Below are 59,148 nucleotides of genomic sequence, written 5' to 3'. Positions count from 1 at the left end.
ATACATACATACATAGCCATTCACACAAACATTTCACCTTTATCAAACCTTCTATTGAATTCGCTGTTTTTGTGACACCACACCCCATGGCTTCTCCTAAAAGTAGAAAATGTAAAAGTCAGATTTTTAGCAGCACTTTTATTGAATTTAAATGCACAATTTTATATTACAATCACGTTACAATAATGTTTTTAAATGGTTAAAAAACATTGTACAACTGTAAAAAAATTAGTAATACCCAATTTACACAATACATTATTTATATTATACATTAAGTACTAAAATTTTCAAGCTTTTGACATGAAAACAGGCTACAGCAAATGTTGTTGGAAACGTTAATAAGATCCAGAGAGCGAGTTAATCTGGGTTCATTGCTCTCTTGCACTGGCCTCAATCCTTCTTATAGAGCAGACGATGTCAACAAGCACCTGTGTCTCTGAAAGCCCACAAGCGTCAAACCCTCAATGATGGCCCTGCTTCACTCTAAATCATCTTATTCAATAAAATTGTCTAAATTTAAGAACATATGAGTAACTTTTTCACAATTAATAAAAACATCAGAGATAAAAAAAAAAAAAAGAGTCAAGAGATGAATGTAGGGTATTTTAAGGTACTTAATTCTTTTCAGGAAATCCTGAATGCCTGGGGATTATGGACTATGGGTTTATAGACTTGTTTGTGAGGAAAGGTTATTCATTAGCTCACCAGACATCACAATAATTCAGTGTAGAGTAACAGACATGCTCATTTTGAGGTTAAACCTCTTAAGAGAGCTGTTGACAAGCTCATGTGATGTGTGCTTTGAATCTTGCTCACAGTAAAGTGAAATAAGATACTATGCTGCTACTATAAAAAGTATTCTGCGAATCCAACAAAATGAATTTTTCTTTGTAGACATGATTTAACCTAATTTAATCCATACAAAATCTTCCCTGTTTAAAGGTTAAAGATTTCATGCCATAGATCACTATTAGTTTTAGTATTCAGTACCTTTTCTGTGAATTAAATGATGTGTAAATCATGTCAGCAAAATAGTGTCTTTAAAACTCCAAGCACAGCAAGAGATGACAAATCAAGGGGTTAAAACTCACCTGGAGGGTGTCTCTGCAAATCAAGGAAATCCCAGAAGCTTTATTTCCACATGTCACCCAAAGGAATGTATCCGCCTGGTGTATCCCATCAGTGCTTGAGTAAGTCAATGCAAATAGTAGAAACGCAAATACTCAAATTGTGAAGACACCAAGAAGGCATATTCACACGCTTCCCCATGCCCCCTGAAAATGTCCTGAACAAAAATCCACTATTTTCATTTAAAAACAAGAGAAGTCCTTGTGTCAAACTTCTGACGCCTTCAGTAGGTGTGTTTGTTTCTCTGCGTCTTAACAGTGTTCATCTGTGTAGTTGAATTAAGTGAACAAGCCCAGAAGGGATTAGGGTAATAGCTTGATGCAACTTGACTGGACTGGACTTTGTATAGAAAATGGCACTTTCCTAAAGGAGGCAGTAAAGTATAGCATATGTAATAAAAACAAATAATGTAAGACACAAAAAGAAATAATTTGAGGCGAGAGCATTTCTTGTATTGATTGTTTTGAGATTAATAACAGTGAATTTTAATATACTGTATTTAGTTCAGATCAATACAGTTCAATTAGTATAAGTGGGAGAATCCATCATACATGCTTTTAATGTATAAACTTTGTTTTATAAACGTTCAATAATGCATGAAATAATACATTACAGAAGTATACATTTGTGTGTTGACAAAATAGAGCATAGAAATGTTATTTCTAAAACTGTAAGTCACTAAATATTAACTTTTTGTTTATTGAACAGTTATTCAAGTCAATGACAATGATAATCAGTAGTAGATCTATTAAAATATTTTGTTTTTCCTATTTTTTTTAATACGTATGAGCTGTTTTGCATGGCTAAAAACAGATGGAAGCAGATGAGACCAGAAGCCAGACCTTAACTTTTCAAATGTGACCCTGGACCACAAAACCAGTCGCAATCGACAAAAATACATTGTATGGGTCAGAATGATTGATTTTTCTTTTAAAAATCATTAGGATATTAAGCATTGCTAAGGACTTCATCTGGACAACTTTAAAGCCGATTTTCTCAATTATTTAGATTTGTTTGCACCCTCAGATTTCAGATTTTCAAATAGATGTATTTCAGACAAATATTGTCTTATCCTAACAAATCATACATTAATGAAAAGCTTGATATATAAATCTCAATTTTAGAAAATTATGACTGGTTTTGTGGTCCAGGGTCACAAATGGCTGTGTCCAAAATTACGGGACAAATAAGGTGGATGGGCTATTTCTTTAAAACAAATGATTTTGCAGATTTTCTGATTTTCCAATATTCTACAATCCTACTTTTCAGATATTTAAATATGACTAATTTCTATTGTTATAAGCAGAAGAGATGTGGAATTTGTTGGGTATTTCAGAACTAAGCTGGGTGAAAATTCTGTCTGAGCTGGTTTAAGAGAACGGCTCACTCCATCACATGCACATCTGTGAACAGAAAAGAAAGACCATTAACTGTATTTCTAAATAATAATAAAAAACCTAGTATCTATCTAGTATCTGCCATCAATAAGACAGAACAGTCACAGTTCCTTTACTAATGATTGCAAGAGACAAAATTTTCCAAAGCAGAGAAAGACTTGTGACCTAGTTATTCACACCAATTCTTGTGATTGCTTCTTGCAAAAGCTGGCAAACTGATGTCAACTGAGTGTTGCAAAATTCCTTAAATGTCACAATGATATCAGAGATGCTAGCCACCTCTTATATGACAAAATTGTGGTTTAATTTAATAAAAACACTTACGTTACCAAATCATCCAACTAGACTTCATTAAAAGGATAGCATATACAGTCAAACCAAAAATTATTCAGACACCAAATATAATTTTTATATTTTTTACTAGTGGGTGCAGTTTGTTAATGTAAGTGAGGATAGCAAAATAAAATAAACTGTGACATTTCATACCAAAAAATCTTCCATACAGTGAACTACCAGTAAAATACAAATTCAGGACAAAACTTTTTATTTAACACCATGACTTGACCATGTTACATAACTTTATATCATGATGAATTTGTTCTGACACAGTTTAATTCTTGAATTCTTGTTATATTTTATTACCATTTTCTTAACTACAGTGAATAAACTTAAAAAAATCTTAAAGGTGTCAGAATAAATTTTGGTTTGACTAACATAAGTAAATTAATCTGGAGCAGCATATATTTTATGCAAATATGTTTTAAAAGTGTATCTTATGTTTTAAAAATCATGTAGTGTTATGGTTTGTTCTTACATCTCTGACAAATGTTGTGTACTTCTCAGGAGTGGCGGCACTCATGACGGTTGTATAAACAGTGATCCTGGAAGGAAGATCATGCTGGCATTAAAAAGCTTTATTACAGAAAGTTCACTGAAGACAAACCTCTTTCACAAACATTTAACCACCCCAAAACCTTAAACTACTGCATGTACAGTCAAGCCCAAAATTATTAGTACCCCTGGCAAATTCTGACTTAAAGTTCAACCAGCAAGTTTTTTTTTGACCAGAAATGACACAGGCTTCTCCCAAAAGATAATAAGACAATGTACAAGAGGCATCATTGTGGAAAAAAATATTTCTCAGCTTTCATTTACATTTGAACAAAAAGTGGCATGTCCAAAATTATTCATACCCTTTGCAAACTGTCACAGTCTATGGAAAAAATCCAAAGTTCTATACCACTCCAAATAGTCCTGTTCTAAAGCATCCTAATTACCCTGATTCATTGGGAACAGCTGTTTTAATCAACTCAACAGGAGAAAAACAGAAGCTCTCTGCTGTTGGTTTGTGGACAGTCATGGCTAAGACAAAGGAGCTCACTGAGGACCTGCGGCTGCGCATTGTGGCTGCTCACAAGTCAGGAAAGGGCTATAAGACCATATCTAAATGTTTTGAAGTTCCAGTGGCTACAGTGCAAAGTATTATTAAAAAATACAGGACGTTCCACACTGTGAAAAAGGATGTGGTCAGAAGCCAAAAGTGACATCTGTGCTGGCCAGGAGGATAGTGAGAGAGGTAAAAAAAGAATCTAAGGATCACTACCAAGGCCATCCTGATGAATCTGGGCTCTGCTGGTGACAACATCTCAAGGCAGACAGTCTAACGGACATTGCACTCTCCAGACAAGGCACACAAAAGCCCGCTTGGCCTGCAAATGCTTATCTGAACAAAGAAGAAGACTTCTGGTCTTCTGTTTTATGATCAAATGAAACAAAAATTGAATTGTTTTGCCACAATGATGTAGCCTTCATTTGGTGTAAAAAGGAGAAGCCTTCAACCCTAAGAACACCATCCCCACTGTCAAACATGGTGGTGGGAACCTAATGTTTTGGGGGTGTTTTTCAGCCGGTGGACCAGGGAACCTAATTACAGTAAACGGCACCATGAAAAAGGAGCAATACATCAAAATTCTCAACAAGAATATCAGGCAGTCTGCAGAGAAACTTGGCCTTGGGCACCAGTGGACATTTCAGCACGACAACGACCCAAAACACACAGCAAATGTGGTGAAGAAATGGTTAGCAGACAAAAAACATTAACGTTTTGCAGTGGCCCAGCCAGAGTCCTGACTTAAATCCAATTGAGAATCTGTAGAGGGAGCTAAAGATCAGGGTGATGGCAAGGAGACCCTCTAACCTGAACGAGTGATCAAAAATACCAGTGGAGACATGCAAATAGCTGGTCAGCAATTATAGGAAGTGTTTGATTGCTGTAATAGCCAATAAAGACTTTTCTATTGATTATTGAGAAGGGTATGAACAATTTTGGACATGCCACTTTTTGTTCAAATGTAAATAAAAGATGAGTAATAACTTTTTCCACAATGATGCCTCTTGTACATCGTCTTATTATCTTCTGAGAGACGTCTGTGTCATTTCTAATAAAAAAAAACTTGCTAGTTGAATAAATAACTTTAGGTCAGAATTTGCCAGGGGTATGAATAATTTCGGGCTTGCCTGTACATCAGTGTTCGAATTGTACTAAAGCTCTAGCTTTTATATTACAAATGAAACTGCAAACTTTTTAAAAATCTTTTTATGTTTTAATCGTTTAATAGTTTCAATGTTTTTGGACCTAATGGAGGGTGCCTTAATGCTTTTATGATAATTTTTCTTTCTTTACTGCATTACTGATGTGTTCTAGCTTGGTTCCAAATCTAGCTTTCTTATAAATCTGCCATTATACACTATTAATATTGTAGGCTTTGGGACAAATTGCTTTTGTCGCTTTGGAAAAAAAGTGTCTGCTAAATGAATATCATCATACGGTTACAAAGAACCAACTAGCACCACATGACAATATAACAACTACAGAGATCAATGCTCAGACTGTTCTGACTTACAACTCAGAGGCTTAAACAATGACTGTCTGTGAAGTTGTGAGTGTGAATAGGCAGAGGTTTCACATGACTGACTTTTGCAATCTCTCCAGTAAATTCCTGAATACTGCTTTGCATGGTTAGATACTAATATTATAACCTCCATGAGGAAGTATGATTTTATTTGTACTACTGTTTACCACATACGAGAAATGGGCACACTCTGTGAGGCCATTATACAACCATAAAATATCATGTGATGGGTAAAATGCGGCATTACTGTCCTACTTACCGATTACATACTGGATTCACAGATAAAACCTGTAACAACGAAAAACACTTCTTATCAAAGAAAAATATCCAAATTCAGAAATTAACTTTATACTGAAAACATTTTACATTTAAGATACACATTTTTAGTTCATTAAAGGAGAAGTTCACTTCCAGAATTCAAATTTCCTGATAATTTACTCAACCCCATGTGATCCAAGATGTTCATGTCTTTCTTTCTTCAGACACAAAGAAATTTAGGTTTTTGATAAAACATTCTTGGAATTTTCTCCATTTAGTGGACTTTAATATGGATCAATGGGTTGAAGGTCCAAATTGCAGTTTCAATGCAGCTTCAAAGGTCTATACATGATCCCAGCCGAGGAATAAGGGACTTATCTAGCAAATCGATTGGTCATTTTCTTAAGACAATAAAAGTGTATATAATTTTTAACCACAAATGCTTGTCTTGCACCAGTCTGAGCTCACACATTACAAAATCAGGTTGAAAAGGTTGCAAAGCAAACATGCTAAGAAAGTCAAATGCCCTTTACAAAAGCAAACAATGATGTTGGACGATTTTAAAGTTGGAGGTGAACATAAGATGGAGTTTTCGCTCTACTTTTCTGAACCGAAGTACACAAATGAAGAACTAACCATGCATTTTCAATGCGATTATGTAATTCGTAAATGGAGCATTTGTGGTTAAAATGCTAAGATAAGACCCTTATTCCTCAGCTGGGATCATGTAGAGCTCTTTGAAGCTGCACTGAAACTGCAATTTGGACCTTCAACCTACTGATCCTCATTTAAGTCCACTGTATGGAGAAAAATCCTGGAACGTTTTCCTTAAAAACCTTAATTTCTTGTTGACTGAGGGAAAAAAAAGACATCTTGAATCACATGGGGGTGAGTAAATTATCAGGAAATGTTCATTCTAGAAGTGAACTTCTCCTTTAACAATGTAGGGCAGAAGTAAATACTATAAACCAATAACAATACTAGCCATCCAAAATGAATTTGTTCATATACCTTATACAGAGAATCCATACTAATATGGTTCTGACCAGTGGCATTCAATGCTTTCATGGCCACATCTCTAAAAAAAAGACCAGGAAATGTGAGTAACAATCCTTAAATTGTTTACCTAAATAATCAATCATTTTTGCTTTCATTTTATTGATAAAAAATGTATTGTGTGCTTGCCTTCGGTCGTCTCGTTTAGGATTGGGTAGCCAGTGGTCATAATTGGTTTCAACTCTATACCAGCTAAAATAAGCAACAGTAAAAATTACCACCTTATTTTTCAATGCAGAAGTAAGCTGTTTTCTGGTAATGTGTGAGACTTCATAAGTCACTGTGAGTAAATAACGAGAAGAATAACAAAGTGCAGTAAATGCTAAAACTGTTTGGGATACAAACTATTGTGCTCATAATTAAGATAATACATTAAAATAATATGATAAGACACACCAGTGTGCAATATCAAGCAGCAAACTTGTACAGCTAAAAACAGCTGGAAGCAGATGACACCGGAAGCCAGACACATGAAATTTACAAACGACCATGATTTTGATTTATGACAACATTTTGATTTATGTCATTTAAAAATGATAGTTGGTGCTTACTTTCCAAGAAGTGGATCCAGAGGCCAGATGTCAGCTGATCCGCTCCGGTCTCTAGTGATGACTACACCCTCACCAGCACGAACACCACCCAAAATATAATAAACATCTGTGATGATCGGCACTTTGGCCAGTCTCACTACTGCATCCTGGAAATCCACAGCTGATTCAAGAGTCTAAAGACAATCAAAAATATACAGATTTATTTAATGCATAAGTTTCCTAACAGTCAAAGGGTCATTGCTGCACCATTATATTTTTGAATTTTGTATACATTTTTGTTCGCTCACCTCTCGCACTAGCCAGCTAACCGGAGAACTTTTTAATAAAACTGCTGAAATTATATTCTCCCACCAATGTCCCTTATCTGTAGAAATATAGATTTAAATTAAGACCACACAAAATTCACTAGACAATCTCTTAAAAAAAAGAAAGAAAAAAAAAACCTACTGCGTTCGTTGCCAGACACTGTAAACTTCTTAGGGCTCTGTCCTGTCCACAGCCCAACATAACCCGCAAAAGTGGTTCCTCTGTATGCCACCTGTTGAGAAATTACTTTTAGATTCAAGTAGATAATATAATATTATATTATATCCACCTTTTTCCTCAACGCATAAGTAAGCCAATGGGTGAGACTTCCAGTTCATTATCCGCTATAGGGAAATAACAAGAGGAATAACAGCATGCAGTAAATGCTAAAACTGCACTACAAACCAGTGTGCTCATAATTAAGATAATACATTACAATAATATGGTAAGACACACCAATATGCAATATCAGGCAGCAAAAGGAGCTGTTTTGTGCAGCTAAAAATAGCTGGACACAGGTGAGACAGGAAGCCACACCTATATAATTTACAAATGCCCATGCCCACTTTTACTGGAAGACAAAGGTGGATAATAATATATATGACTAATACCTGTCCATTTTTAATAAAAACTACGTCTAGAGTAAGATTTCTGAGCACATCGTGGGGATAATCCAGGTTTCTGCCGTGGTATATATTGCCCTTTGTATCCTGAGTTACAATACTGGTGCAAAAGCTGAAGAAAAAAAAACAAAGCAGCCACAATGAATGTTGGAAAACAAAAAGTTGACAAGAAAGGTACCGTACCAATAAGTCAACAGCTATACAGTACTTACGCAGATACTTCATAGGCAAAGTTCAACAGGACAATATCTGCAATGTCAGTGCCATAGAAGGATGCCATGCCCTGTATTTCTCCAGCATATGGCTGTGGGATGTATTTCTCCAGAGCCTTCACTATAGGTTTAACTGCTTCATGAACCCATTTGGGAACAGTTGAGCTGTAAAAGAGGATGTTTAAGATGTAAATGTGCTGTGGATCATTAATGACAATCACTAAACTTTAACGCTTAAGTTTTTCAAAAAGTTTTTTTTCAGACTTAACACTGTAAAGTGTTTCTTTTATAGCACTTTATCTATTTGTGTTAATAGATTTCAATTACAATACATATTTTTAAAAGCCGTTTCTCAAAATGTCATAAATCTCCACTTCAATAGCACTAACACACACCAAACTTTACATTTTTATTCCTGACTATATTCTGAAGGTTTTAACAGAGTGACTTGTTTATATAGATAATTTGCTTGATTTTATAAAACATTTTATTCCCATAAAATGGTCAAAAAATATAGTGTTTCCTGTCTGTTCTAAGTTTTTTTTCTGAATTGTGTTATGACGAAATGAGATACCCAAAATTCCCTCTGTAAAAATGTTTGACTCTAATATGTAAAAAAAAATTAAACAAGAATTTTGAAACTGACTTCATCCAGTGTTTAGATTTTTGTACTAGAAAAATAAATTAACGCATATTTGACTAAATAATGCCTCCATCACAGTAGGGGACTCGGGAGACAGACGTTCGGATCCAAATGCAGGCTTTAATTAGATGGCGTGGTACACAGACAGGGTCAATGACCGGCAAACAACAACAACGAGGATAATCCAAAGAGTAGTCAAAACACAGGCAGAAGGTCGGGGCTGGCAGCGAGAATCAAACACGAGAAGGAGTCCAGGAATCAAACACAAGGGAAAACAAACACGGAAAGAAACGCTCGGAACAATGACCATACGGAACAATAAGACTTCACCCGGAAGTGTGTGTGTCAGTGGCTTAAATGCATGAGAGTCAATGTGAAACAGGTGTGTGCAGCAATCAGTGCAGTGGGAAACGAGGAGCAGGTGTGTGCAGTGATTGGTGCAGTGGCTTGTGGGGAATGAAGTCCAGAATGTGTTGTGCAAGAGTTCATGATGACAGGATAGACCACATACGTGACAGCCTCATTTGCATTTTTAAACATGGCGTTTTAGAAAACTTGTAATGCAAAAAAATGTTTGCAATTATCAAAGTAATCAATCAACTGGGTAAGTAAAGTGATAACTATAAGTAAAAAAAATGTACCCTATTCATCTGCAGTGTCTCGCCTTAAAAAACGAGGGGGGATACCAGGAGCGCTTTATTTTTAACACTTGCATTTTTATATGCGTTGCAAACGTAAACATTTGGTGACACTCTGTGATATTTGATTACAAATCTCGTAAACTTGTTTAACTTGTCAGCAATGTAGGGTACAATAATCTATTGGCTAACATGGTTCTGGTCAAAGAATGCAAAACGAAAGCAACATTTTTCAAAGTTTGCGTGCGGGTATATGACTGTCTGATACTTACTCGATCACTTCAGCTGCGGCTTTTCTCAAGAAATCGATGTCATAGAGATTCTTCAGCGGAGCCCATCGCTGATAGGCAGGCGCGTCCAGACTGATGTTTACCACTGGAGGAGAGAAATCAGCTGTCGATACGCAGAAAACTGTCACGCCGAGGAACAGACAAATCTGTAGCTTCATGGTGAATATTGAACACTAACTGTCCTTGTGATGGTGACATTTGAATATGGAAACCAAAGAGTCCTTCACACTCTACCCAACTTCTGTATTTCAAAACAAGGAACTGAAGTGATTATTGTGACAGTAACACATTAACCACAAGGGGGAGTGATGTCCACTCTTCACGCACACTGTAGCTTAACTAAAGTCCCTTTTTGGTTTATTGCAGTGTGAAATCAAATAAATGTGCTTCACGCTTAAAGCTTTGTTGTGAATAAAGGTTTTGTTAATCATGAAGCCTGGTCCGTTTTTGGAGATTCTCATTGGTTCCCCATTTACAGATTTCTGTGGTCGCACACTGAGGAAATGCAGTATTTATTGCAGCACAAACACATACATGATGAATCAGATTTTTGGCACTGGATGGTCTAGTTGCCTGGTGAAGATGACAAAAACTTGCGCTCAATTCTTTATTCAGACTTTATGCAAATTTCAGCATGCTGATTCGTTCAACAGAACGTAAAAGAAAAATATATAGGCTAATCAAAAAAATTAAGAAAATGTTTATTAAATTTCAAACAATCTGTTTGTCTGTCTATCTATCCACCTCTGTCTCTGTCTATCTATCTATCTATCTATCTATCTATCTATCTATCTATCTATCTATCTATCTATCTATCTATCTATCTAGCTATCTATCTAGCTATCGTCTATCTATCTTTCTGTCTGTCTGTCTATCTATCTATCTAGCTGTAGCTGTCTTTCTATATATATATGTCTGAATATCTATCTATCTATCTATCTATCTATCTATCTATCTATCTATCTATCTATCTATCTATCTATCTATCTATCTGTCTGTCTGTCTGTCTGTCTGTCTATCTAGCTGTCTTTCTATATATCGGTCTGTATATCATTCTATCTATCTGTCATTCTGTCTGTCTTTCTATCTGTCTGTCTAATCTGTCTGTCTGATTAAAAACATACGTTTAAACAAATAAGCATTTCTGCTTTTACTGTAAGTATAATAAAAGTTACGATAGTTGATTAAATCTATATATTTTTCTACAGCTTTCATTTAAAAAAACAATAAACACTAAGACAATTTTATTGTAATGCCATATATTAATAGTGTATATAACAATTTATTTATTTATTTAGAAACATCCGTTTGGACTTGACAGGACTCTTGTGTGGAATACTCGCGCTGCGCATGCGTTCTCGACTCCACAAGGGTGAAAGTTATATCAGCAGATGTTTGACAGCAGAGAGCGCGTGCATGTGTTTACTGTTGCGCTAACACCCACACCACCAGGAGCGATTTTAGAGTGAGTTTGCTAATTGTTATGAATATATTTACTTATATGTAGATTTTGCGATCCATGTAAAATGAACACTGTGCTTTTTGCACACCAATGCTGCCGATCATCATCGTATTTACACAGTGCGCTGTCACTATATAACATGCGTTATGTCACTTAAGTTTGTTGTTTTCTTTGTTGTGTTTTGTGCGTTGACGAAAGGTTTAAATGTTTCATTTGATGATGCTCACATTCTCAAGATTGTGTAATTTACAATATCTTCCCTTGGCTTAAAAACACTTTCAGTTTTAATCCTTCCACAGAGACATTTAATGTCGTTGTCCTTGACCCCATAGTAGAGTCTTGCAATAATAAATGTCATTTCCGGACATTTGGTAAGCAGGTTATATCACAAATAGAAGATAGTACAAACAAAACTAACTTTTCGCGACCTTATGCGCAAATTCCTCTAAGACCCATATTTGCAGCACTATCTCTATGGCGTTGTGCAACGAGTGTGGCTATATTGTGGCAGCTGTAACTTTGCATATGTTCTTGTTTTAGCAGAAATAGAAGGTTCTGCACAGATTAATGATGAAGATTGCTGTACTTGGCGCGACTGGTCAATCTGGACAGCAGCTGGTGATTCAGGCTCTTCAGCAAGGACATTCAGTCACGGCCGTCGTCAGAAACCCGGGGAAACTGACTGTAACACACGAGAACCTCAAGGTAAATAGAAGAGGAAAGTTCAAGCTCAACGTTATGTATTGTTATTCTTTTGAAAAGCATGGTGAAATTATAAAATACTTCATTTATATTTGTACATTGTTCATGAATTTGCTCCCAGGTGTAATAATGGGTTGGACTGGAGATTCACAATATGCATCTGAATGCATTTTACAAGGTCCTTCATGACAAAATGAATATTTTATATAAAGTATGAGTATAATAGTATGAGCCATTCATTAGCTCATGTTTTCTTTCTTATCTAGTTGCTCAAGTCTGCACAATATGGTAAATGGTGAAATTTCTTTTTAGTTTAGAATTTTAAAAATATTATAATATAGTCACCAAGGTAAAAAGTTGTAACTTTTTAATGCATAACTTTGTTTTATCTTTATTTTAGTTGTTATATGAGACTTTGTAGAGTATCACTGTAGAAGACGGCTAAAATTTAGCATGACGGTCACAGGGGTGGCATAAAATTTCTGTATTTCATTTATGGGTTGATATCATCACATGATTTGTTTGCCCTACGTTTTTTGCAGGAAGTAACGATTTTAAGCACATTTATCCAGACACAGCAATGCCAAATAATGATATGATTAAAGGATTAGTTCACCTCCAGAATAAAAATTTTCTGATAATTTACTCACCCTCATGTCATCCAAGATGTTCATCTCTTTCTTTCTTTATTCGAAAAGAATGGTGTTTGAGAAAAACATTTCAGGATTTTTCTCCATATAGTGAATTTCGATGGGGATCAATGTGTTGAAGGTCCAAATTGCAGTTTCAATGCATCTTCAAAGGGCTCTACATGATCCCAGCCGAGGAATAAGGGTCTTATCTAGCAAAACAATCTGTTTTTCTCTAAAAACAATTAACATTTATATACGTTTTAATCACAAATGTTCAACTTGCATTAGCTCGAAATCACACATACGTGACGTACGCAGTAGTACAGACCCAGTGTTTACAAAGCGAACATGCAAAGAAAGTCAAACGCCCTTTACAAAAAAAGGTAAAACAATGTCAGAGAAGAACCTACCTTTTTTTTTTTTGGTTCTTCACAGATGAAGAACAAACCATGCATGACTTTTCCAACGTGATTATTGCAGAGCTAGCGCAAGATGAGCATTTGTGGTTGAAATGTATAAAGGTTTTTTTTTTGTTTTTTTTTTTAGAAAATAAAAGATCGTTTCACTAGATAAGACACTTATTCCTCATCTGGGATCATGTAGAGCCCTTTGAAGCTGCTTAGAAACTGCAATTTGGACCTTCAACCCATTGGCCACCATTGAAGTCCATTATATGGAGAAAAATCCTGGAATGTTTTCCTCAAAAAACCTTAATTTCTTTTCAACTGAATCTTGGATCTAATCTTGGATTACCTAGCGGTGACTAAATTATCAGGAAATTTTTATTCTGAAAGTGAACTAATACTTTAACAATAAGATGCTTGCTGTTGCAGTGCAAATGTATAATATTTCATGTGTTCCAGTCCAGTTGATGCACATTTTAACCATGTACTGTTTAACTGCTTACCCTTGTGTGATAGGTGGTAGAAGCGGACATTTTCTCAGAAGACAGTCTGAAACCTCATTTCAAAGGTCAGGATGCTGTATTATCCTGTCTTGGCTTTCCGATCTCATTTTTTTATGGAGTCACTGGCTACACCCAGTCTATGAAGGCGGCATTAAATGCTATGCGTGAAGTCAAAGTCAATCGAATCATCACCATGACCTCATGGTACACTGACCGTAAGTTCTGTTATTATGTGTGGTTTGCAAAACCAAAGGGCCTTTATCTCAGTATTTTTGGTCTGATCATTTGTCTGGTGTAGTAATTGGATTGCTATGACACTCTTCACAGCTAATTCAGGCACCAATTCGTCCTATCTCATCCGCTTCATGCTGCTTCCCATGATTAGAAGTGTTCTGAACAATATGTACGAAATGGAAAACTTTCTTAAGCAGACTGAAGACATCAACTGGACTGTTGTCAGGCCGCCTGGTCTCAAGAATATACCAACAACAGGTGGGTTTTATTAAAAAAATAATAATTATTGGAAGTTATTGCTATTAGATTACCACAAGCTGTATTTTTGTACTTTGTTTAATGTTTTTTTTCATTGTTTTGAAGCCAATGAGTTCCTCACTCATGAAGGTTATTATGTCCCTGATGAAAATGGTCTGCCAATCGGCCAGTCTGTGTCAAGAGGAGATGTGGCTCGTTTCATGCTCTCTCTACTCAGTAACAATGCTTGGATGAAGAAAGCTGTTGCTATTATCACCAAATAATCATTTTATAATTACAGTTATATCACTTGCCAAAGAGCTTTTAATTGTTTCATTCGAATTGATCAAACATTTTACATTTTAAATCACACTACAGCAGTTCTGGCAAAGACTGTCAGGCTAGCAAATAATATGCTAATAATATGTTTGTCATAAACATATTTTTCAAATATTGCTTATATTTTTTAAGGTTTTAAGGGGTTTCTCAAAACCAAAGTATGGTTAGCAGAATTGCAAGAAAAAATGATTCATAAAACCCAATGTTTTGGACCTTTTGTGAATGGGTGTTGACAGTGAAGAGCAAAGAAATAACAGTTAGCTGCATGCGCTCTTTTCTACTCAAACATACTGTATATGAATTGCAAATTGTGAATTATATTTTTAACAAGGAAGCTTTTACTCATTTGTAATTATTTGTTTACTAATATGAAGCCTTAATGCGCATTCGTTTATGATTCAACACAAAACACATCGTGTTGTCCTTTCCAACTTGTCTCATTAATATTTTCACAATATATTACTGAAAACATTATAAACATTGATAGGAAAAATTAGTTCTTGACATTTTAAACTATAATCTTGTCTAGCATTGTATTTTGCATGCACTTCAGATGGTCTGTTATTATTAATTTCTTTGTATTTTATTTTTTTTTAACTTTTTTAATATTTTATGTATTACATATATTTTTTTCAGTACACTATATACAGAAGTAACAGTTTATGTGGATTTTATGTAGTTACTCTACATTTGAACTTTAATGTTCAGGTTAAAATTATGGCTATAGTTGAATGTTAAATGGTAGGCTATATATGATATCTAACATATTCAAATATATATTAAATAGTATATCAACACACTGATTTTGGCCTACTGTTAAACTATAGCTCTAAATGTGATCCATGTATGAACATGTAAAAATGCATTACTCAAGTTACTAATAACAAAATATCTTTAGAAAGGAGCTGTAGTTCCTTACACAAACGACTAGAAGGCTCTTCACAGTGCTAGAAGTTTTTGGATCTACTGGTTTGCATTTGATGAAACAACAGAAATATGGTTTTTGGGAACCAAATAGTTTTGGTGAACTTTCTCTGGTTGTTTGTTGTTGTGCAGGTGAATGAATTAAATTGTTCTTTAATAAGATGCAGTCTGCCTTGAGCTTTATGCAGCGGGTGTGAACCGAGTGTATTATGACCACACGAGCGCAGTGTTGCACTGTTTTTACCCCTTGTCATTAAATTTTATATTAAGTGGGATAATAGCTGTCCAGTAAAATTAATAAAAGATCAGTGTTTTTATTTATTTTGTTATCGTTCATATTTTGGCAATAAAGCTACGGTTAAAAAAAAGCTTATAACTGTTTTCTTTATTTCCAGAATAAAAATTTCATTGTAATTTCCTCACCCACGTGTCATCCAAGATGTCAATGTCTCTCTTTCTTCAGTAGAAAAGAATTGAAAACATATCAGGATTTAACGACGTGTCATGAATCGGCCATATTGCTGCTGAAAATGATCAATTATTATCATGTTTTGGTGTGTACTAATCGGCCGGACCGGGAAAAATATTTGGAGCACTTTAGACTGCCAAAAGTTATAAGAAATCAAGGATAAGAGTGCAAAAAACGGTCTGAGGAACAATATAGGCGTTTGCGGTTGGCCAAACTGAACCAGGATTTCCAGTGCAAGAATCTTGACAACGATCGTGTTTGTTCTTATTTCCGGTCAGGCAGGTGAAATATTATTACTGTACGTACGTATCTTTACCACCTATTCACTTTAGTTTGTGCACTTTCCTTAAGTCCTTCTTTATATGATATAGCAGCTTCCACACGTTTTTTCCATGACAGCATACATTAGCAGAACAATGTACTTAGTAGTACATTAAAGGAGTAGTTCACTTTAAGAACAAAAATTGACAGATAATGTACTCACCCCCTTGTCATCCAAGATGTTCATGTCTTTCTTTCTTCAGTCGTAAATAAATGGTGTTTTTTGAGAAAAACATTTCAGGATTTCTCTCTATATAATGGACTTCTATGGTGCCCCCGAGTTCAAACTTACAAAATGCAGTTTAAATGCAGCTTCAAAGGGCTCTAAATGATCTCAGCTGAGGAAGAAGGATCTTATCTTGCGAAACGATCTGTTGTTTTCTGAAAACATTTACAACTTATATACTTTTTAATCTCCAACGCTTGTCTTGCCGAGCTAGACAAGATGAGCATTTGAGGTTAAAAAGTATATAAATTGTATATATATATATTTTTTTTTAGAAAATAACCCATCGTTTTGCTAGATAAGACACTTCTATCCTCGGCTGTGATCATTTAGAGCTCTTTGAAGCTGCATTTTGGAAGTTCAAACTCGGGGGCACCATAGAAGTCCATTATATGGAGAAAAATCCTGAAATGTTTTCCTCAAAAAACATCATTTCTTTACGACTGAAGAAAGAAAGACATCTTGGATGACAAGGGGGTGAGTACATTATCTGTAAATTTTTGTTCTGAAAATGAACTACTCCTTTAACTGTTGTTGTTTAACTGTTGTTGTATGCTGTTGTTTACTTCCAAGTATCTCCAATATAGCCTCGCATCCGGGTAACTGACCAAACCATGAAGTAAGTACAAACTCTCTATAGTGAACTTCAATGGGGATCAGCGGGTTAAAGGTCCAAACTGCAGTTTCAGTGCAGCTTCAAAGGGCTCTACACAATCCCAGCCAGGGAATAAGTGTCTTATCTAGTGAAACGACCAGTCATTTTCTAAAAAAAAATTTACATTTATATACCACAAATGCCAATCTTGCACTAGCTCAGCCTCACATATTACATATTCACGCATGAGTGACATAGGTGGAAGTACCAACCAAGTGTTTACAAAGGGAACATGCAAAAAAAAAAAAGAAAAAAAAAAAGAAAGCCAAACGCCCTTTACAAAAAAGGTTATTTTCTTATTGAATTTTATTTATTTATTTTAGATAAGACCCCTATTCCTCAGCTAGTCTCAACTGCATTGAAACTGCAAATCGTACTTTCAACCCCCACCAAATATTGTAATGTTTTCTTCAAAAAACTTAATTTATTTTCAACTGAAGAAAGAAAGACATGAACATCTCGGGTGACATGGGGGTGAGTAAATTATCAGGAACTTTTTATTCTGTAAGTGAACTAATCCTGTGGGAAAAGAACAAAAGCAAAAACTTTATACACATTTTAAAAGAGCAGCCTGAACATTCTACTAAAGTTTTACTTTTTTGTTGTTGCAGACCAGGTTTCAAACAACATACGAGTAAATGACAGAATTTCATTTTGGAGTCAACTATCCCTTTAAGAGTAAATAGGTATGTTGTAATTTTCTAAATAAATGAGCTAAATCCAAAACCAATGCAAGTCATTTTTGGGGACAAAGTTTTTAAGCCAGTCTATGTTGCAAGAGGTAAAAGCAATCAACTCACCCCCATGAGGGGACATTCCACACTGATCCAGAGCCAGTCTGTTTAGTCAGAAAAACTGCTCAGGTCAGATGGATGAAATACATAACCTTTGACCTAAGATCTTTTAGAGCACAAATAAGACAATGAAAATGTTTCTGGGGTTAAACCGAAATTATGTTTAGATCAAAGTTATAGTGAATGAAAATGGTTCAGTTCCAGCACTTTTTATTACTCGTGAAGTTGTGCAAGGTGAACTGATGACTTGATTTGATTGAATGTACTGTACATAGATGGTGATCTGAGGACTTTGTCCTTAATGAACAGATATCAAGTTTGATAATCAGGAGAGCAATAACCAGACTGTTGAGAAAAAGATTAATGTGTCATGTTGATAACTAAGAGATAAACTGAATAACTGGGGGACATGAGAATGATTTGCATTTAAAAAAAAAAAAAAATATATATATATATATATATATATATATATATATATATATATATATATATATATAATTCCCATGTATTATTTTATTCAAAGATAAATGAGGAAAGAGCAATACATAAAGGTTTTTCTTAAAAAAGCAATAAATATTAATATTTATTATTAGTAGTATTAATCAATATTAGAAGTGCTAATACATCATTTCAGACATTGTTCAGAATAGTACCTTAGAAAAGGGAGGGTTTAAGGAATAATAAAAGCATAAAAGGTTTTTTTCTTAAATGTACTTAAACGTCATTGTATATCCTAAAATCTAATCTTTCAGCCACTTCACATACTTCACATTTTATCTGTGTTAAAAGAAATACTTTAAATAATTACAGTTCATTGGCTCCTACAGCTGCATGTAACACCAGACATGTTTAATTCTACTAAAAGAACCTTCAGCGATTGGAAACACACACACAAACAGTTCAGTCTCAATGAAACCGACTGAAAAGGTGAACAAAAGAAGACGCTTTTATGAAGGGATGGTGTTTCTTGCTTGCGTATCTCCATTACCTCAAAACTGGTTCGGGAACACAACATAAACAATACCTGGGGCGCAGGGTGGAGTTTAACAACTGTGTGACTTTAGTGTTGTACCTTATCAGAGAGAGACGTTTTGTTTTGTTTGGGAACAGACGCACTCAGGCAGACACAAACATAAAATCAGGAGGTTTTCCTGCATCTACTCTACTCACACTATTGACACTCCCACAGTCAGAACAAAAAACTACATTCATAAAAGGAAAAGAACAAATAGATGCTGATAAATATGTTCCCAATGGAGTTTAATAATTATTAATAATAATGTATTATTTAACACAGTCTTCGTCATTCAGTGTGCTTGGTGAAACAAAACAAAAAAAATGGGTATGGCCACTGTTGCACCGTAAATGTGAAATTGTTTGTTTAAATATTTTCACACATGCTAATATAACAAAATTTACTGTATTTTCTAGTTGCCATATCAACACTATATCCACCTTATTTTTCCTAAGAGTGGGCACAGCCACTTGTAAATTTTATGGGTCTGGCTTCCGGTCTCATCTGCGTCAAATTGTTTTTAGCTGAACAAACTATTCGTTTCGCTGCTTAATATTGCAAATTTGTTGTCTTGCCATATTTTTAATGTATTATCTTAATTATGAGCACACTGGTTTGTAGTGCAAACTGTTTTACTGTTTACTGCATGTTGTCATTCTTTTTGTTATTTTTCTTAGTGTCTAATAAATCTTAGATAATTAATGTCTTAGTACATTGTTCATCTCAGTTTTCAGTATTCATTTAAAATAAGACAAGACTGCTATTGTTTTAAATGTCCAATCTTGTCATTTATCAGTTTATCAGAATTTATCAGTTTTTTATTGCTTCACTAACTAGCAGAAAAACACTAACCGGTTGTAAATTCCAGCTGTGCAGATGGGGAACATTGCGACACTGCATCACAATGTACTTTTATGAGTTATTTACAAGAAAAATGACTTACACTCAATGTGTTCTTATTACTATTTTAAGAAATGTAAAGCATTTTGGCTCTTTTATGTGAAAGATGTTACAACCTAGCTCACCCATTCTTTTGGGGTAAAAAAAGAGAAGAACGTATACAATGCAATTATGAAACAAAGTGACGTATTTGTAATAAAATAGTGTGAAATGAATGTGGACAAAAAAATCTGAATTCTGAATTTATATTTCACAATTCCATTTTTTTTCTCCCTCAGAGACAGTTTGCATCTCTTAATTCATACTTTTTCTTGAATTGTGCGTTAATAACTTGCAATTCTCAGTTACCTTATGTTTTACAGTTGAGGTCAAAAGTTTACATACACTTTGCAGAATCTGCAAAATTTTGCACGCTGTCCTTCAGAAAATCTATCAGGTCTCTCAAATGTTTTGGTTTTTCAGCATTTTTGTGTGTTTAAACCCATTCCAAAAATGACTATGATTTTGAGATCCATCTTTTCACACTGAGGACAACTGAGGGACTCGTAGCCACTATTACAGAAGGTATAATGCTCACAGATGCTCCAGAAGGATAAACGATGCATTAAGAGCCAGGGGTGTAAACTTCTGAACAATATGATTTTTTGAATTTTGCTTAAATATGGTATTTCTTCATTTAGTTTAGCCTCTCAAAAGCTTCAGAAGATACTCACATGTTTTCCAGAAGATAAATTTACACTGATCTTCAAATTCTTAATGCACATTTTTTTTCTTTCTGAAGCATCAGAGAGTGTTTGAATCTTCTGTAATAGTTGCATATGAGTCCCTCAGTTGTCCTCGGTGTAAAAAGATGGGTCTCAAAATCATAAAGTCATTGTTGGAAAGGGTTCAAATACACAAAAATGCTGGAAAAACAAAGAATTTGTGAAACCTGAAGGATTTTTCTGAAGAACAGCGGGCAGTTGAACTGTTCAGGACAAACAAGGGACTCATAAACAACTATCACAAAACAAAACAAAAACAACTGTGGATCATTCAGGTATTAAGAACACAGTATTAAGAATCAAGCGTATGTAAACGTTTTTTTTTTTATGTGAAATATCTTATTCAGGTCAGTACTAAATAAAAAATAACATGCATTTTGTGTGATTCCTCTTATTTTGGTCAAATAATTAACATTTGCAGATACATACAAATGCATACTTTACTCATGGAGTTGTATATATTATTTATTTATATATTCCAGCATATAATCTCCAGCCTCATAAATATTAAATGTGCTGGGTGAAATTTGAACAGCAAGAGAATAAACAATCCTCACACGTTTCTTTACAGTTACGCTGTAAATGTTTGAAGTATCAACAAAAGTGTGCAGCAACATTATTAACCTGTACAGAATCAATCTAAGCCTATTTCTTTTTGGACAAACTGACTTCATCACAGATTTGACATTAACAGTAATATGCATAGTAACTGCACAGTAATACATACAATCAACTGCAATTCCATATACTGTACAGAATATACAGTTATAATGACAAATAGATAGATATAAAACTGATTAACTGCAACTTTGTAGAAGGTAATACATCTATTAGTATAAAATGATGTAAAGTTTGACTTAGGACAATAAAATGTGTTATAATAGTGAGGTCCATTGGAAGCCCTGGAGTGAGCAAAATACAAATTACCGATCAATGGCAAAAAGAATAGTATCCCAGTGTAGTCATCCGTTTCATTTCCACAGTTTCATTTGTGTTCTTCTGTTATTCACCATAAAATTTGTTTATATCTTCTTGATACATTTTACTGACAACAGGTCTCTTGAGCTTCATGGTTGGACCTGAGAAAAACAAAAACAAAAAACATCTTAGCATTCACATCTAATAGATCTATCAGTCTGTTAACATAGTTTACTACAATTATGCGTTTAGGAATGTGGTTAGGCAAATATATGTTCAGTGTGTTGCGTAAAGTGCCTTTCATCAAAACAAGTAAAACCTACTGACACAAATACTTCTCATAGTTGTCTGCTGCGCTGACAGATGCCGTTTGTCAATAAACTCACTTGTTGTTTTATATCCTTGTCTATGTCAAGAAATAACACTCACCAAGTTCTCCACCAGATATGGAGAAGTCTCGTGGAAGGATGGTCCACTTCTGGACTTTCTGGGCATTGGATGTGGCTTTAGCATTTGTGCGGTCTATGCCTTCCTGGATAGCTTTGTAAATGGCTGGCTCTTTTTTGTTAATGATTTCTGAAACTTTGGTGGCAATTACACCATGCTGCCGACAATACTCCACCGCTAATGGGGTCAGTTCATCTGTGGGGTCTCCATTGTCATCAACAGTACACTAAAAATAAAAAACGTACAACATTCTTTCTGAAAAATGGTGCCTTGGCAAAGATGGTAAAACATTTGCATATTTAATAGCCTCATTAAAAGTATAATTTACACAGAAATTTAAATATAGCTTAAAAAATACTCACCCTCTGGTCATCCAAGATTCTCAGGATTTTGTTTCCTCATTGGAACAGATTTGGAGAAATTTAGCATTACGCCTCGCCAAATTTCTCCAAATCTGTTTCAGTGAAGGAACAAACTCCTGAGGATGAGTGCATTTTTTCATTTTTTGGTAAACTATTCCTTTAAGTAAATGTAGACTCACCTTCAATGTGAGAAGCATAGAGAGAAACTTCTTTTTGTCTCCAACCAGCATGACATTGCTGATGATTGACACCTCCTCCTTTAGGGCGTCCTCAATAGGGACGGGTGCTACATTTTCTCCTCCAGCAGTAATGATTAATTCTGCAAGAATAAGGTAATTAGATACACATGTATAAACAAATGTTTATTTCAATTTAAGGGGTTCGAGCAAGTAGCACTAAAACCCTATTGTAATTGTTAGAATGGATAAGGATAAGGTCCAGAAAGGTAGTAGGAACAGCAATAAAATAGTCCATGTGACATCAGTGGTTCAACCGTAACAAATTCTTCTCTTCCATGCCAATCGCTGCACATTAATGAAAGTAGCAAAGACATTTGAAGCTATTCAAATACAAACTTACACCTTTGTTTACATCTGTGTGTTGCTTGGCAACCACTGTGTTACAACCACAACCATTTCTGAGGAACTACATTGTTTGGCGGAAGAATAATGGTTTTTTTTTTTTATTAATATCATTACACTTTATTTACTCTGTTTTATTTTGTGAAACCTTACTATGTATATAGAATAACTGATTTATAAAGGCAATAAGCCCCATGAAGCCGTGGTTTACAGTGAATTTATAACGGCTAAGGGGACGTCCCTAACAACGCCCCTTAGCTGTTATAAATTCACTGTAAACCACGGCTTCTTGGGGCTTATTGCTTTATTGAACCACTGATGTCACATGGGATATTTTAACAATGTTCTTACTACCTTTTTGGGCCTTGAACGTGTCAGCTACGTTTGCTGACTATGCAGGGTCGGAATACTCTCGGATTTCATCAAAAATATCTTAATTTGTATTCTGAAGATGAACGAAGGTCTTACAAGTTTGTAATGACATGAGTATTTAATGACAGAATTCATTTTTTGTTAGAACTGTCCCTTTAAATCCCTTTGAGAAAAACCCCGGAATCAAGTTCACTAAAAAATAAAAGTTGGTGGGCATTGTTTTACCCTTATTTTACAAATGTGAAATGCTCCATTTTGATGTGTGTTTCTACCTTTTATTCTGCCAGTGATGTACAGGTAGTTCTCATTGTCGTGTTTGCCCAGGTCTCCCGAGTGAAGCCACCCGTCTGCATCCAGTGCCTCCTCAGTCTTGTCTGGCATGTTCAGGTATCCCATAAACACATGCCTCCCCCAGAAACAGACCTCTCCGTTCCCATCTGCATCTGGCTTGTCTAACTTAGTTTTGCAGCCAGTCAACACCTTACCACAACTAGAGGAGAACAAATGTCTGTCATCTGCAGATCCTGCTAAACAGTTTTTTTTTTTCAGAAGTATGACTTTCCACCAATAGTTATTCTAAGTGGATATCTGAAGTCAAGTTCACACAAGTGTAACAAATTAACACTGACATGCTGGAGGAATGTGTCTAACTTTTTTGCAGTCCCACTTCAAGTATAAGGGAGATTTTCAGTTTTTCTGTTCCAGCCGCTGCAGTCTGGAATGAATATTCTTCATGTATTGACACTTCTGGCCCAAAGATGTTTTATTTGCATTGGCCTTTTATTAAGTCTGAATATTGTGAATAATATGTAGCAGGATTAACAAGTTTTTTTCTCGTGAAATTTGTTTTATTTGTATGTTTCTAAGTATTATAATGTTATTTTAACAATACTATGTTCATGCTATTATGGTATTGTTTTAGTTTTATGGCAGATTTGTGTATTTTCTGTCATATGGAAAAAATACTGTCAACTGTATGATGACCAAATTGTTGATTTTGAGTGAACTATTCTTTTAGGTGTCCAATTACTTTTTATGGTCACTGTAACTACAAAACTTAGAATCCTTTAAATGTACAGTCCATCCAAAAGGTACAATTCTGGTATGTAGTTATATGTCATTCCAAACCCACATGCAGTTTTTCTTTTCCATATTGAAGTAAAGTGAGTATAATAACAACAAAATGTTAGGCAAATATAAAGCACATCATAACTCTGACCTCATAATGCGATAACCCTCGGCACAGGAGACAGAGTGAGGTCCGGTGCTCTCGCTCATGCCGTACAGCTCAAAGACAGGAATGTAAAGGCTCATGAAGTACTCCAGCGTGTCTTTGGTGATTGGAGCTGCACCTGTGTAACAGGCTCTACAGCGGTCAAGGCCCAGAGCTTTCCTTACGGTCTTGAAAACCAGGGCATTGGCCAACGTGAAGCCCCACGGCACTGAGGAATCACTGTAGAGAAATAAAATGAGCTGTGAGATTCTTTCATACGATTCAAACTACAACTGAATCCATAGGTCTTTTAAAACGCACCCATCCATGGCATTATAGCTAGCCTGAAGTCCAATCCCCTTGGCCCAGTCTGCAATCTTCTTCTTTGTGATGGAAGACTTAGCACCAGCGGATTTCATTGCTTCCTGCATTTTTTCCCACACTCGAGGAACTCCCATGAAGCTTGTGGGACGCACCTCTCTCAGAGTGTTGGCCAGAGAGCCCTATGGTCATTTTAGCAAAGGTGCTGATAGTTAATATGTTGTGTTTCCTCATTCGTAGAAAAGTGTCTGCTGAATGAATTCATACAAATCTAGAAAAACAAAAGCTGGATTTTAACCTTCAGGGCATCCGGCTCAGCGAAATTGGCTACGCCAGCAACCCTCATGCAGATCCACATGTCTTGGACCTGAGCCGCCACGTGACTCAAGGGCAAGTAGCTCACGAGTTCCTCCTCAGCCATCCGCAGATTGACCATGAGACCTGCTGAGCTGGCTGTCCAAGTGATCTGGACAGAGGAAGGATGAATTTAAGGACAGCACTACTTATCCCAATAAAATGACAAGAAATTACACTGGTTTTATATGTGAGTAATTACATTTAGCATGAGTGCTGAAGTAGCCATTTTATGTGTCACTCACATTATCATGGCTGAGCATGACCCCTTTGGGATTCCCTGTGGTGCCTGATGTGTAGATTAAAGTGCAGCAGTCATTGGCCTTTTGACTGTCAATCACCGTGTCCAGCTCAGAATCAGGGACACTCTCTCCCAGCTTCATAAATTCAGCCCACTGAAAGAATATCAAATTGAAGCACATATCAATGGCACTGTTTGATTAGTAGACATACTGGAAATATCTTGCTGTTTACATCCATGCTGGAAAAAAAAACAATAGAAACTATCACAGAATATGTAAAGGTTTTACTGGTTAAAATGGGAATTGTTTTGGTTTTAATGGAAAAAGTAATGGATCCTGTGGGTTTCTATGGTATATGGTCACCTTCGATTGGTGGCTTGGTAAAACCACTAAATCCTAATGGAACATGTCCCAAAACACACTACAGGAAAACATTTATTAATAGTTTTATGGTTAAAAGTTGACAATGGTATTTGTAGTGGAAACCATTGGAATTTCTGTTGTGTGTTGGTTTCTGTTGTTTTTTTTTCAGCAGGGATTAATTTTCCTTGACTGGCTTTTTGTGAAAGAAAAAAACACTGTACATTCTGATAATTCCTTGTTTGGGAACAAACAATGCTTATCAGTAACTATCAGTGAATCTGCACTATCTGTATTTTCTTACATGTTTTGTACAACTATTCAGAGGCATTCAGAGGTATTTTTTATTGTATTATTTGGCAAAAACATACCGTATATACATTTGGTAACTTCTGCTCCAGTTCATCCTTGTACTGAACAATTGCCTTCAAATGTGGCAGCTGATCTCTGACCTGTGAGGACAGTAAAAGAATTGAAAATGGATTAGTATTTTTATAAGAAGATTCATATATTCATATATTTATACTGTTATTTTTGAACAGTAAGATTTATTGTTTTTTTTAAAGAAGTCTCTTCTGTTCACCAAGCCTGCATTTATTTGATCTAAAATACAGCAAAAACAGTAACATTGTGAAATATTTTAACTATTTAAAATAACTGCTTTCTATTTTAATATATTTTAAAATGTAATTTATTCCTGTGATCAAAGCTACATTTTCAGCATTATTACGCCAGTCTTCAGTGTCACATGATCCTTCAGAAATCCATCTTATATTCTGATTAGCTGCTCAAGAAACATTTTTATTATTATTGTCAATATTTAAAACTGCTGAGTACAATTTTTCAGGATGAATAGAAATATTCTAAGTATTAATTTGAAATAAAAAGCTTTTGTAACATTATACACCAGCCTGGGGTTAGTATAATTTTATAAAATATAGAAATTTATACTTTCATTTAGCAATTGATCAAAAGTGATGATAAAGACATTTATAATGTTACAAAAGATTTATATTTTAGATAAATGCTGTCCTGAAAAAAAAATGTGTATATATGAATGATTTCTGAAGGATCGTGTGACTTGAGTAATGATGATAAAAATTCAGCTTTGAAATCACAGGAATAAATTACATTTTAAAATGTATTCAAATAGAAAACCGTTATTTTAAATAGTAAAAACATTTCAAAATTGTACAGTTTTTGCTGTACTTAGAATCAAATAAATGCAGATTTGAAGAGCAAAAGAGACTTTAAAAAAACATAAAAAATCTTTTGATTGGTTGTGTATCAGAGGCATTTCCGAAGAGGAGGCAAGGGAGGCAGTGTCTCCTCTAAATATTGGATGAGAAAAAATGTAGTACAAATATATACAAAATATAACATTAAAAACTGTATAAATCACTAATTTTTCTAAAGAAACACTGTCCAACAGCGACACCAGCAGGTAAAGTTACAGTGGGAGTCCGTGTCTCTCTTGCCTCCCCTGAGCCCATTAAGTTTTAACAGACCCCATAAAGTGTGCAATGAGTTTTGGGAGGTGAATGGAGAACGTCACATGAGAGGAGGCAATGCCTACATTGCGATATGATTGGATATGACTAGTTATGATTGGTTCATGTGATAAATCCTGCCTCTTGTGTTTGTGTGTTTTCAAAGCTCAAATTTATTGAGCTTTGAAAAGATTATAAGTTAACTATTAAAAACAATAGCTGAACATAAGTTCACAAATAAAACATTATTTAAATTGTTACTGCTTTGAGTTAGTATTTTGGAATACATGTAGTAAACATGAACTTGATTCATTCTTGGCTTTAATAAACAGAATATTGATGAAATTGTAAATGTAAAAATATAAAATAGAATAGTTTTTTTTCTTTCTATAAGTAATGTTTATTTAAACAAAAAAAAGTGACTGGGACGTGAATTTACATTTAATTTTTTAAAAACAACTCGGATGACTTTGCACACAGTATTGTTCTTTGTCATTTAATCATTTAATTAACTGACTTACTTGACATCAGCAAGGATTATTTAATGTTGTCAAAGTATTGTTCATTGTTATATCTGAAGGAAGTAATATATTTAGTGGGGTTTTTTTACAGGTGATCCAATGGATAAATGATTCAACTATCAAACTCTATAACTCACTGTTCCACACTCGTAAGATTGGCCTAATATTTAATAGATCAGTAATGATTATGAAATCAGTAATCTATTAACTATGTTTGACTCATAACTTGACTATGAATGCACATTTTGTTTTTAAACAAATACTATTATACCTCTGCACTTGCAATTCTGGAACTTTTTATTGCATAACCTCTGGTGTTTATGTCTTTCCCAGATGAATCACCTTTAGCATTGGTAATCTACTAAATAAAAACTCTTCATTTTTAAACTACCTGGAGGATTTTGATCAGTTGTTTGTTGTTTTCCACCACCAGGACATTAGCTTCACAGTTTTCAGCGACATACTGGCAAGCCTCTGGAGAGTTAGTGGTGTAGATTCCAGTGGCCAGTCCCCTGTGACCAAACAAGATATGCTTTCAGAAAACTAGGACAACAATCAGATCCAACATTCCATCAATTTTTTTTTCTTAAGTCTCTTCCTCATTCTCAAAGTTTATGAAGATTACATTTTAACAGATTGAATGAATTCTCAGTTAATACCCAGCTAGGATACATCCGATGTCTGCTATAAACCATTCAGGAGAGTTGAAGCCCAGAATACCGACACCATGGAATCGCTCCAAGCCAAGCTAGAGTACACAAAAAGCACAAAAAGTCAATATGCAAACGTAATTCATCACCTAGAGCTGTTTGGAGCTGTATGAATCCGAAATGTAATTAAAAGGAACTTTCCAAGACAAACATCCAAAATAAACTTCTAGATTGAAAAAAACTTTAGAATATATTTGTGTTTAAGCATCCAACAAAGAGCAAATATTATTTACACCACAGCACATTCCATGCAAGTAAACAGCTTTCAAGTATCAAGTCACCATCCTATTCTAATTAAATTCATTTTAAAAGATGTAAAAGATGTGAAGTCAAACCTTCAGAAAGCTTTTGGCTGCCGCTCTTGTCTGTTGATAGTATTCCTTATAAGTCAGTGTGACCCACATTCCATCTTTCTTGGAACGGAGAGCAGGATAGTCTCCGTACTTCTGCACTGTAGCCATGAACATCTGGTGGATCGTCATTGGAGGTTCTGAGCCGGGTCCCGACGCCGCCATCCTCAGTTTGACTGGCTTGTCTCTGGCTGTGCTCCATAGCTCCTGGGCTTGAGCGAGACGCACATCTCCTGGCGTCAATGGTATAGCCGGTTCGTCGCCTTTATGGTCGGGACAGCAAGGACACACAGGAGACATGGTTGTATTTTAAAAGTGCTTCTGAATAGTATTGCAAATTTATAGATAAGGCTTCTGCATGCTGTCTAAGCAAGTGAAGATTGGTCCGTTCAGACACCTGCCCTCGTCTCCTGTCACACACTCAGGAAAACACGGAGGAACTAATAGCTTAACCAGAGTGCAGAAATAGGTCAGGTTACTGACAGGATATGTGTTTCTCACCAATCAGGTTTCACATGTGTAACAGGTTCAAAAGAAAAAAACTGACAGTACAAATTCTGTTTCTATGATTAACTAGGATGGTGTAATATATATTACTTAATAAAAATTACTTTGAAACAATTATTTTACTTAGATATTGCTAGTAACTTTCAGAAATAATTACAAAGTAACAGCAATATCTAAGTAAAATAACTGTTTCAAAGTAAAAACTTTAATAAACAGAAAAATATACAGTACAGACCAAAAGTTTACACACACCTTCTCATTCATTTGAAAGAGAAGGTGTGTCCAAACTTTTGGTATGTACTGTATATTTTTCTGTTTATTAAAGTTTTTACTCTACATCTGTGCAGTTTTCAGTGGGTTAGTGATATTTTTTAAATATATATAAATTAATAAATAAATATTTTTTAAATGGGGTTTTATACAAAAACTGCTTTTTTTATGTAAGATTCACTTTATAAAAGACTCACATTTCTAACTTTAATTCATGGGGATAACATGGATAATTTCACATGGTTTAGTGTAAGATTTCAGTCAAAATCCAGTTTTAAAAGTAAAAAAAAACAACTACAAATAACTTTTACCAGTAGGTGGCTGCAGAGCTCCACTATTTGCTATTTGACCACCTGAAAGATATTTTTCACAAGTTTTTTCAGTTGAATTCATATCTACAGTGCAGACCAAAAGTTTCTATTAATGAGATCAAAAGTGTGAAATTCAAAAGTCATATAATTTGATACTTTTACAAGAATGCATTTGGTGAATAATATATTTTATATAATATATTAGATTTATATTTAGCTTATATTTTATATTTTCTTTTCTTGACATTCAGAGATAATATAATTTGTAACTTTTACAAGAATGTACATGGTGAATGATATATTTTATATAATATAATAATATGTATAATAAAATGTTTAGCTTTTTTTTTTTTAAATCCCTGTTTTATTTACAATTTCAGAAACATTTCTGCTGCGGCTACATTTATAAATAATATTTTATATTTTTTCTTGTCAAATTTCTTAATGTTTATAATTATAAGATCAAAAAAGTAACATTGAGAAGTCATATAATTTGTCATTTTTACAATAATGTAATTGGTGAATATATATATATATATATATATATCTTCTCATTCAGGTGTGTCCAGACTTTTGGTCTGCACTGTAGATATGAATTCAACTGAAAAAACTTGTGAAAAATATCTTTCAGGTGGTCAAATAGTAAATAGCAAATAGTAGAGCTCTGCAGCCACCTACTGGTAAAAGTTATTTGTAGTTGTTTTTTTACTTTTAAAGCTGGATTTTCCAAAAGATGGGCAAAAATCTTACACTAAACCATGTGAAATTATCCATGTTATCCCCATGAATTAAAGTTAGAAATGTGGGTCTTTTATAAAGTGAATTTTACATAAAAAAGCAGTTTTTGTATAAAAACCCATTTAAAAAAATATTTATTTATTAATTTATATATATTTAAAAAATATCACTAACCCACTGAAAACTGAGAAACTTGAATGAGAAGGTGTGTCCAAACTTTTGGTCTGTACTGTATATATATTCTTGTAAAAAAAAGGAAATTTCAAAAAATCATTTCTGCTGCAGCTACATTTATAAATTACATTTAATAATTATATAATTCTAATTAAGAATGAATGTATTTGGAAAACTTGACAGATGCATACTAAATACTCTTCAGAATTAATGCATTTTTAATATGCAAGCATGTTATGAACATTCATGTGTAGACTGTACCTGTGTTACTGTTCATTGCAGAAAACGAACAATCCCCATTCAGTTGGTTTTTGGAGTCGTGGAGTGCTACGGTCTGATATTCTTCAGTCTTAACAGAACTAGCAAGAAAGACAAATTAGACTTATTACATTATATCATAATATCTACATCAAATAAGCAAATTAGCAGTAAATGATCACGTAAGTGCTATAATGTTGGAGGAGGACAGGAATGACATATTTCATTGATCAAGTCTACATACCCTTCGGCATCATTTTCAGAGACAGGAATTTCATTGGAATCACTCTGTGATATAAACTCATCGGCAGACATTGTACAGAGTCTTAAGATGACAACAAAATTAAATGTTAATACAAAACCTTGCGTTCACAAAGTACCGACCAAATCCAATAAAGAAAATCTATAATATAAATTAAAAAATGTCTAATGGTTTCTATCCAGTCAATGGACTCTAACGCAAGTGGTTTCAAAATGGCATTTATCTTTTATATGTACCCCAGCTCTTGCAAAATACTAAGCAATATGTGCCAGTGGATAGGCTGCCAGATGATGAAAGCAGCAGACGAGGGGTTACTGACAATGACTAACCTTTCACCAACATTAGGAAATTCAGATTAAGACAGTATTACACTAAATAGTCTAATGTGCAGATGTGCACGTCTTTAAATCTAGAATTATACATGAGAAATACATGTGTTTATTCATAACACATTGGCATTTGTGAAGTTTGTACAAGTATGCCATCTAGAGTATGTTGAAGTAATTAATACATTTGAGATTTAAAGGGATAGTTCACACAAAAATGGAAATTCTGTCATCATTTACTCACCCTGAAGTTGCTCCAAACCTGATATGACTTTCTTTCAAAAAAACAAACAAAAAAAAAAAAAACATTTTTTCCATACAATGGAGGCCAAAGGCTACCAACAGTCTTCAAAACATCTTCTTTTCTGTTCAACACCTGAACGAAAGTCATACAGGTTTGAAACAACTTCAGTGTAAGTAAATGATGACAGAATTTTCACTTTTGGGTGAACTAGTTCTTAATTTGTGTAGATTGCATATTGGATTTTTATACCACGTTTTTTTTATATTCGTGATTGTGATCAATTTAGCCGGTGAGCGAATTCACCCATACTATAAAAAGGTCTACTCATCTTCATTTAATTTTAAGGACATTTAAAGACAATTATTAAAAGTTCCTTTTTTAAATCCTGGGAATGATGCCTTGAGCAGAGGTTCATAACTTGACTACTCAAAATTGCGAAAGGACAAAGTTCATGTTAATTACAACACAAGTGTGGCCACATCATGATCTGTGTCCAACTGAACTTGTCCACAGAAGAGAAAAACCTCTGAGAATGACATTACAGACAAGGACAATGATATAGGCCTTAGTAATCTTGCGAAATAATTTGACAGCGTTGAGGAACTGGATACTAATCTGTAGTTAAATGTGTGGGAGTAGAGGTGTCAGGTTCAATATTAATCCATTCACATGGGCAGCTTTTCACAAAATACTATAGTATTGTACTACTGGATCAAGGAATTATGCATTAAAAAATTACTTAATTACTTAAATTGCTAAAATCATTTTTTTAAAGAGTATAACAGAGACTGGGGCTATGCTGAGTTTCGGTTTCAATTCAATTTCTGTATAGGCGCACCTTAATGTTTTGAGAAGTAAAAAAATATATATATATATACAAAAATATAGCCTATATATATTCAAAATTTACACTGTTATTTTCCAGAAAAACAAAATATATACCACATATACAGAGTAGGCATACTGTCATACTATGTGGGGTCACTTACAGTGGAACTCAATTATGCAACTAAAAACAATGACTTAAATACTAAGGTAAATAGCGTACAAAACATAGTTTGGCCCACAAATAATGTCATTAGCACATTTTATGAAAAGCAACAATCGCCTTACCTTGTGATAACTAGCTTAAATTGAAACATATGAATACATTTCACTTCAAATATCATCCCTACATTCAGTTAAAGACCTAAATATCAACCTGAATGTTTACTAGAAACTAATATGAATTTTACCGTGACGGTTTAGCTCATTCGTATGCTTTGCAAATATCTTTATAACGTATACAGGGGAGGCATTTACTAATGTTAACAAAAAATAAAGTGATAAAAGTTTACTTACGTATTCACACGTGGTTTTGTTCCTGTCAGTGCTTGTTATGTTGAAGGCTTGGTAATTGTGTAGTTGTAGGAGTGGATGAATAACTACATTTGTTTCTCAGGTGGAGTAACAACTTAATAACGCACCTGCTATTCCATTCAAACCTATGGACTCACTGTACGGTACAATAATCATGTCACGTGATGCGTAGAACAGGTGACAAGACTTCATACTTCTGGTGTCTGCGACCACATTTTCATTATTAAAACAAACAATGTAATCGCCACAGCATCATATATACCCTTAGAAATAAATAAAAATTGTCAACGAAATGTTGAATGTTGATGTTTTTTTCTTTGTTGACGTTGAGTGTCTCTTACAGACTTAAAATAGAAACTAAAGAAATTTAATCGTAACTGGGCATGTCATGTAAATGTTTTACAGCTGATATTTCAATAGAATTTGCATTCTAAAACAACTTCCTTTTCAATTTGTATTGCATGGCATCTACACGAAGATTTCAACAGCAAATTTCTGTATTGATATTCATTCATGTTTGCAGACCTGCTTTTGATGTGTCAGGTTATAGTGATAATGAGACGAGTCAAATTCATGGTTGTTTATCGATCAACATGTTGTTCATTAAGATTGTTACGCAAACTTCAAGGCCACAAAGTAGATAGTATGAAAGCTGAGAGATTATGATTACACTAAGCCTTCCACCGGATAAGATAAAGCAAACTCATTATTGATAAGACAATTGTGGACATTTATCATTTTGCAACTTTCAGCTAACAAAAATCCACACCTCATGCCAGATAAAAATGACCATTATATATTTACTACACGCATCCCAGTGTTTTATTCAAATTAGATTCAAATAAAGTTTTAAACTCTATGTTAATTGCTCATTGCAGTTTGTTTAAATTATTAAGATTATTATGATTTTGTATTAATTTGTTTCTACTAGTCAGCATATGATTTGATGAACAGATGCAACTGATGTTTCAGCAAATAGGATGAAAGTTCAGTTAATATAAACACTCACAAGTGACCAATAGAAGCCGGCACACTGGCCACCAAGGTCACTCGATCACACCACCTATCACCAGTTTATAGGTCTACTACAGGATGACCTAAGCTGAGGCTAAACCAGGTCTAATACAAATTTTCCAATTGAGTGTGTTTTTATTTCAGCACGTCCTCAAATGCATTGTCATGGTATAAACACAGGGGGCCTTATTAATAAACATTTATATGTAAATTGTTCTATTGACTTCAATGCAACAACTTATGCAAGAAATTTGTTTTGCTTGCATTTCACGAATAAAACACATTGTGCATTTACTTCCTGTTTATATACTTCCTCTCCTTCTTTTTTCAGTTTTGCATATGCCAAACATGTAATACCTATTGCCTGTATCAACCTGTAAAACCTGCAAATCTTACCAGAACATTTTTATTACCCCGTGATGACGGTAAACAACCGTAAAGGTAACCCAACCCAGTTAAGTGCAGGTTGTTAACCCAACAGCTTGTTAACATCAACTGCAGACTGAAAACCAGTACAGTTCTTTTAATGTTGAAAACTGTTTCTCTCATTATTTGACAAACATTTCTTTTGATAATATCCATTTCCATTTTGTACTGTGTATCAGTTATGCTCATCTCCTCTAAAGATGCAGAGCATTACTTTTATTTTGACAGGAGGTCCATCTATCCTGGAGGCCATTTCATTTGCCGTCCTCCGAGAACATGAATGTGAAGGTGATACACGGACTGTGCCCCATTTTTTCCATCGTTTATGACTGTAAATAATAACAACAGATAATTAAGCAAATTATACATTGTTTGAAGCAAATTACATGTTAGCACTATAGTGTACTATACTAAGTATACTGCAGATATTAACCCTATAAAGACTACTGTTTATAGGGTTAATATAATGTAATGCATCATAGATAGACATCAATATTTATATGCATTTTATGTAAGTAGTCTGCTAGACTGTTATAAAGACTTCAGTATTTACATTACAAGCTAACAGAATTTCATCTTACTTTTTGGGCATTTAAATATTATCAATTAGGCCTCTGAATAACACTGAGGTGTTCTTTCCAGCTCGACTTTTGTCTAGTTTGAATAAATTGTTCCATTTTAAATGAATAACATATGCAATGCCGTTCAAAAGTTTGATTTTTTTGGATTAAAAATACAGAAAAAAATAAATAAAATTGTGAAATTTTATTGCAATTTAAAATACTTTAATATACTATAAAATATAATTTATTCCTGTGATGCAAAGCTGAATTCTCAGCATCATTACTCCAGTCTTCAGTGTCACATGATCCTTCAGAAATCATTCTAATATGCTGATTTATTATTAATATTGGAAACAGTTGAGCTGCTTAATATTTAGTTGGATCCTGTGATACTTCTTTTTAGGATTCTTTGATAAATAAAACATTTAAAAGAACAGCATTTATTTAAAATAGAAATCTTTTGCAATATACAATACCATTCAAAGTTGGAATTAATACTTTTATTCAGCAAGGATATGTCAAATTGATAAATTGTGAGAGTAAAACTTATATTGTTAGAAAAGATTTATACTTTCAACTTTTTATTCATCAAAAATCCTGAAAAGGTTTTCAAAAAAATATTAAGTAACATTGATACTAAATCAGCATATTAGAACAATTTCTCAAGGATCATGTGACACTGAAGATCGGAGTAACGGCTGACAAAAATTCAGCTTTGCATCGAAAAAATACATTATATTTTAAAGTATATTAAAATGGAAAACTGTTTTTTTAAATGGCAATAATATTTCATAACATTATTTTTTTCTGTATTTTTGATCAAATAAATTGAACTTTGATGAGCATAAAAGACTTCAAGGAACACAGAAGTATTTATTTAGTTATACACATTTATTTTATATGACAAGCTTTACATATACTTTCAAGATAATACATAGACTAAATCAACCAATTTCAAACAAAGGATATTTCACTCACCAACTCTGTATCCTTCATCCAGGCCTTCTTTCTTTGCTACGTTTTTGGCCACTATCAAAAGATGACCCAGGAGCTGGATGTATAATGTCGAGATGTTAGAAGTATGTCATCCTCTGTAATTATTAAAGCTAGAAATGAATAAACTGCATATGGATAGACAAACCGATGCATCATCATCGTGTGCTTCACTGATCCTGGGAATAGGAATCCTTGGAATGACCAGGAAATGCACAGGAGCCTGAGGATTTACATCTCTGAAAGCTAGACACTGCAACAATATATTTTATATGCAAATTAATTTGCAAACTGTTCATTTATAAAACACATCGCTATAATTTAGAAAATGGTAATAAAATATGACAAGAACTCAGAGGTAAACTGTGTCAGAACAAATTCGTCTTGATAATGTCAGATAACTTTAATAGAAATGGATGTAACAAAACAAGGTCAAAGTGTCCGAATAATTTTTGGTCCCAAATTGTTATCAGTTTTACTGATAGTCCACTGTATGAGGAATTTTTGGGTATAATATGTCACAGTTTACTTTATTTTGCTATCCTAACTAACATAAATGAACTATAGTGTCCTGCACCCACTAGTAAAAATATAAAAAATATCCCGTGTCTGAATATTTTTTTCACTGTATTAAGCAAATGGTCCTAAAGGCTTACCTTGTCATCCTCATAAATGATAGCTGCAGGGATAGTTTTGTCAATTATTTTAGAAAAAATAGTGGGTTCAGGTTTTCCGTATTTCTTGCTGGCCTCCTTTGCCAAGCGAACCTCATCGCGCGTGGAAGAGCAGAAAGTCTGATACAAACAAGCAAACAAACAAAACCTCAGCAACAGCATCTCGTCTAAAACATGCATACAGTAGATTAAGCCTACAGCAGATGAAATCTTCTGCACACTTCAAATTCAGAGCATACACAGACCGCACTCAAAACTCATAGGACAGAATTAAACACCTTCACAGGTAAGACACGCCGTAAATGATGGCCAAAAGGCAAAATCTGCCGACTTAGTAAAATACTGCGGGCTGTCATTGCACTGTTTAAGGACAAACAGCGTCCATATTCCATGGAAATCCACCTCTCATGTGCTGCTTCTGAGTATTTGTTTACATCCGGTGCTCAAAAGTTGTGCTGTTTTCAAAATAGAAGTCTTCTTTCCGCTATTCACAGTTCAGGTATTTTGAATTACAGAATGAAGAAAACCTTCATTATGCTGATTTTAATTTGACTTTTTGGGGAGAAATGTGTCCCTTAACATCTTCATCAGATTTACACCACCAGTCAAATTTTTTGAAAAGTAAGATGTTTTTTTTTTTTTTAATGTCTGTTCTGCTCACCAAGCCTGCATTTATTTGATCCAAAATGCAGTAATATTGTAAAACATTTTTACTATTTAAAATAACTGCTTTCTATTTGAATAGACTTTAAAATGTAATTTATTCCTGTGACCAAAGCTGAATTTTCAGCATCATTACTCCAGTCTTCAGTGTCACATGATCCTTCATAAATTATGTTAAACTGATTTATTATCAATGCTGGAAAGTAATGATTGATCAAAAGTGATGATAAAGACATTTGTCATATTTCAGATAAATGATGTTCTTCTAAATAAAATAAAAAAAATAAAAAATTATAATAAATGTCTTTTTAAGCAGCAAATCAGAATAATAGAATGATTTCTAAAGGATCGTGTGACTGGAGTAATGATGCTAAAATTGCAGCTTTGAAATTACAGGAATAAATTACATTTTAAATTATATTTACATAGAAAACAGTTAATTAAATTAGTTAAAATATTCCAAAATGTTACTGTTTTTGCTGTATTGGATCAAATAAATGCAGGCTTGGTGAGCAGAAGAGACTTCTTTAAAACACATTAAAAATCTGACTTGTAGTGTATTGCATATTAAATAAACACATCACATACATATGTTCAAATGCATATATTGTACATTACACAAATGCATGTAAATATACAGAAAAGGGATGAGAGAAAAAAACAACAAAAGCAAACAAATAAATAAATAAGGATACAGCCACAATACAGTATAAAAATATTAAATACTGTGTAAAATCACCAACTTTTTTATTATATAAGATTATATAAGTCTTTAATTGTTTCTTGTTCAAGAGTTTTTAATATTGTATATGTAGAGCTTTACCTAAATCAAAATTTTTTCAAGTAAACTTTCCATGCATTTAAAAATGCAATTTAAGTTTTAAGTTATACATTTGTAAATTTGTAAATTTTATATGTATGACTTTCAGTTTCATCCAAGTGCAGCTATTTTTAGCTGTATAGAATAGTTTGTTTTGCTGCTTGATATTGTGTGTCTTCCCATATTATTTAATGTATTATGTAGTTTTTAATTATGAACACACAGGTTTGTAGTACAAACAGTTTTACTCTTGTTATTCTTCTCGTTTAGTGGCTAATGAACCAGAAGTCTCGGCCATAGGCTTACTTCCATGTTGAAGAATAAAGTAGATAAGTTAATTAACTTAATAAAATCACTTTTTATTATTTTTTAGAATATTCAATACACTCTAAAAAGTGCTGGGTTAAAAAATAACCCAACCATAACCCAGCTGCTGGGTAACTATGGGACAGAACACGCGTTGGGTTGTTTTGACCCAAGTGCTGGGTTAAATCATTTGACCCAAAATGCTGGGTTGTTTATTTGACCCAACCAGTGGGTCAGATTAACTGTGTTGCTGGGTTAAACACTACCTAAATATTGGGTTATTTGTTGTCTAATTGCCTTGCTACCTTTATATTTACCAATAATAATATATAAATCACAAAAGAATGTAAAATTATTATTGTTTTCCTGTAATACAGTTACACAACACAAAAAAATGCATCTGTAAATGTCAATTTAATGAGTTTTCATATTTCTTTTTAATAGTTTTCAAATAGGTGCAGCTGTCACACATTTTGTCCAACCCTTACAGACACAAATAACGGTTTTAGTAGATCAGTTTATTTTAAACACAAAACTGTAAACAAGGCACAATATATTCCTATTCTTTATGTCAACATTGCAGCAGCAGAACACTCAAAAATGAATTATTACCACATTAGAATCATTCCAAACATCGTGCCATTAAAACTAAGCCAAACAAAGAGTCCACCAGACAATTCTTACAATTTAAAACATGTTACAAGTGGCCAAGAAAAAAAACTTTTGCCCTCAAAAACTTCACACATGAAGACTTATGTCCATCAATATGATATACTGCAAGCTGGAGAAATTCCCAGGCAACAAGTCCGCTTCAATGGCATGGCCTGGAACAATGGCGAAGGTCTAGAAATGTTGTTGTCTCATCCCAAGGCTCAAATCCACCATGTTGGTCCCCACCTGTTAATTATACGGCATTTAGTCTTGCAACATAACTAACATTTTAAGTTAAGTGTATTTTATGAACATAAACACAGAGGCATGAAATAAATGCTCATTTTGCTTCTCAACTTTTCATACAGTTGTGGCCAAAATTATTAGAACACTAGTATTTTCACCTGCTAAATAAGGTTTTAAGTCAGTGATTTCTCTTTTGCTGTAGTGTGTCAGTAGGAAATATCGGTTTACATTTCCATTCATTTTGCCATTAATTGTGATAATCCAGTGACATTTTTGTTTGCACAACAGCCAGTGCTCCACACAGAGATCTGATCTCATCATCATCCAGAAGAACTGTGACAGCGTCTCCAAGATGCTCCAAGAGACCTAACTGCAAAGCTACAGTACTGTTAAAAGTTTTAAGCACTTGTCTAAAAATGTCATAAAATGATGCTGTCAAAAATAATGCCATAAATAAATGTTCTTTATCAATTAACCTTGATTAACTAAATTAAATCAACATTTGGTTTGACCATCCTTTTGCGTTTAAAGCAACTTTTGCCCTACACTAGGTGCACTTGCACATAAGTTTTTCAGGTAGCTTTGCAGGTAGGTCTTTTGAAGCATCTTGGAGACGTTGTCACAGTTCTTCTGGATTTAGTCTGTCTCAGTTTGTTCTGTTTCTTCATGTCATTCCAGACGGACTGGATGATGATGAGATCAGATCTCTGTCTGAAGGATTGGCTGTTGTGCAAACAAAAACCTCACTGGATTATCACAATTAAAGGCAAAATGAATGTTTGGAAATGTAAACTGATATTTCTTACTGACACACTACAGCAAAAGATAACAAACACTGACTTAAAATCATTTTTTAGCTGGTGAAAATACAACAGTTATAATAATTTTGGCCACCACTGTGTTTATATATATATATATATATATATATATATATATATACACACCCTTATTAGAGCAGAAAACGTAAAACAAAACTTACAGGTTGTACGTCAATGAATGGCCTCCGGGATTCCGTGGTTGTGGGTCTGAAGACCTTTTCTCCAGAGTGGGCAGGACTTTGAAAGCACTTTCCCCGTTAGCATCTAAACCATAGGAATAATATGCAAACTGTGAAACATATTTTATAATCAAAACAACAAACTGAAACACTTTCATATGAAGATTTCTTCATTCCTTTAAATAATGCAAATTAATTCCCACCCTCATTCAACTACTGCAGGTTAAGTATAGGTATGGGGTCAGATTCAGGGATGTAGAATATGCACATGCAGAATAAGGCATCAGTATGTGCTTCATAAGTACTAATTAACAGCCAATATACAAGCTAATAAGCAACTAGTTAAGTGTTACTGTACCATTGTATTTACCAGTTGATGTGTGTCAAATACAGTTGCATATTGTTTTTATAGATTGACATATTATAAGAAAAAGCTTACCTTAATTCATGTCACCCAGGAATGTCCCTTGCTGAGCGCTGGCAAGAATTAGGTCTGCAACTGTAGCCCAGTCTTCAAAAAGTCTGCCTCTGGATATAGCTTCCTAAAATCTTGTGAAATCTGATCAAATCTGAAAAACAAATGTGGTTCAATTAGTTTAAGGTTTATACTGGTCTCCTAGTTTGTAATGCAACACAGGCATTCACTAAAACAGAGGAAGAGTAAGGGGCCGTTCACATGCCGCGCCTAAAAACGCGTGAAAACGCAAGACGCGTCGCTTTCTCATCAGTTTCTCATTCTTTCCAAAACGCAGCTTGCTCTCACATGGCGTCTGCCGTTGCTAAGCAACCATGTCCCGCGCCTGGAAAAAACGAGCTTCCATTATGAGCGTATATTGGCATCTACATTTGAAATAACTAACTTCAGTGCGAAAAAACGCGACATGTGAACGGCCACACACACCACGAGAGATTCAGTCTAACTTTACATACTGTAGCTAAGACAACATTACATTTAAGTAATAAACAATAGTACATACCAGTCATATTGTGGTTTAACATTATTAAAGTAAGGGACATAGCGTTTTAGCTAATGCAAGTTACCTCAAGGAAAAAAGCGCGAAAATGCTTAACATAAAACATATGGATCTATCGTTGGATTCGGCACGTCGCAGACATTTACTTGAAAAAATATGCCCTTAAAAGAACAATTTTTGTATGAAATTATCTAATTTTGACAAAACATTACAAAGCCATACATACAGTATGCAGACAGTAAAGGAACTTACCCCCATATTTCTGACCTACTCTATCCATAAGGCGTTAAAATAAAGGCCATATGTATACTGTAAGTTATACAATAACACTACACACACACACACACTTTATATAACAATAAAGCGATTGTTGAGGCAAAAAAGTACATCGCTAGGCTGCTTAAGTTACAACGGTCGTCATTCACGGAATAAAATGCCAACCCCGCACAGCGACATATCAAATTTGGCATTAAACAGTGAAATCAGTGTGCTCTAAAACACAACTTATTAAAAATAAAGGTAAATAATTATATAATCATATTATTAATTTACCTTATAATCCTGCTTGCTGCGAGGTGCGTGACCGCCTGGGGAGGAGACGAGTGAAGAATCCAGAATGTTCGATGAAGTGAAAAAAATAAACAAACCGGTTGGGTCAAAATAACCCAACCCAGGTGTTCATAGTGAAAGAACCCCTCATAGTCCATTTGACCCAGCATGATCAACCCAACTGTGTGTTTACAGTGCCTCAAACAACCCAATATTTTGACCCAGCACAATTAACCCAGCAATGTGTTTACAAAAATAACCCAGCACTTTTTAGAGTGTATATTTAGAAAATTAAAGTTTATTTCCTTAAAAAAGTGAAAGAGGGTCTTGAACACTGAATATTTTTATTGATACATTTTTGTATAACACAATAAGGCAGTTTTATGATAGTTATTACAAAAATAGATTTTAGTTCGTAAATTCATAATCTGTTCATAAGAGATTAACACCATCATACGATTGATTTTATTCTCCTCTCATCCACTCCAGCAGACGGCAGTAGACAAACAAACAGTGTCACTGAATGACAGAAGAATAACTCATGTGGGAGAAACATGGCGTCCTGCAGGAGGTTGCCCTTGCATCCTTTTCTCTCCAGTACATCAGCACGCCTCGTCTGTAACAGACATGTCCAGGTTGAAGCTTCCACAGCAAAGAGTTTATATCCACCCATTCTGCCCTCCCGGACCGCGAAGAGCAAATCCGCCAAGAGACGCGTGGTCACCGAGTTTTTCGAGCAGCTGCGCGCGTGCACGCCACAGGAGAAGATCCGAGCGCTCACTCGCGTTCAGCGCAAGAAGTACGTGATTTACCCACAGACATTTGCTCTTAACGCGGACACATGGTATCAGCACTACACCAAAACGGCATTTCTCAGCGGTCTGCCTGAAAAATACAGTGCGTCAACAAATGCGGAGTCGGCGGCGGTGGTCGATGAGTCGGTGTTGTCTGGAGTGAGATCTGTAGTCTGCGACTCACTCTTACAAGAACAATGGTACATGAAGAAAGGGAGGACTTGCGTCCATAAAGAGCAAGAGCAATTCGTCTCTCCGTTTGTAAGGAACATTGTGTGTGGTCTAAAAAACTTTCTGGCCAAAGAAAACTCTGTGCTGAGTCAGTCTAGTTTAGGTGAGTTTGACCTCCATGTTACTGCATGTTTCTCATTCAGTGAGTTCTCTCTTTATATTGGTTAAAGTATATAATGTGTTTGCTGGTTTTATTGTATGTATTCATGTATGTATGTATTTATTTATTTGTGTTTATAATTTTTTAGATTTTGACCCTCAAGTTAACTATTATTGGTTACGGGGAGAAAGGACTATTCCAGAGGGCCACAGGAGAGGACTGGTGGAACCCATGAGATTCCAGATTGATGACAAACCTCACAGTCAGATCAGAATCCCACAACAACTTCCTGAGGTAGGGTATTGTACCTCACGTTGTTTATGATGAATAAAATTTGTGTTAATTGAAGTTTAAAAATGCAGCTGTTTTACAGTGTAGAAGTCTGTGGTAATGTTGTTATGCAACAGTTAGTAGGAATTTATAGTTCTGTGTTAATCAACAAAATTTCAAAAACATCCCCGTCTCAAATTTTTGATTTTGCTAATATTTTTTTTCTGAAGAAGCATAGACATGTATAGTGATGAAGTATTGTATGTCATGGATGAAAATGTACTGAGTAATCCATGATTTTGTAGAAATTAAAAAGGGCATTAAAATATCTTTAATACTTCTTGAGTTACAGACATGCAAACTTTGGAAAAAGAGATTATTTATGGCACTCAGAATGGTATGTTCAATGTAGTTCTCTTGACAAGAAAACAAGATCATTACTAGTTTCAATATTATTTGTGCTTCAGACATTCCTCTTTACAAGAAAAGTATATTTTTGTAAAGTGACCCACATTTGTCTACACTTCCATTCCGGCGTAATAGTCAAGGAAGTTTGCTGCCGTAATATGGCCGAAGAAGGCGGAGTGTTATCAGAAATGAGTTCCCAGCTAGTTTAGCATTTGCACATGTGCTGCGTGGTATTACTGCGCCTGCTTCGGCCATATTACGGCAGCAAACTTTAACAATTTACTCCTGGAGCCATATTTAAATTCCAATATCTGTGGAACTGAACCATATAGGGTCTAGAAAATGAAGATGCTAAAAAGTTTAAGTCCCTGTATCTAAAAGGGCATTAAGATATTTGTAATATTTCTTGAGTTACAGGCATGCAAACTTTGGAGTAAAAATTAAGTGCCATTTTCCCATTTATGAATGGTCAACCGATTTTACTAATAGACCTACCAATCTCTGTGTAAAAATAACATTATGATGCTGCAATCTTTCTGAAGTAATTTTTACCCTCTTGTAATTTGGCTCTGAATCTCAGGTTTGCCATTTTGACCCCCTTCTCTACAAAATTGAGGATTACTCTGTAAATATTTATCCATGACATTAAAATTTTTTTACTTTCATGACTATACATGTTTGTCTTTCTTCAGAAAAAAAAACATTAGCAAAAAATTTGAGCTGGGGACCTCTGGTTGAGTTGACAAGGAATGAACCAGTTTTCAGTTTTCAAAGACCTGAAGGCAAAAAAAACAACATGGAAATGCAGCGCACGCGTGTCAATTTTCTATCTGGTCTGTTTCCAGTCTACAAATATTTAGATCACCTCTCAAAAGAATAAAATAAACACATGTGAACAAAGTGCAAGTTTTGGTCATTTGCATTCCATATAAACACATATAAATGCTGCAATATTTCAATCACTAAAAATGGGGACATTTTAAAACATTTAATGTGAAAAATTATAAAGAAGTGCCTTAATGTATTAAAACAGTGATATTAAAAGATAAAATTCAGTGTACATCTTATTGATGATGCATACTTTATATAGGCAAGGAGATAAGCCTGAAATATGAACACAATGTGCTAAATTACTTAAGTATTGTCTTTATCTTAGTTTTTTTTTTGGTTTTTAATGGAAAAAGAAAATTAAGGTTAAATTGTTCTGGATTTCCTTTCCTGTACAAAGTATGCATCATCAATAAGATAATCTGTCTCTTACTGCGTAACATTTCATGCAAACCTCATAAAAATTTATGGCGGTTAGTGGAGTAAAGCCTTGTGTTGTCCACCAGGTGAGCTTCAATTGTGTGACTTCACGTAAATCTGTCTCATTTGCTTAATGATGTCATTTCCTGCAGTTTGTTCCTCTTGAGGTAGAGATCTCCACTGAAGTTCCAGTTATTACTTTGGCTCCTGACATGCTCCCCTTGTTCAGGAGACAGTATGACAACAACATCTTCATAGGTTGGTGTTTTCCAGTGTATTTTTAATATAATGTTTGTTTGTTTTAGCTGTATTGTTTTTATATTTCAGTTTTAACACTTTAGTACTTAATCCCAGTTGCTAAAACAACATTTATGATTATCATATTATTTTTATCGAATGGTTATATTTTATTTCAACTTTTAGCTTTTAACAGAACTGATTTGAATAGTTTATTAAAAATAGAAACAACGCTAGTTTGTTTTTGTCTCCAATCCCATGTTGCAACAGATATTAGCATCTCTAAATTCTGACTGCAACAGTTACTGAGTTAAAAAATCTTTGTTTGTGTTCTACTGAAAAAACAAGGTTCATTTTTGAGTCAACTATCCCTTTAAGTTACTGTAGTGCAGTTTTTCTCAACTAGGGGGCCCCAGCAAAATCCTGGCTTGAGGATCCTGCACCCTCTCTATCCCACTTCGCTTCCTGTCATCTCTATACTGTCCTATAATAATAAAGGCAAAAACACCAAAAATAAAAATCTACAAAAAAAGAGATTAAAGCAAAATATGCATTAAAATGCAAATAAAAATCATTAACATTTAATACATCAGAGGTATCAGCTTGCTGAGTAACTGCTGTAGTGCACAGCTTTTTGTAACCATGAGATTTTAGTTTAAATCCATGACATTTTGATGTTGTTTTACCCCACAGGTGCCAAACTGGAAGATCCATGCTCCTATGGTCACACACAGTTTCACATGGTCACTGATAGATTCCGCAGGGACAAAATGAGCAAAAGAGGCCTCTCTGATCAGGTGGAGGTGTCACTGAGAGCCAACGGTATTGCCAGCCTGTTCGCATGGACGGGAGCACAGGCTATGTATCAAGGTGAGTGTTTCTGTAAGCTTTGGATTTTTTTTTTCTTTGAATGGTGCCAGAATTGCCCTGAGCTCTGGTTAAGAGCACTTTTTAACTGAATTGATTCATTGTTTTCACAATTGTAGGATATTGACATGCATATGTGACCCTGGACCACTAAACCAGTCATAATGTTTTTTTGTTTTGTTTTTTAAATTGAGATGTACACATCATCTGAAAGCCGAAAATGGAAATAAGCTTTCCATTGATGTATGATTTGTTAGGATAGGACAATATTTGACCAAGGAACATCTATCTGAAAATCTGGAATCTGAGGGTGCAAAAAAATCTAAATAGGCAAGTTGTCCAAATGAAGTTCTTAGAAAGTTAATATTACTGGTCAGAAATTAAGTTTTGATATATATTTAAGGTCTCAGTCTATTTATCTTAGACTGGTTTTGTGGTCCAGGGTCACATCAACTCATGCATGCTTTCTTAATAACTAAATGTTTTATCCTTTCTTAGGTTTTTGGAGTGAAGAGGACGTGAGCAGGCCGTTTGTCTCTCAGGCTGTCATCACAGACGGGCAGTTCTTCTCATTTTTCTGCTATCAGCTCAATACTCTGGCTTTGAGTCCAAGGGCTGATATCAACAATAGCAGGAAGAATTTATGCTGGGGCACAGAAAGCATGCGTCTGTATGAGAGCATCGCAGATGGAGACATAGTGGGCTTGAATGATGCCGTTCTTAAACTGCTGCTGCAGTTTTTACTAAACAAACCACAGTGTTGAAAAGGTTTAAGAATGAAAAAATGTTATGCGTTATGCGTGTCAATAAACATAATATATGTAGCAGCATGTTATTTTTGTCTTCATTTAAGTTTAAGAACTTGTTTAAAGGTTTGTTTTGGATTTAAGTGGCCAAAACAGAATAGGAAATTAAAAGACTACATGTTGTTTGTTGGAAAATCAACAAATCACAATCATATTTGTATTTAAAGGGACAATCACCAAAAAAAGAAAATCCTTTCATTTACTTAACCTCATGTTATTCCAAACCCATTAGACTTTTGTCTTTGAAACAAAAGTAGTTTTTTTTATTTGCTCTTTCTGTTCTTTTATTTAAGGTTCAAGCAACCAAAGTCTAATGTGTGTAAGGTCTTCATAAAAGGAATCACTTTTTTTCTTTGGATGACCTTTATTAAATTAGCTTTGAAAGGTCAAATGAACACTTAAACCTTAACAATAACACTATATTGAAGATTATGAAAACATGCATACTTGTGTAGTATTGAATATATATGATATACAATATATATATATATGATATGTGTAGTTTAGGCAAAAACCCTTATTGCTTATTACCGTGTGATTCAAGCCACAAGATTCTAAAGTGGAATAAAACGGTTTTACGCAATCACACATTCTTTTTCATCTGTTAAAATGAAAACCTCAGTGGTCCAGTTTTCTTTGTCTTGCTGTGTTGTTTTCCACTCCATTGCTCTCGTCACGAGTGCTAGAACAAAAATGAGCACCACCACATAAAATGTCTGAAATCATATCTTGAGTGAATTTTTAAAATCATACAAACTGATCTGAACACTTACAGTTTGGTGGTTTGTTCAGAGCAGACATCATTCTCTGCAAATGAATAAACCCTTTGTTAATTTTAAAATGATTATTCCTTATATACTCCTCTTATTCATGAAAGTTTACTGTACCTCCTGTGGAAGAGCTGTCATGTTGTGGCTTGCTGCATTTTTCCCAAAGCAAAATCAGTGTGACCAGGACAATGACTTCAACCACTATGGCAATGAAGGGTTTGAGAGGCTCTGTGTACGACAAGACCTTCAGCTCTATGTAAGACTCACTGGGTTTGATATCAAACTCAGCGCTGCATATGTACTTTCCAGAATCTTCTTCAGTCAGATTGAGTATTGTCAGTTTGGTTTCATTTCCATTAATATAGATCTTGTAGTTCAGAGGGTTTGCCGTAACGTTGATGAGCACCTATGAAGAGAAAAACATTGATGTGAACAGTGTTATTGTTGACTAAATATTAAAGAGGACATTGGATGGCCATTTTCCACAAGTTGGTATACTGTAAAAAGTTTTCACCAGATTCAACTTAAAAACCTAAGTTCAGCAGCTGCCTTAAGTTTTTAAGTTAAATCAGCTTAAAACTACAAGTCATTTTAACTTATTACAATCAAAATTAGTTGATTTAACTTGGGAGTTTAAATGACTTAAGTTGATTTAACTTAACATTTTAAGGCAGCTGCTAAACTTAAGTTTTTAAGTTGAAACTGGTGAAAACTTTTTACAGTGTATGATTCTTTAGGGTCTTCATAAAAATGAGGAAGAAAACGCGATGCATTAAGAGCCGTGTAAGATCAGGGTAAATTAACTTATTTTATCTTATTTCTTCTGGGAAACATGTAACTATCTTCTGTAGCTTCGGAGAGGCAGTACTAAATGAAAAAAAAAAAGATATTTAGGCAAAATAAGAAAAATGTACACATTTTCATTGTGTTCAAAAGTTTTCACCCCCGACTCTTAATGCATTGTTTTTCCGTCTGGTGTATCAGTGAGTGTTTGAACCTTCTGTAATAGTTGCATATGAGTCCCTCAGTTGTCCTTAGTGTGAAAAGATGGATCTTAAAATCATAATCATTGTTGGAATAGATTCAAATACACAAAAATGCTGAAAAACGAAAGAACCAAAGGACCTTGAGGATTTTTCTGAAGAACAGCAGGCAGTTTAACTGTTCAGGTCAAACAAGGGACTCATGAACAACTATCACTAAACAAACAAAAACAAAAAAACAGCTGTGAGTCATTCAGGTAACAACACAGTATTAAGAATCAAGCGTATGTAAACTTTTGAACAACTATTATGTTCTCTTGTGGACTGTAAGTGTCTTTTATGTGAAATATCGTATTCAGCTCTGTAGTAAATAAAAAATAACCTTAATTTTGTATGATCCCTCTTAATTTGTTAAAATAATTCACATTTTGTAGATTCTACAAGGTGTATGTAACTTTTGACCTCAACTGTATATGCAAACACCATGTCAAAGTGAATTTTGCATTCAGTGTTCCCTTTAAGTACAACTTTTAAAATCATTTTCAGAAAATGAAATTAAATGATAAAATATAGATTAAAATAGATTAAAAAAAACTTCACCTTTTCAGTGTTGTTTGCCTTGTACCAGTTCCAGGTGTTTGGTGTGTATTTGAGTTTACACTCCAGCACAACTGAATCTCTGGTGTAGCTCACTACCGGCTTGTCTCTTTTGTCTTTTATTACAGGAACTTGAGAAAAAAAGCAAAATACACAGGTTAACATAATTCAAAATGATAAATATGATTGTATACATGGATAAAATGACAACATACCATGTAAAACAAATGTTACTTCTGCTTTATTTTCTCTGAAGATGCAGGAATAATTTCCCAGGTCTCTGGCTTGTATGCTGAATCTAGAAAGGTTAAACAACTTAAAGCGGTGTCAAATCATTGTTTAGTAATACTGAATTGCTTATTTACTTCTTTAACATGTCTTATTTGCATTATTTTTTTGACATTAGAAATTACACACGATTATTTTCTGAAATAGGCATCCACTTACGTCTTTTTAAGGACATACTGTTCATTGATTCTATTTACAGTTTCTTCAGAGTTTTCAATGTCTTGTCCATCTTTAGTCCAATAGCCAGTAATGTACGGAGGGTTATTTGGTATATCAGTTAGGTTACATAAAAGCTCTATATATTGAGGTGTCAGGATTGCAAGCTCTTCAATAATGACTTGATTTTGACCTGCATGCCAAGAAATTGTAGCCCAATCAGCAAAACAAACCTCTGCAGTTATGTACAATTCAGTGTATTTTGTCTAGTAGATTAAGATATTTTTGATTACCTTACTGCAAAATGATAAATTCATATTTCAAAAGAATAATTCACCTAAAAATTAAAGTCATCCTCAGGCCATCCAAGATCTAAACAGATTTGGAGAAATTCAGCATTACATAATTTGCTCAACCAAAGAATCCTCTAGTCTACAGTGAATGGGTGCCGTCAGAATGAGAGTCTGAACAGCTCATAAAAACATCACAATAATCCACAAGTAATCCATATGACTCCAGTCTATTGAATACCAACATAAATACCAAGAGCACTTGCACACATGGTGTTATAGTGGGATCATAGGTATAAGAATATATGTGGTGGGTTCTCATTAGTTTGTTTTTATTAAAAGTACACTCTTAAAAGGATGTGTTGAAAACAACTTAACCTGTGTTGTTCTTAGCACACTAGAACTCTGTTAGTTATCTAGTTAGTTTAACAAAGCCATGTGTTATTCCTGCTAATTTTACACACTAATGTGTTATAGCTACACAATTTGTGTCAATTATGTACACAAAATGACACAAAACTTGTTAAAAGACAGTGTAATAAATTCCCTTTTTTGTGAAAGTTTTTTAATGTTTTACAATAAACATTTTTACCACATCGTTTACCACATTTGTTTTGTTACTTTTCAAATGCCATTTATGCATACTGTAGTTTTTATTCTTCTACTCTTTACTCTTTAAACTTTCAATTAACATCAGTTATAGAATGTTTAAAATTGTGATCTAAACAAAGGACAAAAACTATTTCTGTTTTTATTATCTGAATGTAATTTTCTTTTCTTTTTTTGAAAATGTCCTTAAGATGCACCACAGCTATTTTTCTTTTTTTCTCCAAATTATTGGGTGGCTGGTGCGCTACATGTTAAATATTATTTCCAAGCATTTATACCATCAGTAAAACTGCTTGTGAATAATCATGTAATGTAATTTACCTCAGAAAAGACAACAATAATGAGCTTTGGAGCCCACATTAAAGGATTACTCCACTTTCAGAATAAAAATGTCCTGATAATTTACTCACCACCATGTCATTCAATATATTCATGTCTCTCTTTCATCAGTCAAAAAGAAATTAAGCTTTTTGAGGAAAACATTCCAGGATTTTTCCACATATAATGGAGACAAGACGAGCATTTGAGGTTAGAAAATTTATAAAAAACATTTTTTAGGAAATAACCAGTTGTTTCACTAGATTCCTCAGCTAGGATCATTTAGAGCTGCACTGAAACTGCTTTTTTAACCTTCAATCTGTTGGCCACCATTGAAGTCCACTATATGGAGAAAAATCCTGGAATGTTTTCCTCAAAAAGCTTAATTTCTTTTTGACTGAAGAAAGAGAGACATGAATATCTTGGATGACATGGGAGTGAGTAAATTATCAGGAAATTTTTATTTTGGAAGTGGAGTAATTCTTTAACCTATAACGTTTGGGGGGCCCAAATGTTTTTGTTGACTTGCTACACTCTTAAAAATAAAGGTACTTCACAATGCCGTAGAAGAACCCTCTTTGTCTAAACGGTTCCATAAAGAACCTTTAACATCTGAAGAACCCTTGTGTTTCACAAAAGGTTCTTTGTGGCGAAAGAAGTTCCTTCAGATTATAAAATGGTAAGAAAGAGATGGTTCTTTAAAAAAACCTTTGAACCTTTTAAAGCACCTTTATTTTTAAGAGTGGATGCAACTGATGTAAACAGTGCTTGATCTGTACGATGAAATGACTTTTTCACTGAAGAAGGCAATATTATGGATAGAGGGCTCATATTTTGCAAGAGTTTGAAGTTAAGAATGTCTCAGTGATTAATTTGTTTGCTACAACATGCAATATTTCACTTGACAAGATGTTAATTTAGTGTGAATTACTTTATTATTGTAAACAGTTTGAACTCATTCTGGTGGCACCCGTTCACTGCAGAGGCTCCATTAGTGAGCAAATCATGTAATGCTAAATTTCTCCCAATCTGTTCAGATGAAGAAACAAACTCATCTACATCTTGGATGGCCTGAGGCTAAGTACATTTTCAGTAAATTTTCACTTTTGCTTAATTTGTCCTGTAATAATTGTATAAATTGTGCATTTACAAATACATCTATTGATTTCAAATGAATACTTATACTGGCTAATAAGACATGACGACATGACAGGGATAACCGTACCTTTGGATACAGCTTTCCGTGTTGTAATTACAGGATCAGACTCTGGGGAAGGAGTTGTTTCTAAAAGAAAAAAGAAAAGAAAAAAAGACATGCTATATGATGTTGCACTGAATAAACAACACTACTAACCATTCACCTTTGAGAGACGGGCCTAGTCAAGGTTAAATGAAACTTGCATTACTTACAAGCTTTAACTCAGCTTAATATTAAAAACATCATTGTACAATTACTTTAACATCCCCTAGAAACACTGAAAAAACACAGATCAGGAGACTTTAATTCAGACTAACTGATAACAAGGTCAAAGCTCGAAAACAACAACAACAAGGCCTCATAAATGTTGCATTACACTAGAAAGCAGACATGCACATACCTGTGTTCATCCCATCACAGTAAAGGAGTAGTAAGATGAGATGTATGACATTAGCCATGGAGAGGAGTGCTGTTTCCCTGCAGCTCTGCTGTGTGCGGCTGGGGCGAGGCATCTCTTCTCTTCATCTCTTTTCTCTTTTTCAGCAGCAGGTCCCCAGAGACGCCAGGCCCCTCCCTTCACCTCTCCTGCTGCAGCCATGGTGACTTGGCAGGACTGGTGTACGCTTGCAGCTTCCTGGTTTAAATTAATCATGAGTGTCAGGAGGCAGCCACAGCCCTGCCTGATCAAATGATTGGACAGCCTGTAACATCACCCTCTATTGAGATTGAGCAGGTACTGTGACGAGCGCTAGCACAACTCAGTGTTTGACAAGTTATAATTCACAGCTCACCCTTGTGGTACATCCTGTATTCACAAATGTGGATGTAGTTATGAGTGTAGCCTTTTATTTCTTTTATATGCCAGGCAGGTGCTGAGAAAAGCAGTCTGCACTGGAGGATTGTATTACTTAAGAGTTCTTTAATATTCATTGCAAACTGACAGTTTAAATGAGCCTGTACCTTCTGTGTAACCCTGTTATGCTGTGGCTTTTATCTCTTTTAACATTTCTTGACATTGTCATATATCATACAGCAACTGATATAATTTGTATTTTAATAAATTAATTCAAAGTTTAAAGTTCAAATTTATTTCTAAAGCACTAAATAACACATCTAAATAATTAGATCAAATCAAATCAAATCAAATCACTTTTATTGTCACATCACCACAGCACCTGTGCCTAGGTGAGTGAAATTCTTGGGAGCGAGCTCCGGACAGTGCTGGGACAATTTACAGACAGTTACATACCTACAGGATTATACAGAGTGACAATATGCAATATATACATACATACATACATACATAGTACACACAGTGTACGATTAGACTTAGCAATACAGTGCAAGTAGAGCTGTATTTTCAAGAAATGTGCAAAAGAGGTATTTTTATATGAAATTGGGCAGAAGAGAGATTGGGGAGGATAGCACATAGTGCAAAGATTTCAGTGCAATTATAAACATATGTGACCCTGGACCACAAAACCAGTCTTAAGTCGCTGGGGTATATTTGTAGCAATAGCCAAAAATACATTGCATGGGTCAAAATTTTTGATTTTTCTTTTATGCCAAAAATCATTAAGAAATTAAGTAAAGTTCATGTTCCATGAAGATTTTTTGTAAAATTCCTACTATAAACATATCAAAATGTAATTTTTGATTTGTAATATGCATTGTTAAGAACCTAATTTGGACAACTTTCAAGGTGATTTTCTCAGTCTTTTTGATTTTTTTGCATCCTCAGATTTCCGATTTCAAATAGATGTATCTCGGCCAAATATTGTCCTATCCTAACAAACTATACATCAATAGAAAGCTTATTTATTGAGCTTTCATATGATGTATAAATCTCAGTTTTGACAAATTTAACCTTATGACTGGTTTTGTGGTCCAGGGTCACATATATTATTCATATTGTGAGTGTGCAAATAGAGCAGAGTGTGATGCTACAGGTGGTTTGTATGGCCCACTCACCTGTGTGTAGCACACTCAGATTCCACTAAGGAAGATTGTCAACAGTGCAACGGTGCAGTGGATTATGTATAGATTGGATATGCAAGGACATGGATGTGTATTGGATGGTTTACAGCAGTGTTGTTTTCGTCAACGATGACGATGACGAAATCATTTCGTTGACGCCACTTTTTTTCCATGACGATAACGAGACGATGATGAGATAAAAATGGCTCGTTGATGACTAAAACATGACAAGACGTGCGTGAGTTTTCGTTGACGAGACGAGAATAGACGAAAATGTGTGGGTGGTCCGTCAGACGTTTAAAATGCATGACATTTCTGCTTATTGTGCATGCCAATTTAAACTTAAAAAGTATCTGACGCTATGGCAAGCCGTTTTAGCATTAAATACTCTTTGCTATACTAGTAGTGCAAGCCGTTTTAGCATTCCATCCTTTTTTGTCTTTTATGTTCTAAAACATTCCTTCATTATTGTAATTATTGGTGAAAATAGTCGATCCGGAAGCTCACATTGTGTTGAACTATAGATCTGCTATTTTCAGAACTTATAAGTGACACTACCCAACAGCAAAATACTTACTGACCTACATTAATTTGTTAAAAGACTACTTTTACCCCTTTTTTTGACTAAAACTAGACTAAAACCTTTTTGACTTTTCTTTGACTAAAATTGGACTAAAACTATCACATATAGAAGTGACTAAAATTTGACTAAAACTAAGAAGCATTTTAGTCCAAAAGACTAAGACTAAGACTAAATCTAAGATGGTTGTCAAAAACAACACTGGTTTACAGTATAACAGATATATTATTGTATTAGGTGCAATGTGTGCATAGGGTCCAGTGATAAAGGGCAGTGCGTGGCATATGATATAGTGGGAGTATGCTGCTAGGTGTGTTAGTTCTGATTGTTCATTAGCCTGGTAGCCGTGGGGAAAAAGCTATCCCTTAGTCGGCTAGTACGGGATCGGATGCTGCGGAGGCGTCTTCCTGAGGGCAGCAGAGAGAGCAGTCTGTGGGACGGCTGGCTAGAGTCACTGATGATCCTCCTGGCTTTCCTTACACACCGCCTGGTATAGATATTCTGGAGGGAGGGAAGCTCACCTCCAACAATGTGGCGGGCAGTTCGCACAACCCTTTGCAGAGCTTTGCGGTTGCCAGTGGTGCTGTTTCCAAACCAGGCAGTGATGCATCCAGTCAGGATGCTCTCCACAGTGCAGGTGTAGAATGTTCTGAGGATGCTGGGGCTCATTCCAAACTTCCTCAGCCGTCTCAAGAAGAAGAGGCGTTGGTGTGTTTTCTTCAGCACTGCATCTGTGTGAGCGGACCATGTGAGATCCTCACTGATGTGAACACCGAGGAACTTAAAGCTGTTAACCCGTTCCACAGGTGTCTCGTTGATGGTGATGGTGTGTTCTCTGCTCTGTCTCCTGAAATCCACCACCAGCTCCTTGGTCTTGTCGATGTTGAGTGAGAGGTGGTTCTCCTGACACCATTTGGTCAGGGTGCTCACCTCCTCTCTGTAGGCATTCTAATCATTGTCAGTGATCAGGCCTATCACCGTTGTGTCGTCAGCAAATTTGACGATGACGTTGGAGCTGTGCGTGGCTGTACAGTCATGTGTGTACAGGGAGTACAGGAGTGGGCTGAGAACGCAGCCCTGTGGAGCACCAGTGTTGAGGGTCAGCGGAGATGAAGTGTTGCTGCCCATTCTGACCACCTGATCTCTGCCTGTCAGGAAGTCCATGATCCAGCTGCACAGAGATCTGTTTAGACCTAGAGCCTGTAGCTTTCCGACAAGTGTGGCAGGCACTATGGTGTTAAATGCTGAGCTATAGTCCACAAACAGCAGTCTCACATAGGTGGGAGAGAGCAGTGTGTAGGGTGAAAACAATAGCATCGTCTGTGGAACGGTTGCTACGATAAGCAAATTGTAGCGGGTCTAGTGATGCAGGCAGCACAGAGCAGATGTAGTCTCTGATGAGTCTTTCAAAACACTTGCTGAAAATGGGTGTCAGAGCAATGGGCCTCCAGTCATTCAAGCATGTGATTTTATTTTTCTTGGGTATGGGCAAGATGGTGGATTTTTTAAAGCACGAGGGAACCACAGACAGAGGGAGAGGTTGAAAATATCTGTGAAAACCCCAGCTAGTTGGAATGCGCATGCTCGGAGCACACGTATTATTATTCAAATAGAGGTATATTTCTCTTATAGTATTTCATTGTACACACCTACACTGGATTATCAGTAGTTCAACACTTTTATGTAAAAAGACATAAAAAATTGTATCCACCTTATTCCTCAACATTTTATTAACATTTAATTATTAATTGCAATTATTTGCATCCAAAACACATTTTTGTGTACATAATATATGTATGTGTGCAGTGTATTTTTATTATGTATATATAAAGACACACACAAACAGTATATATTTTGAAAATATTTACATGTATTTACATGTATATATTTATAATTATATAATTTATATATATATATATATATATATATATATATATATATATATATATACAGATATTACATATTTTCCTTAAATATATACATGCAGGTGTGTGTATTAATATATATACATAATAAATATACACAGCACACACACATATTATATTATCTACACAAAAACCTATTTTAGATGTGAAAATATAACATAATATAATTTTCTAAAAAGTGCAAAACAAACAAATAGTATAATAATAATAATCACAATCATCACCATAATAATAGTAAAAATAATCATAATTATAATGCTTTTATTAGTAGTACTAATTGATTGCAAAGACAATTGTAATTATAAGTAGTATTATACTTCATAAACATAATATAATGTAATATAATATAATATAATATAAATATTATTTCCTAAAAAGTGTCTGGCAAAAACAAATAGTAAAATAATCATAATTATCATCATAATATTAATATATAATCATAATTAATTGTAAGGCTTTTATTATTGTTATTATTATTAGTATTAATAGTATAAATAATAATAATTTCTTAATATTTCTGTTATTAGTTGTGTGTGTGTGTATCAGAAGTTTGAGATCAGTAAGATTTTTTTAAGAAGTCTCTTCTGCTCATCAAGGCTGCATTTATTTGTTCCAAATTATAGAAAAAACAGTCATATTGTGAAATATCATTGGAATTTCTAATATTGGATTCCTATTTGTAATATACTTTAAAATAAAATTTAGTTCTGTGGTTCTGTGGTATATTTTTTGGAACCTGTGATAGTTTTTTCAGGATTTTTTGATGAATAAAAAGTTAAAAAGAACAGCATTTATTTAAAATAGAAATATTTTCTAATAATATAAATTTTTATCATTTAATCATAAGTCATTTTAAGTCATTTTTATCCATTTAACACATCCTTGCTAATTAAAAGTATTTATTTCTTTAAAAAAAAAGGAGGAAAAATTCCTGACCCAAAACTTTTCAATAGTCGTGTATATTGTAACACAAAGTTTTGAGATTTCTATTTTATTTATCAAAGTATCCTGTTTTCAACATTGATAATAAATCAGCATATTTGAATGATTTCTGAAGGATCATGTGACACTGAAGACTGGAGTAATGATGCTGAAAGTTCATCTTTGCTTCACAAGAAATAAATACATTTTAAAGTATATTAAAATAGAAAACTGTTATTTTAAATTGCAATAATATTTGACAAAATTAATTTAACCCTCTGGGCCTCTTCGGTCATTTTTGACCGAAAAATTTTATGTTTTGAATTTTTAAAAATCGTAGCTTCATCAGAATGAGATGACACTTGGTGACTTTTGTTGCATTAGCTATATGAGTACAAAAAAAAATCAGTGACATGATTCGGATATGTTAAAGGGTCAAAAAAAAAATAGACCGACATAGGAAATGAATGGGAAATACGAAAAAATGTGATAATTCAGATAATCTTTTGGTAATACAAGCTACAAATGAGCAACTGTGCTGAAAAGAAGTGTTCAGCAAGCAAGGACTGACACTCTAAAATAACAAAAGTACAGAACTGACACACACATGCACACACACGCGCGCACACACACACACAGACACACACAGAGACACACAGAAAAAAGCAGAAAAATGCAAAACCTGATATTTATCCAATCAAAAAAATATCTAAACCTTGCCAAAATTTATCTTTTAGAATGTCTGAATATATTTCTAAATGCAAAGCCTAATAAAATGAAGAAACAATAAAAAGAAAAAAAACAATAGGAATCCAAAAGCCCCTGTATATATGTATATAGGGAGATACAGGAGTTTACATGGCATTATACAAGTTTTTATTTTTTATGCCACTAGATGGTGCAATTTTCACTTTAAAAAAATGGATTTTAAATGCTTTTACTCTATTTTAATGTGAAATGTTGTATTTATTGAAAAATAATAAATACATAATTAATTAAAAAATATAATATAAAATATAAATCTACTGGAAAAAATTGCTCATTAAAACTGTATATATATTGCATAGATTCATAAAAAATGCTCAAAATTCTAAATAATAATTACAAAATATTATTGAACAAAAATATATTTAATTGATTTTCCTGAAGAAAAAAAAAAGTTAATTTTTAAGGCTTCGGTCACTTTTGACCGCGAGGGAGCCAAGTGTGACCCCTTAATGAGGAGGCCCAGAGGGTTAAAAAAATCTAATAATGCAGCTTTGATGAGCATACACTCAAAAAAATAAATTGTTCAATGAACATGATTTAATCGTAGCACCCAAAACGCATCTAAACCAATCTAATAAACTTGAAAAGGTTTGAATATGTTATATGAATGTGATTTAAACTTGTAGATTTAACATTGTTTTAACAT

At 34.4% G+C, this 59,148-nt stretch overlaps 6 protein-coding genes across 6 annotated transcripts; 2 read left to right on the top strand and 4 right to left on the bottom strand.

The window, feature by feature from the left end:
• Positions 1 to 3,297: 3,297 nt before the first annotated feature.
• LOC141316189 (N-acylethanolamine-hydrolyzing acid amidase-like) lies at positions 3,298 to 10,280 on the bottom strand. Its single transcript, XM_073832771.1, has 10 exons — positions 9,997 to 10,280; positions 8,444 to 8,608; positions 8,220 to 8,343; positions 7,750 to 7,840; positions 7,590 to 7,666; positions 7,303 to 7,475; positions 6,881 to 6,943; positions 6,707 to 6,773; positions 5,697 to 5,725; positions 3,298 to 3,406 (listed from the first exon to the last, which is right to left on the bottom strand). Exons 1-10 carry the CDS (start codon positions 10,170 to 10,172, stop codon positions 3,313 to 3,315), a joined length of 1,059 nt encoding a protein of 352 aa, XP_073688872.1. The 5' UTR covers positions 10,173 to 10,280; the 3' UTR covers positions 3,298 to 3,312.
• Positions 10,281 to 12,043: 1,763 nt separating this feature from the next.
• LOC141316183 (flavin reductase (NADPH)-like) lies at positions 12,044 to 14,584 on the top strand. Its single transcript, XM_073832766.1, has 4 exons — positions 12,044 to 12,181; positions 13,731 to 13,932; positions 14,045 to 14,209; positions 14,315 to 14,584. Exons 1-4 carry the CDS (start codon positions 12,044 to 12,046, stop codon positions 14,470 to 14,472), a joined length of 663 nt encoding a protein of 220 aa, XP_073688867.1. The 3' UTR covers positions 14,473 to 14,584.
• Positions 14,585 to 21,047: 6,463 nt separating this feature from the next.
• On the bottom strand, positions 21,048 to 31,594 carry LOC141316187 (long-chain-fatty-acid--CoA ligase ACSBG2-like). Its single transcript, XM_073832769.1, has 14 exons — positions 31,339 to 31,594; positions 31,098 to 31,195; positions 28,822 to 29,099; positions 28,436 to 28,524; positions 28,168 to 28,288; positions 26,137 to 26,217; positions 25,409 to 25,558; positions 25,108 to 25,275; positions 24,810 to 24,991; positions 24,495 to 24,728; positions 23,548 to 23,765; positions 22,502 to 22,641; positions 21,943 to 22,186; positions 21,048 to 21,674 (listed from the first exon to the last, which is right to left on the bottom strand). The coding sequence occupies exons 1-14, from the start codon at positions 31,407 to 31,409 to the stop codon at positions 21,598 to 21,600; spliced, it is 2,151 nt and encodes a 716-aa protein (XP_073688870.1). The 5' UTR covers positions 31,410 to 31,594; the 3' UTR covers positions 21,048 to 21,597.
• A 3,213-nt stretch (positions 31,595 to 34,807) lies between these two features.
• On the bottom strand, positions 34,808 to 37,388 carry LOC141316188 (uncharacterized HIT-like protein Synpcc7942_1390). The gene is made up of 5 exons (XM_073832770.1): positions 37,234 to 37,388; positions 36,938 to 37,075; positions 36,430 to 36,534; positions 36,267 to 36,339; positions 34,808 to 35,054 (listed from the first exon to the last, which is right to left on the bottom strand). Exons 1-5 carry the CDS (start codon positions 37,345 to 37,347, stop codon positions 34,963 to 34,965), a joined length of 522 nt encoding a protein of 173 aa, XP_073688871.1. The 5' UTR covers positions 37,348 to 37,388; the 3' UTR covers positions 34,808 to 34,962.
• Positions 37,389 to 42,715: 5,327 nt separating this feature from the next.
• On the top strand, positions 42,716 to 47,080 carry LOC141316186 (large ribosomal subunit protein mL65-like). Its single transcript, XM_073832768.1, has 5 exons — positions 42,716 to 43,289; positions 43,435 to 43,580; positions 45,365 to 45,470; positions 46,143 to 46,319; positions 46,815 to 47,080. The coding sequence occupies exons 1-5, from the start codon at positions 42,716 to 42,718 to the stop codon at positions 47,078 to 47,080; spliced, it is 1,269 nt and encodes a 422-aa protein (XP_073688869.1).
• Positions 47,081 to 47,697: 617 nt separating this feature from the next.
• On the bottom strand, positions 47,698 to 52,809 carry LOC141316184 (embigin-like). Its single transcript, XM_073832767.1, has 7 exons — positions 52,732 to 52,809; positions 52,359 to 52,418; positions 49,920 to 50,109; positions 49,688 to 49,770; positions 49,476 to 49,603; positions 48,010 to 48,298; positions 47,698 to 47,804 (listed from the first exon to the last, which is right to left on the bottom strand). The coding sequence occupies exons 1-7, from the start codon at positions 52,787 to 52,789 to the stop codon at positions 47,698 to 47,700; spliced, it is 915 nt and encodes a 304-aa protein (XP_073688868.1). The 5' UTR covers positions 52,790 to 52,809.
• Between the last annotated feature and the right edge of the window lie 6,339 nt (positions 52,810 to 59,148).

Source organism: Garra rufa, unplaced genomic scaffold (assembly GCF_049309525.1).
Source record: "Garra rufa unplaced genomic scaffold, GarRuf1.0 hap1_unplaced_080, whole genome shotgun sequence".
NCBI classification, from domain to species: domain Eukaryota; kingdom Metazoa; phylum Chordata; class Actinopteri; order Cypriniformes; family Cyprinidae; genus Garra; species Garra rufa.
The sequence above is the reverse complement of the archived record's forward strand: the minus strand, read 5'-3'. Positions and strand labels throughout refer to the sequence as shown.

Coding starts and splice junctions, on each gene's coding strand:
- LOC141316189 (XM_073832771.1), bottom strand. CDS start 10,172: ATGAAGCTACAGATTTGTCTGTTCCTCGGCGTGACAGTTTTCTGCGTA. Junction 7,841..8,219: donor TTTTTATTAAAAATGGACAG/GTATTAGTCATA, acceptor ATTTCTCAACAG/GTGGCATACAGAGGAACCAC. Junction 7,667..7,749: donor AGTGTCTGGCAACGAACGCA/GTAGGTTTTTTT, acceptor ATATTTCTACAG/ATAAGGGACATTGGTGGGAG.
- LOC141316183 (XM_073832766.1), top strand. CDS start 12,044: ATGATGAAGATTGCTGTACTTGGCGCGACTGGTCAATCTGGACAGCAG. Junction 12,182..13,730: donor TAACACACGAGAACCTCAAG/GTAAATAGAAGA, acceptor CTTGTGTGATAG/GTGGTAGAAGCGGACATTTT. Junction 13,933..14,044: donor GACCTCATGGTACACTGACC/GTAAGTTCTGTT, acceptor CACTCTTCACAG/CTAATTCAGGCACCAATTCG.
- LOC141316187 (XM_073832769.1), bottom strand. CDS start 31,409: ATGTCTGCCGATGAGTTTATATCACAGAGTGATTCCAATGAAATTCCT. Junction 28,289..28,435: donor ATCGGATGTATCCTAGCTGG/GTATTAACTGAG, acceptor GTTTGGTCACAG/GGGACTGGCCACTGGAATCT. Junction 25,559..26,136: donor AGTTACCAAATGTATATACG/GTATGTTTTTGC, acceptor ATATTCTTTCAG/TGGGCTGAATTTATGAAGCT.
- LOC141316188 (XM_073832770.1), bottom strand. CDS start 37,347: ATGGAATATGGACGCTGTTTGTCCTTAAACAGTGCAATGACAGCCCGC. Junction 36,340..36,429: donor CACACGATGATGATGCATCG/GTTTGTCTATCC, acceptor TTATACATCCAG/CTCCTGGGTCATCTTTTGAT. Junction 35,055..36,266: donor GGATGAAGGATACAGAGTTG/GTGAGTGAAATA, acceptor TATTATTTACAG/TCATAAACGATGGAAAAAAT.
- LOC141316186 (XM_073832768.1), top strand. CDS start 42,716: ATGGCGTCCTGCAGGAGGTTGCCCTTGCATCCTTTTCTCTCCAGTACA. Junction 43,581..45,364: donor TCCCACAACAACTTCCTGAG/GTAGGGTATTGT, acceptor CATTTCCTGCAG/TTTGTTCCTCTTGAGGTAGA. Junction 46,320..46,814: donor AGCACAGGCTATGTATCAAG/GTGAGTGTTTCT, acceptor ATCCTTTCTTAG/GTTTTTGGAGTGAAGAGGAC.
- LOC141316184 (XM_073832767.1), bottom strand. CDS start 52,789: ATGGCTAATGTCATACATCTCATCTTACTACTCCTTTACTGTGATGGG. Junction 49,771..49,919: donor CAGTATGTCCTTAAAAAGAC/GTAAGTGGATGC, acceptor TAACCTTTCTAG/ATTCAGCATACAAGCCAGAG. Junction 47,805..48,009: donor TGACAGCTCTTCCACAGGAG/GTACAGTAAACT, acceptor TTTTTGTTCTAG/CACTCGTGACGAGAGCAATG.